Here is a 72,089-nt window from a genome sequence, read left to right as displayed (position 1 = left end):
TATGCTTGCATTTATAATTTAATTGTTCTATCAGAAGGTACAGGTATTGTTTTATCATTTGCAATAGTTTTTGATATTTGAACTGATCTGACTGCAAGTATGTTTCAAGATTAAAATTGACCAAACCTGCTTGCGGCTAAAATGCTCCGTAATTAGCGAGTAGCAAATTTTAAAGGTAAAAAGTGGTGTATGTGGAACAGCCTGGGAATTATAAATATACTGTCTACTCTTTAGCCAATCATCAGCAAAAGTTTTTATTTCAGTCGTAATAAATGTTTTCACTGACAAACTAGTTGTCATCTGACCCGGATGCGACATTATTCTTTAATCTGACTGTTCGTCCTTAAAACAAGCATCTGGTTGTTAGCAACACAAAATATATTACTATTGTTATTTATTATGCAATTAAACTTGCTTTAAATATATAATGAGATAATAGAGAGAAAATAAAACCAACTGTGCCATTATGACTTCTGTATTTTACACGGTAATTCAATTACTATCAATAGCCTGGAATCCTATGGCTTTTACGTACATGTAACTGCTCTATAAGTATTCTCTTTGCAACTTGTCTTATGTTAAGTATAATTTATTAGGTCAGCAGGAGTATTATGTTAATTATACACTTACATTCAAATAAATATATTAGTTAGTGTTTTGCTGATTCTACATTTATATTCATGAAATAAATGTGAATAATTGTTTAAAATAACAAATAGGTAAAACGTAATATAACAGTAGCTTACTTAAATGTTAATTGTTTGTCTTAAAAACTCAACAAAGTACTTAAAGTTGTTCTTCAAAGAATGATTAGGCTGTCTGTTTATCGAATGTATAAGCAGACATTATGATGATATAAATTTTAATGACCTTTGAATTGACCTTTAAAAGCCTGGTCAGCTTTAAAACACCTTATTACAAAAAAAATTCTAAGACAAATAAATAGAATAGAAAATAAAAATAAAATATAAATTATACAATTTTTTTTACAAAGTTATAAAAAGAAAATTGTAAATGGAAAACAACAATTGTGAAAGTCAAAAATTGTCTTATCCTGCAAGTTTGCTCAGTGTGATCGACGGTTCCTGAGACCTCACACAACATTAATAGATTTAGTATGTGACCAGCATAGAAGGTTCTGCACATTAAATTTTTAAAAGTTTTCTAAAAGGTGTCTGTGTATTTCCTGCTATCTCTAGCAGCCAAAAGCACCTGCCTGACATGTCAATCAACCAGCTTACTTATTTCATGATTGGCTTATTAAAGAAATGACTTCATCATTTCCTTGGGCTTTGCTCATTTTAAATAAAGCAGATGAGGCGGATAATTAAAAGAATTAAGCATATTTTTCTTTTTCTAGCTACTTTTCTATGTTTTCTATCTATACAAAATCACTTGGTTCAAAGGAGTTTACTAAATTCAACAACATTGTAATTAGTAGATGGTGTTGATTAAATTCTATTAATACTATGCTCCAAAAGAGGGAGTGCCGCAAGCATTAACCTTAGAATTGTTACGCGTGTCAAAAAACATTGGCTAAAGTTTAACTAGTTAGCTCAACTATAGTTTAACTAATTTGCTCCAAATAGCATGTCAGTTAGTCTCAAACTTGCCTCATTGCAAGTTTTTATTAGTTTCAAAACAGATTTATATCTCGTGCACAGGCATTATAACATCCCTAAATTATCAACAGGAGTGACTGTTTGTAATACTTCAGAATAATTTTAATTTGAAAATAACCGAATGAATGTAGAGATCTCATTTGTAAGTTACTAAAAATAATCAATATAGTATTCACTTTGTAGTGGTAAGACAACTCCCAGGTGATTTTACAATCATTTCAAAGATGTACTTGCACTAAATTTTTGTTGATTCCATCAGAAAAAAAAAGGGATTGTTCTATCATTTGCAATGGTTTTTGATGTTGGAGGTGATCTGACTGCTAAGATGTTTCAAGAATAAAATAAAAAAAACTTTATGTCGGTTAAAACTATTAAAAGAAAAGAAAATGCCAAGACTTGCCTGAAATATCATACATTGCTATGAGGCTGTTTGTATCCCGCTCATATTCACATTGACTATTGCTATCAACTTTTTTTAATCAATTTACCCACCGGATCCACTCTGAAAATAAAGAGTTAAATAACATTAACCCTTTGTCTGACAAAGGGGTAATACGGTTTTCATTAAAACATCCATCACAGCCACTCACATAGTTTCAGCTAATATATTACAAGCAATAACTTTATTGCAGTAAACTCAAACTCTGTATGTATCTAGATATTTCTCCCCATCTTTAATCATAGGATAAGTAGCTCTCATTATGTTGTGTACTCAGGCTACGTCTAGTAGCCACCACTCTGCTATTGTAAGACTTTCTGGGTATGTCCCAATACAATTGATCTGTATATGCTTGATTCCTTTTGTGTCTGCCTACCATGCTGTGTATCTCTTGTTCCTGCTGCCTTTCCTGCTGCCTGTAACTAACAAAACCGTAAACTTTCGTTATCTTTAGATAACTTATTTGAATGTCACTTGAAACTTATATGATATGATAGTCAGCAAAAGTAGAAGCAACAAAAATCAAATTAGCTACGAAATCTACTATGTTAGTGCGTTAGGTAGTTATGATAACCCACTTTTAATGAACTTGGTTTTATTAGGTCTGTAATCTACTACAATTCTGCAACACACTTGACACCAGTCTGAGGAGCCGAATGCCACATATCATGGTTTGTGCAGCAGACAATCATGTCTCTCATTCCCCATCCATGCCAGCTTCTAGGTTTATAGCTGCCACCACTCAGCTCTTGTAAGTCCTTCTGGATATGCCCAAATTACGATTGATCTGTACAGTAGATGCTTGAATCCTTGTCTCGGCATACCATGTTGTGCATCCCATGTTGCTGCTGCTTTTCTAATGGTTTCAAACTCTGCACATCTGGATACTTGGTTTAAACTTGTATTAAAGTTTCATTATCTTTGGATGACCTATTGAATGCTGCTTGGAAGTTATATGACAGCTAGTCAAATATCAGCAAAAATATCCCATTAGCTACAAAACCTACCATCGTAGTGTTGGTAGTTATGATAGGCCACTTTCATTGGACTATGTTTTCTCAATGAATGTGGTTTCATAAGGCCGGCAGTTTTCTGCAGTTCTGCAGCACGTTTGAAACCAGTCTTAGGAATCGAATGGCACATATCATGGTTATTGCAGCTGACAATTGTGTCTCTCAAACCCCATGCATCGCTGTTTGTACACATGAAAACAAAATATAAGGCGTGTGTTTAATAGCTTCTGTCAGAGTTGGAAACATTGAAAGTTGAAGGCTGTGACAAACAGCATAAAAGAAAGCAGCAATCAATCAATATGATGACATAAACTCAAATGACCTGTAAAGTGACCTTTGGTAAACTAGTCAGCTTTAAGGTCATTTGCTGACTAGCTTATCTACATTTGACTCATCGTAAATAGACTGTTAATTTGAACCTCATCTTGATTTACTAAAGTAGCAATTCAATACAGCTTAAGGGGGCTATTAAAAAGCCCCTTTAAGGTAGCATCGTTGGAGTAACATGCTATTTCACAAGTATGTTGAGTGTAACAACAACAACAGTACCAAAAACTGTTACAGATAAGTTGTTAATCATGTTGAAACATACAGGTATCCAATAAATGTACATGTACATGTATTCAATAAGAGTAAAATGCAACAATAACAACCCAGTAAACTATGATGATTAACAACATATTATCCTACTGGTTTTTTATTTAATAGTTTTATACCAGGCCATGGTAGTTAATGTCAGCACAAAGCTGAAATCTAATGCAATAATTGTACTTACAATTACTGCATAGAGAAACTATGCAATAATTGTGAGTACTATGACAAGATATTAAGACCTGCCAAAAGATCACTCTGTCTAACTTATTAGGTATATAAATTACTAGCTTATAGCTTTTATGTATTCTATTCATTCCTCAATTAATTTTAAAATTATGTTAATATTTTAATGTTACTTTTGTTGAAAAATGTACTTACTAAATAATCTTCGATTTGAAACTATACTTTGGTAAAGCCCACTTTGTGTGTGTACGCACACACGCACAAAGTGCATACTGTAGGGTGCATACTACAAGGTGCATACTATAGTGCATACCTCCACTAAATGTGTGCGCATACACACACACATACACACACACTCATCACACACGCACACACACACATTTAATTGTATAATATGTGTGTGTGTGTGTGTGTGTGTGTGTGTGCGTGCGTGCGTGTGTGTGTGTGTGTGCACACACACACACACCAACACATGTATGTCTGCATGTCTTGTGTGCCAGTGCGTGCATGTGTTTGAGCATGTGTGTGTGCACAAGAGTGTGCACCCATGTGTGTGTGCATGTGTGCATTTGTGTTTGCGTTAGTGTGTTTGCGTGCGTGTGTGCGTGCCTGCGTGTGTGCACGCTGGTGTATAAAAAAGCCTACTGTTCTACTCAAAGTTATTCATCAAAACTATGAAGATGACAATACAATGGACCGGTACTTCTCGATACTGGTACAAATGTAAAAATCAGATATCGTACTGCCTTTGTCTGACCAAACGGAGAGGGAATGTAGAGGCTCTTCCTACGAAGGTAATAAAACAAAAAGAGAATATAAAAAATTGACTTAGAACCCAGATATGGTAATAAAGCTATGTAAGATTTTTTTTAACGGGGCGTTGTAAAGCATTGCTAAAATAATTAGTGTGTGCATACGGTATTATGGTATATGTTAACACCTCAGAGTGCTATGTGTCCTATGGCCCAGTGGTAGTGTATGGATTTTAAACTTGCAGTAGCAGTTGAACTCATCTGAACTCCATGAGTTCAAATCCATCAGAACACGGAAAAGGTTGTATCAAAGATTTTAATAATTAAAGATGGATGCAACTACAGACATACCATCAACTTTAAGAAAAAATATATATTATACTAATTATATATATACATATTAATATACAAATATATATATTTATTCAATTTTATATAATTTTGCATGTCCCTGATTATAGTGGCTAGCACACTGAAAGTCTATCATGCTGGGAGTGATAGTCAGGTGGGTCCATAAAACAAAGAGGGCAATCTGTTCAATTATTCTGGAACATCAGAAGGTGGATGGTTAGTGATTGTTAGAGAGTATCACTCTACCAAGCTGAATGTCACAAGTTCAAATCCTGCTTATAACAATATTTTATCTCAGCATCTAACTATAGATTCAGATAAAATGATAGCCATGCCTCATATCATAGTTATGATTAATAGTAGTTCTATCCATGACCAATGTTGAATATGTTAGTCAAATCCTGCTTATACCAAGGATAAGCATGTCAGACCGGTTATACAGCTTATACCAAAGATATATTATACTAAATATATATATATATATACATATTAATATAAAAATATATATATTTATTTAATTTTATATAATTTTGTGTGTCCCTAATTATAGTGGCTAGCACACTGAAAGTCTATCATGCTGGGAGTGATGGTCACGTGGGTTCATAAAGCAAAGAGAGCAAATATCTGTCCAATTATTCTGGAACATCGGAAGGTGGATGGTTAATGAAGGTTAGGGAATATCACTCTACCAAGCTGAATGTCACAAGTTCAAATCCTGATTATAACAATATTTTATCTCAGCATCTAAATATGGTTTTAGATAAAATTATAGCCATGTATCATATCATAGTTATGATTAATAGTAATTCTATCTATGACCAATGCTGAATATGTTAGTCAAATCCTGCTTATACCAAGGGTGAGCATGTCAGACAGGTCATACTGCCCATTCAAACTGTACTCACACAAATATTTGTAGATTTTATCAGAAACTATCCGTGTTTTCTATCATTTGCGATTTCTTTTAATTTTTGGGTGATCTGACTGTAAGGATGTTTCAAGATTGAAATGAAAGAAACTTAGTTCTCGTGAAATGTTTAGATCAAGCAAAGATATGATTATCATGTCCAAAGTTACAAAGAGACCAACATAATTGAGATGTGGAACACAACAGCTTGAGAGCAATTATAGCAGATGTCAACAATAGCAGTGATAGTAACTAGTTCCATAACTTTGCACATATTCATCCTCTGAGCATGTTAGTCAGGATCGATTAACATCAAGTCTTGTTAATTTCTACCTCAAAACATCCAAGTAGTCGGAACACCCCAAACAAAAAAGATTTTGAATAGTTGAAAAATGTTGATAGGTTCTCAGAAATTCTACTAAAATATTTTGCTAGTTCATCCTTCACTGTAAGAAGTATTGGCTTTTAACAAAGCCAGCATTTTTATGGATGTTCTAACATTTACAAGTGAACAACTGAAAGAAGGAATGCAAGAAACATTTAGCATTTCAACAAAAATATAACCAAGGCAGTGATTTTAACCTTTGGTTCAGAAGAAAATATTACCAGTACATTTATCCTCTGACTTCCAACAGTGCAAACATCAAAATGTGATGAACATTTTATTTTAACAAAGCGCAAAATTTTAAAAGGCGGGACAAGACTGACTGTTTGGAGCACCGAAGACAGTAATGAAATTGATAGGAAAACATTACAAACACAAAAGTATAAGATTAATGACTATTTTAGTTAAAATAGCTAAACTTCAAAAATAAAAAAATATATTTATGCACTGAATTCTAGAATTTTTTTACTAATCGTTTCTAATATTTTCAAACAAAATTTAACAAAAATGAGGAGTTATCCTAACATGAATGTATTAACTAGGTCAAGTAACTCCAAGTTCTCTGACTACCTGAGTATATATTCCAACTTGGAACCTGTAATAACAAAAATGCTATTTGCTCATGCAGTTGCGAGTTTTTACGGCTTTTAAATCGATAAGATTTTTTGAATTGTTGTTAAGGATTACAATCATTGCTCTACATTTAGATTTATAAAATGTTAGCGTTAAAAAGCTTTTCAAAAGTTTGTTGTGAAATTGTTAAAAAATTTATAAAATTGCAAGGGGCTAAGAAAATATATGATTTTAAGTTTAGGCGAAAAATAGTTTTAAATTTTTAACCTTCCATGATAATACATTTTTTGAAATTTAGAAGCATAAGAGCAAACTTGCTGGTAAAAAGGATTTTTTTTACAAAACAATGAACTTCTGAAGCATAAATAGCATATTAGCTCTGGAGTAGAAATATCACATCAGTTTAATTTCAAAAGTAGAAACAAAATTGAAAAATAGAGAAGCAAAACTAACCCTCTTTTGTCCATAGAATGAACTTTTGAAAGATTCTTTACATTAAAATTTAGTCGAAAATAGGATGATTATAGCATTACCACTACTAAAAAAACTGTTTCAAGTTAATAAAGTTAATAATAAAAATATTATATTGTGGTACAAACTTTTGCAAGTATTATTAATATATACATAAGGTATCTAATTATACAATGGTTTAAATGTAAATACATAAAAAATAAATACTTAGACAAAGTTCTAACAATTTTCTTTAAAGCTATATCAAGTTCTCTGTATAATTATGTTAAAATTTAACTGCACATGAAATATATAATCTCTATCTTGTTTTATGTCAGTACGGTGCTGTTATTGTGTTTAACTCAGGTAAGTAGAGTCTGAGATCTAAACAGTCAACAGGGTTGTTTTTAGACCAATAAGAATTAAGAAAAATACATGAATATAATATAATAGTCTTACGGCGGCTGTTTCTCAGGATTGGGTAGTAGATACAACCATTGTAGCAGATGATATTAGGTTTTTTATAGCTCTCATTGGTGAACTGCGGGACGGGTATCAGGGGTACTCAAAGTCCTTAAAATACTGAGTCACAGTGCTAAAAGAGATAACTCAATTAACATTAAAAACGGTTTCCTTTTTTACAGATGCTTCACTGCAACCATGATGTATATTCAAGTCAGGCTCTTATTAAACTTTTTTATTAACACTGTGTAGGAGTTGTGTTCTCAGGATATAATAATCCCATCGCAACTGATGAATGACTAACTTCTTGGTTTCTGTACCAGTAATTAATCCAATCTGGCTCTTTAAATTAGTTGAGAAAAATAGTAATCTTGTTTTGTAAAACAGACTGTTTCAGAAATTGTAAGGGAAACAATTGCAACTTTTGTACCATAATTTTACTGAAAGATGTACTTATATTATTAATAATTATCAGTAAACATGACATCACTCTGGATTTTTAATGTAAACGGCTTCTTTTCTTTTAGGCACCATGAGAGATTGTCATCTGTAATAGATACTTGCATATTTATTCTTGGATGTGTAAAGGGATTTGGGTGCTGCAGACAGTAGTGTGCTTGGCTGGGAATTCAATTATCTTAATTCAATTATGATCAGGTACAAACTTTTGTTCTTTTGGTGGTAATCCGGACAGACAGACAGACACACCTCATTTGATAATAACGACTAGCTGTACTACACGGTGTTGCTAGGGGAATAAAATCAGCTTATAAACAATGAGAGGTAATAAGAGTTGCCTGCCAATTGCTATTAGCCTGGCACATTGCCAATGGAAAATTTGAGTTTGCTTACTGATGAGAGCTAATCGTTTCAGTGACGTTACGAAATCACCCTGCGTAGTAGGCAGTGACTGGGTATTTGCTCCCATATAGCGCCATATATCGGCCAGCGAAGAAATCAATCTCTGTGGCCAAACTGGTAGTGGTTGGACAAGCAAATGGGAGGGTCCGAGATTAAATAATCTTTGGTACCGATTCTTTATTCCAATATTTTTATATTTATAGCCAAAATGACAGATCCACAGACATAATTTGAAAAATATAAATATAGAGATTAGACATGAGCTTTGTGCTGCTCATGATTTCTAACCAATTTTAACTTTTACTTTTGCGGCAACAATCTATGAAAGCTTCGACTAAGAGGAAATATTTTCAATGCATGTAATGTAATAACTTATAGTTTTAATCAGGTATATCATCACACATTTATATACAAGTTAAACAGTTATAGTTTTAATCAGGTATACCATCGCACAGTTATATACAAGTTAAACAGTTATAGTTTTAATCAGGTATACCATCACATATTTATATACAAGTTAAACAGTTATAGTTTTAATCAGGTATATCATCACACATTTATATACATGTTAAACAGTTATAGTTTTAATCAGGTATATCATCACACATTTATATACAAGTTAAACAGTTATAGTTTTGAATTAGATACACCATGTCACATTTATATACAAGTTAAAAAGTTATAATTTTGAATTAGGTACACCATGGCACATTTATATACAAGTTAAAAAGTTATAAGTTTGAATTAGGTACACCATCACACATTTATATACAAGTTAAAAAGTTATAATTTTGAATTAGGTACACCAAGGCACATTTATATACAAGTTAAAAAGTTATAATTTTGAATTAGGTACACCATGGCACATTTATATACAAGTTAAAAAGTTATAATTTTGAATTAGGTACACCATGGCACATTTATATACAAGTTAAAAAGTTATAATTTTGAATTAGGTACACCATGGCACATTTATATACAAGTTAAAAAGTTATAAGTTTGAATTAGGTACACCATGGCACATTTATATACAAGTTAAAAAGTTATAATTTTGAATTAGGTACACCATGGCACATTTATATACAAGTTAAAAAGTTATAATTTTGAATTAGGAATACCATGGCACATTTATATACAAGTTAAAAAGTTATAAGTTTGAATTAGGTACACCATGGCACATTTATATACAAGTTAAAAAGTTATAATTTTGAATTAGGTACACCATGGCACATTTATATACAAGTTAAAAAGTTATAATTTTGAATTAGGAATACCATGGCACATTTATATACAAGTTAAAAAGTTATAATTTTGAATTAGGTACACCATGGCACAATTATATACAAGTTAAAAAGTTATAATTTTGAATTAGGAATACCATGGCACATTTATATACAAGTTAAAAAGTTATAATTTTGAATTAGGTACACCATGGCACATTTATATACAAGTTAAAAAGTTATAATTTTGAATTAGGAATACCATGGCACATTTTTATAGAAGTTAAAAAGTTATATTTTTGAATTAGGTATACCATGGCACAATTATACAAATACTAAAGTTTTAAGATTGTAAATTGAGCCAGTCATTGCTTGAAGTGAGCTTTATATTTCAACTTAATAAGCTGTATTTCGTGAAGCAATAGCAGCCAGGTCCTATAACTCTTCAATCACTCAAAAATTTACATTTTTCTACAACAGTATAGATTATTATATCTATGGCTATATTATAGATGCTGTTAGTAAGGTGCTGGTATCCTAACTTGAATGTCACAAGTTCAAGACATGTACAAAAAAATCTTTTATGAAGCCGTATAATCACCGCGTGACAATATGGCAGTGAGATACTGTCACATGGTACTACATGGTATGACATTATCACACTGTCAGTTTACTGATCCCTTGTAAAACTTTGTTAACAATCAAGCTTGTTAACAAAATGATCAGAGTTTTATAAGTATATAGATTGGTAGAATTGTTCATAAGAAATACTTACTATATTAAGAGTTGTGTCCCCTTATCTGAAACAATGGTTGAAAGTTGGGAAAAATATTACATCTTACTAGATTCGAACTCATGACATTCAGCTCGCTAGACTGAGACTGCAGCATATCTGGCAACCAATTACAATTTGGCATATTGGAATGATTATTCATATAGTTATTACAACTGAGGATCTCTCTCACCAGAATACTAGTATATTAATTATTGAGTACGGCAACATGTAACGATTTTTTGGTTGTTTCTGACCAAAATCACAAAATAAACGACAAACACAGAATTGTTCCATCAAAATTCACAAAATTATCTAGCTGTGCATGCACCCCGAAATCGTCGACAAAACACTTTTAATTGGCTAAACAATTAATTAGCGAGCACAACTCTAGAAGCTTACGCAATCTATATAATTCAAGACACATAGCGCAACACACAAAAAAAGTAGTAACGTGATTGGCAACAGTAAACACGATGCAACTAACTTGATTGCCCTAAAGATAGCAACTTTTCTTTACAACGGAAGCTTTGCTGCTAAAAAGAAATTGTTATTATTAAAAGCAAATGATTTGTAGCCATGCTGTACAAACGACAAAAATCAACCAACGTGCAATCTTCACAGTTACATCGAACATATGTACTATGTTAAATTGCAATTATAATTTTATTGTGTGTCGTAATATGTGTCTTGGACTATATCAATTGTAAAAGCTTCTAAAATCGCGACTGCTAATAATTTTTTCAACCAATTAAAAGCATTTCATCGACAATTTCGGTTTTCATTCTTGGCTCAGATAATGCTGCGAATTTCGGCCAAATAATTTTGCGCTTTTCGTTCTTTTTGTGAGTTGAGTCGGAACTAACGGAAAAATTGTAACGTGGAGGCATTTCTTTAGACAGAGAGTAAAGCTGAAACACATAATAATTATTTTATAACTAGTGTAAGTACTATAATTAACATGGCTAACACAGTAAACCTTTGAAAGAAATGCAGCCAACTAAAGTACGATAAATAGCATGTGAGACAGCATGATATTGCTATTGGCAGGTTTATTAGATCTATTCATTACAGTGAGTTACTAATTGGTTGGGTAGCTCATCTGTTATTACAGTAAAAACCTATAAATTGCATTGGTTACAGTTAGAGCTTTTACCAAGGGGTTTCTTTTGTTGCTACACACATCATTCAGTGATTTAAATGTTGGCAGACATTTAGTCATACAAACTATTAGGAGAAACTTATCCGGCTCAGTAAAAATAGCACTTTATAGTTTATAGATACAGTCATATGACTTGGAATAAAATGACAGAAGATATAGAAATATGATATATTCAATTTGTTTGTAAACTAAAATTTTACATTATGATATTCTCTATTATTGAGATGGTTATGTTAGCTCAATACCAAGTTGTAATTCTGACTAGAAAATCATTTGTCACAGAGGTGAAGGGCATAACTAGTAGAGCTGACTAATTTTTGGCTATTTTTTGTTAATTTGCTTTAATCTACTCCTTTACTAGACATGTTCAATTAATAAAGTGGAGTTGTTTCCTCCTAAAACATCTCAGATAAAATAATGAAAACTCCGAAGAGTATAGAATCTTAATATGATAATGATTGCAGAACCTGCTTTCCAAATGTTGTATGCACTCCAAATCATCACGAATATACGACAATTACTCGAGGCCAAGTAATAAATAAAGCCAAGTTTAATATTTCTATATCTTCCCTCTTATTGAGAATCGTCTACTTTCTGGAAGCATGGCATAAAAATAATCAAGTTGTGGAGATAATCAAAACGTAATAAAGTTATTTATAATAAAGTTCAAACTAATTCTACCTTTTCTTCTTCACACAAAGTAGAGCCATAGACGCTGCTCAAATTACTTAATGCGCCGCTGCCTCACTATGGGTGATGTCGTATGATGGTCAAAATGATCTGTGATTTTCAGCTGCCTTGATCTATGAAAAGCCTGACTGTTAATTCAGTGCTACAGCAACAATCATATTTAAGTACATCATGTACTCAGCAGTTTGTTTCCAATTCCCTGGCAGCATAGAGATCACCTTTATTGTAACACTACATTTCTAGTTAATAAATACATAAAATGCGCTACTTCAAATGTCTTAATGTGTTTGAACATGAATGTAAATTTTATTTTGAGCTGTAGAAGTGCCTAAAAATGTTCTTTTAATAACATCAAGCGTGAAAACCTTCAAATTAGAATACCACAACTTTTACATAATAAAATCTGGCATTAGAATAATTTAGCTCGTAAAATCCAAAACTGTGCACACAGTTGTGTTGTAATTATTCCTGGTCAAAGACTCTTAGGCAGTATTGTTATTCAACTTGCTTTGAATCTACTACTGCAAATCTATGAACAAGTGTTCTTGCAAAATTTAATTTGTTAAATCTATTTATTGACCCAGATGCGACTTTATTTTTTAATCTGACTGTGCCATCTTAACACAAGCATCTGATCGTTAGCAACACAAAATATATTACTATTGCTATTTCATTATGCTATTCAACTTGCTTTAAATCTAAAATTAGATCACATAGAGAAAATAGAACCAACTGTGCCATTATGCCTCCTGTATGTTACATAGTAAACCAATTACTATCAATAGCCTTGGGTCCTGGCTTTTACGTACATGTTACTGCTCTTTAAGTATTCTTTGCAACTTGTTTAATGACAGGTATAATTTATTAGGTCAGCAGTAGTGTAATGTTAATTATACACATACATTCAAATAAATATAAGAATTAGTGTTTTGCTGATTCTACATTTTTATTAACGAAATAAATGTGAATAATTGTTTGAAATAATAAATAGGCAAAACATAATATAAAAGTAACTTATTTAAATGTTATTGGTTGATCTTTTAAAACTCAACAAAATACTTGAAATGGTTCTTCAAAGAATGATCAGACTGTTTGTTTAATAAATGTATAAACAACAGTATGATAATATATTTTTTAATGACCTTCAAAGTGACCCTTGCAAGCCCGGTCAGCTTTAAGACACCTCAATTCAAAATAATTCAAAGACATATAAATATAATGGAAAAGAGAAAAAACATATAATTTATACCTTTTTTTTGTAAAAATATATAAATAAAATTGTAGACGGAAAAGAACAATTGTGACAGGCAGGAATTGTCTTATCCTGCCAGTTTGCTAAGTGTGATCGACTGTTCCTGAGACCTCACACATGTGACCAGCTCATTCTTAAATTTTCTGAAAGAGTGTCAGTGTATTACCTGCAATTTTTAGCAGTCTTAAACACCTGCCTGACATGTCCATCAACCAGCTTAGTCCTTTCATTATTGGCTTATCAAAGAAATGACTTAATCTTCTTGGGCTTTGCTCGATTTAAATAAAGCAGATGAGGCGAATAATTAAGCAAATTGAGCCCTTTTTTTCCTGGCTATTTTTCTATGTTTTCTATCTATACAAAACTACTTTGTTCAAAGGAATTTATTAAAGTCAACAATGTTGTAAATAGTAGATGGTGTTGATTAAATTCCTTTCATACTATCCTTTAAAGAAAGGAGTGTCACGGGCATAAACCTTAGAATTATTACGCAAGTCAAAAAACATTGGCTGAGGTTCAACTAATTAGCTGAACTGTAGTTCAACTATTTTGCTTCAAATGGCATGTCAGTTAGTCTCAAGCTTGCCTCATTGCAAGTTTGTATTAGTTTCAAAACAGATTTATAACATTCCAAAATTATCAACAGGAGTGACTGTTTATAATAATTCAGAATAATTTTATTTTAAAATATAAATTGAATGAATGTAGAAACCTTATTTGTATATCACTTTTAAATAATAAATCTTTTAATCACCTCATAGCGGTAAGACAACTCCCAGGTGAATTTACAAAAGTTTGAAAGATGTATTTGCACCAAATTTTTGTTGATTCTATCAGAAACTAAAGGTATTATTCTATCATTTGCAATCGTTTTTGATGTTTGAGATGATCTGACTGCTAATATGTTTCAATATTAAAATCAACAAAACTTTTTGTCGATGGAAATGCTTCGAAGAAAAAAACATCCCGAGACTTGCCTGAAATAATATACATAGCCATGAGGCTGTTTGTATCTTGCTCTTATTCACATTGGCTCTTGATATCATCTTTTTTAAAATCGATTTACCCATCGGATCAACTCTGAAAATAAAGAGTTAAATAACATTAACCCTTTGTCTGACAAAAGGTTAATGCGGTAATGTGGTTAATTTATTAGTGTGGCAAATAGTTTTTTGAGTAGCTCTTAATACTGAGTTCAATGGAATTGAGTCGAGATATGAGAAAACTAGCTGGCAATACAGCTCTGGTTACGCATAATTAACCCATTTATCAGGCAAGTTTTAGAACAGGTGGTGCAGATTTATCTGATATTTTCTACAAATAATTTTTTGTTCATGGTTGTGCGACTGATATTTTGAATGATAATTTTCACAACTATGTTTTGCATTATCTTTACCATCATTAGTTATTATGTAATTTTTACAAGCCAAAATATGTTCATCTCAGCGAAGGTTTTCATTAAAAACATCCATCACAGCCACTCACATGGTTTCAGCTCAAATAATATGAATAGTTACTCTACTTCAGTAAACTTAAACTCTGTATGTATTGTATCTTGATAATTCCCCCTATCCTTAATGCTAGGATAAGTAGCTCTCAGTATGTTGTATGCGCAGCTTAGTCGTAGCTACCACTTTGCTATTGTAAGACCTTCTGGGTATGTCCAAAATGCAATTGAACTGTACAGTGAATGGATCACAAAGTGGTGATGCAATGTGACAGGTTCGAGATATCCGGTGTTGTGATTGTATCCTGATGTCTGCACAAGGCTAAGAGTTAAGACGTCCGGGTGTAATATTGCGGCTAACTATGTATAAGTAATACAGTGTCTATATAATAATATGCAGAAGATTGCTGTGAGAGTATAAACTAATCATTTATTGCTGACTTGTAGATATGTACACTGTAAACTGAATTGTTATGAACTGCCCTGTACTAGCTGCAGTCAGGCTATTTATACCTCCGTATAATTTATCTAGAAAATTCCAAAAAAGCCATTCAGGAAAAATCTAGTAATATAACAATATTCTAAATTTATGATCATGACTCATCAAACCATGTACATCTACATTTATAAAGGGCTAATAATAATCCACTGTGCTACTACTGTATGATTCATCAGCGTATTGCGCAATAGCTATTGTCATGCTATAACTTTGTTTACTACACTACATGTACAAGCTGTGCCACCCGGCGTTGCCCGTGTAATAAAAGAATATTTGGACAGGAAAATGTTGTTATATGCATTTAACATATAACAACATTTGCCCTTCTAAATTTCAAACTACATATCATGAGAAAAGTTTTTTGTCTTATAAACAATTAGTAGTGTGAGCTTTGCTATTAGCCAGTTTAATAATGTGAGCAAACAGCTTCTCGTGACGTTATGCTATTACCCGCGTCATATGTAAAGCAATTAGGTATTGCTCTGATATAACGTCTAATATTGGCTAACTAGCAATTCGACTCCCGTAGTCCAGTGGGCTAGGTGTAAGACTGGAGAACGGCTAGGTCCGAGGTTGAATCATCTTCGGTACGGAATATTTATTTAAAGATTTTAAGATCTATAGATGGAAAACCAACATATTTACGATACGATCCACGACAGACTTTGAGAAATATATATAAGATACTATACTATATACAGCACTCAGAATCTGTGACAAAATGCTTGACTTATTTTGTCTCTGCATACCATGTTGTGCATCCCATGTTGCTGCTGTCTTTCTAATGGTTTCAAACTCTTCACATCTGGATACTTGGTTACTAACAAAACATTAAAACCTCGTAATCTTTTGACAATTTATTGAATGCTGCTTGAGAGTTTTATGACACCTAGCACAATATCAGCAAAAAATATCCAATTAGCTACTAAACCTACCAAAATAGAGTTGGTAGCTATGATAGGCAACTCTCATCATACTAGGTTTTCTCAATGGATGTGGTTTCATAAGGCCGGTAGTTTTCTGCACATCTGCAGAACACTTAAAACCAGTCTGAGGAACCAAATGGTGCGTGTCATGGTTTGTGCAGCGGACAATCAGGTCTCCCAAACCCAATGCATCGCTGTCTGAACACATAAAAACGAAATATAAGACGGGTGTTTAGTAGCTTCTGTCAGAGTTGGAGACATGGAAAGTTGAAGGCTGTCACAAACAGCATAAAAGAAAGCAGCAAACAATCAATATGATGACATAAACTCTAATGACCTTTAAAGTGACCTTTGGTAAACTAATTGACTTTAAGGTCATTTGCTGACTAGCTTATCTACATTTGACTCATCGTAAATGAACTGTAAATTTGAACCTCAACTTGATTTACTAAAGTAACTATTCAATGCAGTATTGGGGCTATTAATAAAGCCCCCTTCAGATAGAATCGTTGGAGTAACCTGGGAGCAGAAGTTAGTTGAGTGTAACAACAACAACAACCAACACCAACAACTGTTAAAGATAAGTTCTGCATCATGTTGAAACATACATGCATCTAATAAAAATATAATGCAACGATAACAACCCAGTAAACTATTATGGTTAACGACATATTATCCTATTTGTTGTTAGTTTGGTAGTTATATGAGAAGTTGGGATGATCCACAAGTAGAGCTGACACATATATGATTAGCAAGTAACAAGTCATGTGATCTTAGAAAGTAATGGTCACAGTAAATAACATAAAGGAATTAGTAGCATATGTCTATCTAATCATACTGTAACATATGATTTAGGTAAAATAAGGCTTACATGAATATACCACACATAGTTACTTTTTATAAAGATGAAAGAACATTCACATCCATTACTATTGTTACTATTATTACTACTGTCACAGGAGTCAAAACAAAATATGAAATAAATAGTACAAAACTAAAGCTTTGTCACATGTGAAAAGTTAGATCAGATCAGATTGTTCTCACTGAGAGCCTCTAAAGGCAAAAAGACGTGAAAACTCAGTTTCAAGAACCTTTTTTGTTTATTTTTTTACTTTTATTTTATTTTTTTATTCTTTATTATATATTTATTTATTAACATATATACATGTACAAATCTCTCCGGTTAAATCAAAGAAACTAAACATCTGCAAACTTGACATTCCCTCGAAGATCCCTAGTTGTTTTTGGCCAAAAGGAGTGAAAATATTGCCCTGATTTTATAGATGGGATGTACAATTCCCTATTTTGTCTTGTATCATGCTGGTTATTGGAAAGAGTAAAAGTGTTTTAAATAATACCAGAACTCAACACTTTGCAATATAGTTTTATTCGGGCATCTTTTCTACGTTCTTGTAATGATTTTATGTTAGTGCTTTCCCTTAATTGTTAAAAGCTTACTGGTGATATGCGGTAAACAAATTTCAGACATTTATTTTGGATTTTCTCGATCTTCTTGATATTTTTTTTAAATGTTGGTCCCACACCTGGCAAGCATACTCAAGGCCTGATCGTATCAGAGTCTTGTGAGCTACTAATCTTGTCTTAGTGTCAGCTGTTTTATGAACTCTATGTAACATTCTTACGAGTCTGTTAGCTTTTGATGTAATTTTACCTATGTTTTTTTTTCCCATTTTAGTTTGCTACAAATTTGCTCAAATCCTAAATATGGATTAAAGTCAACATTTGTTAACTTTACATTATGTAAATAATAGATAATTTATAATCTAAACAAACAACATGTAATTATATGAAAGAACTATTTTAACTATAAATAAAATTATAAATTAATATAATGAAACTTGTAAAATATAATCCCGTTTTTTGCGGCTCTATATAATTAGGCTACTATTACTAGTGTTAAGCGTATTTTTGGGTGTTAACTGTACACTTTGCATGCAATCTAAAACGTCGTACTCGTTGTCGTATCAACATAATTACACACTTTCATTATAATGTATGTATAGAAATATTCAAAGTACTTACCATATTAGATATTCAACCAAGTTAAAAATATTCTCTAAATAATTAGTACTATAAAATGTATATTTAGTCAAAATGATTGCTATGAAACTTATTTCTCTGAATCTAACATGAAAAAGAAATATTTTAGCTTTGAAAAGTCATTAAAGCTTATTTTGCAGTGTCTGTTCACCGCTATATGCAAAATCTTTGGGAAATTCCATGATTAAAACGAATCCTGTAGAGACATAGTAAAATGAATGGTTTTCATAAATTTTATAGTTCTGAAGACCACTGAAATTGCTCGAATTCATTAAAATGTAATTGGTATAAATCGTAAAAATTAAAATTCACACAAAATAAAGGTAGAGTACAAGGGCTAAAATACAAAGATTGAAATGCAAGGCAATTCTTGTCTGTTTGAAATTCCTGTTTGACATTAGCTCTCAGTATGTTGTATACGCAGGTTGGTAGTAGCCACCACTCTGGTATTGTAAGTCCTTCTGGGTTTGTCCAAAATACCGTTGATCTGTAGATGCTTGAATCTTTCTGTTTCTCCATACCATGTTGTACATATTATGTTCCTGCTGCCTTTCAGATGAATTGAGATTCTCCATATCTGGATACTTTGATATTAACAAAATATTAAACTTTCCGTACTTTTGACAATTTATTAAATATCACTTAGAAGTTATATGATATTGACACCTTTTCTTAACAAATTATTATGGAATGTTACCAAACTTTTGTAACAGTTTAAATTTTTTGAACTTTAGTAAAAGTTTAAAAGAAGTTAAACCTTCACAAAAGTTTTACTTAATAGTTAAATTTTTTAAAAGTTGACCTAGTACTGTATGGACACACAAAATTATACAAAAAAAACTTATTTCATAGTCATATTAAAAGCCGTAACGCCTCCAACCATAAATGCCTTTTGTCACAAAACACCAAAACAAAGATCAGTTAAAGATAAGTTATTAACACTGTTAAACATACATTATGTGTCCAGTAAAAATAAAATGCAACTATGACAGGTCTGTAAACTATTAGTATTCGCTGCATATTATCTTATTGGTTCTTCCTTTGCTAATTATATGACAAGGTGGGATGATGAGCAAGTAGTACTGACAAACACCTGTCAGTGTTTGTTATATAGATAAATGTGACAAGCAAGAAACAAGCCATGCATTCAGATAAGAATGCATGACAACAGATATGAATGATATTCTTATCTGTTGTTTCCATATTCTCAAATATATTTTGTGCTATACTAAAACAGAATATGAGTGAATTTTTGTTTGTTTCATCTATTAATTTTCTATTTTGCTGAATTAGAACTGTAGAATGACATCACAGCAATTAACTTTCAAATTATCTTTCGTTTTCCTCCATTTAGCAATTGTAACATATGCCTAATAGTTTATGCAGATATATCCTCACATGTGTTGTAGCAAAGGAGGACTCAACCTTCCTTTGCACTTACATGCACTAATATACTGTGGAGTACTGTGTAATCCTCTGGTTCTAGTTATCATAAATCCCTTGACTAACCGTAACAGCTGTGAGCTCAGGCATCAATTTAGTGTGAGCATCAAGTATCCCATCATTCAACACCAATTATTTTCTGCTTAATGTGTTTCACGCATGATTCATTGTGAGTTCAACTATTTGCTAAGTGACGGATAGCGAGACCCACATACCGGCAAAACTTTGGGTTAGCGATTCCTTTTCGAGTTACCCTTCCTTTTACTCCACATTTGACATACCCTAGGACACTTATGTATTCGCGGCATCTAACTTTCGCGCTTTCGCAGTGTCATCCTCTCGCGAAAGTTTCATGTGCGAAACTAAACTATCATAACAAACGAGCGAAAAAGCGAAACTAAATAGCTTTGTTCATTGATACTGTAGAATGGAGTTTTATAACGACATTTATTTTAACGTTTTTAATGACCACTATAGAATCGTTAAAATGTAAACCAACAAAATAATTTGACTGTCAAAATTTATTACGTTATTATTTTGCAATTAATTATGATTACTTTCCCATTAAGAATGATTTATAATGATAGGAATTTGATGTCAATGCACACGCGTTAGTAACGTTTGCTGGGACTTCAATCAATGCAGTGAGCACCGTGTGTTGAAAAAAATAAGACACATGCACTGACACTCGCAGTACTACACAAACAGCATGGCTCTGGAAAGGTTTGGATTCACCACTGACACCTCTTCAATAACTTGTAATTTTTTGAGATTTGTTTTGTTTTAAGTGATGTGACTGACGAGACGTTTTTAAATAAAAATAGGCATAACATGACCACAGTTAAAGGCTCAGAAAAAATAGATCTTTTTCTTTTGAGCGTTTTAACAAAGATCGATTTTGCGGATTTTATTTTAAGTTCATTCGGAGGCTTATACGCTTTCGATGGGACATGGCCAAGCAGGTGATTGATAAAACTTAATCTGCTACAAACCTTTATAAAAGTCGTTAACAAAAATATTTTGCTCATGATGATGATAATAATGATGCCTAAGAACTACTAGAAGTTGATGTTTGTCTTTATGGCTTAGAATGAAGTGATATTCTACAGCGATAAAAACCGCATCCATGGCCGTTGGGCAAATAACTTTTCGAATAAATGATGTTGAGGTCGAGTTATCTGGAGGAATTTATCATTGCGTTGGAAATGACCAAACAAATCCGTCTGAGTTGACCTTGTGTTTGAGATGAAATGTTACATTTTATCTGAGGGCGAGTTATCCTAGTTGGACTGTACTTACCGTAAAAAATTCCCAAAAAGTTGGGGCGGCTCAGCCGGCCAGCTGCCCCAGTGAAAACGGGCCTGTTGATAGTCCAAGAAACAAATTGCAGCAAGCGATCAAATTGCATTATCGACCTTGCCCACACCGTTCTACCTGCTGTTCACAATTACAAACTAGTCACAAATTGAAATTTTGTTTATCGGTGAACTGAACCTGAGGAATCTAATTATGTTTGTTCCACTGCATTTATTTTTACATCACTATATTTTCGCACTCATCAGAGCTGCGAAATTAAGTTGCTTCGAAATTTTACTCTGTGAGCTACTCATGAAACTAAATACTAGCGAAATATAAGTGCCCTAGGGTAGAGCGTGTGAAATATATGTTAGCCTATCTATTTTACATGCTTCACGCTTGATCACCCGCGCCCTCAGCAGCTAGCTAACTAGTGACTGATAGCGCTGCCCGCATAAAAGCAATGAACATAATCCACATTACGCTTGGGCTAACTTCCGCGTCGCCTACGTGAGCTAAAATTTATTAAGCCATAACGGTTGAAGCTTCGATCATACGCAGAGTATCAAGTAACGAGTAAGTAGATATTCCTAATAGCAGTGTGCTAATCGTGCATTATGATACACACACTGTTATTATCACTTGTATTATTTTATTCGTGTTCATCATTGCTAGCTAAATCTAAAATAAAAAAACTAGTTCAGTTCATGCCGATTACATACATAATATATCACTACTAATCATTATATCTACTGTTTATATATTTATCTGCTTGTTGCTGTCTGACAAGAAGAAGTTGTTAAAAGACCTGGCAATTATTATACCACTGAGCTTAATATCAGCAAAACGTTCTACACATCTGATAAAGGACTTCCTATAGCCATTTACCATAGTAATGGTCGCAATTAATTACCTTAGATTGATGGAATGAACTGCAGGGAAAGCCTGGCAGGAGTATCACACTGTCACTTACATAACAAGACAAAATTGATTTCATGATAATGATGGGGTGTGAAGTTTGCGTTGCACGTGATTGATAAAAGTGGACGAACAGGTGGACAATATTTTATGGATACGCTATCTTTCAAGCAGATGTTTTAATGGATTTACAAATACTTTAAATAACTCATTGCTATGATAAAGAAATAGGTGCCTCTCCAAATTATGATATTACCATTTACAATCACTTGAGAAATTTCCACACTACAGAATAGAGTTCATTGCTACTCTACAGTGTATTTGCAGTCATAGGTTGTAATCTAACAGAGTCATTTTTATGTAGTTACCGAAAATAGGTTAAATGATGTAGTTGATAGTATCACATACATATTTCACCCTAATTTATCGTGATACTATTACTGCAAACTAGATGGTATTGACTTCAACTTTCTGAACAAAATGCAAAATGCTGTTCACTCATTTCAAAGTAATGAACTCATGCAAACTTTGCTTATTGCCTCCCAATGTTGCTCGCTAGGCCATGAAAGGTCACTCAAAGTTCAACAGTGTATTTAAGGTGTGATTGATTGAAACCAAAAGCTTTCACAATTTTTGTTACAGTTTGCTGCGGAAACTCTCGACTATGATGTTATACTTATATATATGTAGTGAGATGAATCTCAGACAAGGGCGGTTTGTATTTCTAGGTTAAAATGGCTGAGGCTGTAGCGGATGTTGAGTGTGAATTTTGCTGCCGTAAAAGTGACACCATTATCAACCCCAAAGTGCTGCCATGCAGTCATATCCACTGTATGACCTGTTTGACCACTTACTATGAGAGCAAACACCTGCTGATGTGTGGAAACAGTGGATGTGGGTGAGTCTTACTATATGTTGGTTAAAATTAGATTATATAATAGTGCACATAGCCTGGGTTGTGATGCATCAGAACTACATTGCATCATTGCAGCGCAATACACAGTAGTTTTGCAATCATTACAACATTCTAATGTGCAGTTGACACTTACTGCTACTTGAACTGCATTTTTACTGCAAATACCTCCCTGAGATCCATTACAGATTTACTTCCATGACGCACATAAAAGTAAACGTAGCAATTTATGTGCACTGCACATGTACATTCTTCAAAATCTGAAACGGCTCGTGTATACTGAAGCTGTGCTTCAGTATAGGGTTGATACTATGGATCAGCTTACACTGCTAATTTTATAGGTGTTTATACTGCATTGTACAAAATTGCCCTCTGCTGGGTTCAGCAAGTTCAAGAAATTGCACTGTAACTCCCATACCATGTCATGTATTTCGTGCAGCTTTTAGCCAACTTTGTGTAAGCGGGAGCATATTATGTTATAGCAGTTTCAGTTATGATCGTTCTAAATCACACCAGGATTTGTAGACAACATCTTATAGAAAAGCTTTTTATGGCATGCTGTGCAGGATTCTAACATGTTTCTTGATAATTAACTGGACAATAGGTAATAAACTTTAAATTTATTAACAAATCTTAACTATTAACAACTTCATTAACAACAACAGATGAAGGTCAACAGACAACGGTCCGTCGACCGCCATCTGCGGACAGGCAGTCGACAGACCACGGTCTGTTGATCGTTATCAATAAAATTTGTAGGGATAAAGTTTTAGTAACGAAAAGTCCTTTTTGCCGCAGATTTGAATCTCCAACGCTGCAGACTAATGAGCTAACCCACTACACTATGATGGCAAACTGGCCACTTTAATGAGATGATTATAAAGACAATGATCTCATCAATTAAAGTACTTGCACTTGAAGCACTTAGGGTGATCAACTAGTGTGGTTGGTTGTTATGCGTAACAACCAAATTAATCATTATTTTAATTAACTAAAATGACAAATATTAACCGAGTAAATCACTATCTTACCAAGTGAGTTTTCGAAGTTTTGTATTTTAATACCCGTGTTAAGCCATGTAGTTGATATATTTAATATCCTTTAGCCTGGTATTCACGGAAAATCAACTACAACCAGCTTTAATTCCGGTCCCATTCATAAAAAATCAACACTCTATATGACTGTCTAAAATTGAGAAATGCTATATTCCCGTTTATGCAAACTCTCACTTACCCTTTATATAAACACTCACTAACCCTTCATATAAACACTCACTAACCCTTCATGTAAACACTCACTAACCCTTCATATAAACACTCACTAACCCTTTATACAAACACTCACCAACCTTTTATATAAACACTCATTAAACCTTCATAAAACAGTCACTAACCCTTTTATACAAACACTGACCTACCTCTAATCTTTTTATGCAAATACCAACCAACCGGCTATACAAACATCTGATAATCAAAGTAAAATCAAAGTCCGGCTCCAGGGCTACATCATAATTAAATAGCATACTTGCATTTGTACTGAAGTTGACCATCTCAGCACTAAATATTTAATTCAAAATGTTCTTTCAGCTGGCAGCCTATATTCATACGGCTTTATTTGTTTATTGCAAAATATTTGCTGTTTAAACATTGTTTTTAATAATGACTAACAATAGTTATATAGTTTGGTAAATTAGTTGGTATAATTTCATATCAAGTTTCTCCTAATCTCTTAAACTGAAAATTAAAGATGTTCTGCCTGCTTCTGTGTGTCTCACAATCAACTTGGGGGATCTTATTAATTAACACCCTAAAAGATAAACTTATATAAACATTTGATAGATTTTATCAGAAAGTATAAGTATTTTTTATCGTTTGTAATTGTTCTTGATGTCTCAATTGATTTGAAAGGCAGGATTTTTCAAGATTAATATCGTCAAAACTCATCGCAGTTAAAATGCTCAAAGGAAAGATATATTCAAAATGATGAGACTATTTGCTATCGATGCTTTGGTTGATATTGGCTAGTCCGATCAAATTGTGTTCTGCGTTTTTATTTTGTCAGACTCTTTGCAACTATAGACATGATAATCACTGTCTTGTTTGATCTGAGCATTTTACCGAGATCAAAATTTGTCAATTTTAATCTCCAATTATCCTTGCTGTCATATCACATCAAATATCAAAAGCAGTCATAGATAACAGAAGCGCACTGATACATTCTGATAAAATTACCAAAACTTAGTGCTAGTTCATCTTCAAGTCAGAAATATTTTGTTCAGTTTAAAGACAACTTTAATATTCCGGTGTGTTATAATATATATGTTTGTCTCTAATGGTATCTAAGTAAAACAGAGACCAGACTCCTAATTTACAAGGACGACAGGGAATCATTAGGCCTTTTTTTTCTGTCTAACTATAGACCTTCCACATTGTAGGGTTAATATCTATTAACTTCAAGTATTTGTATCTCCTCATGTTTACTTTAAGTACATTTCACATTTAATCGGATCTTTCAGAGACTCTTTTATCGGCAAAAATAGCTGATTGTTTAAGCAAGAGATACTCAGGAAAATAAAGACGGTCTAATATTCATGTCTTCTGATATGTATTTACTTCTGATACTTATTTATTCCTATGATACAATTTTTAGTTACTTCAGTTTTAATTTTAGTAATAAAACCTCTCCCCTCTACTCTTTACAGATGTAGATTCATGGATTCATTCAATGTCAATGAACCAATTTAGCAAGGGACACACCTACTGATTTATGCCTCAGAGTTTTTCACCTATCACTGTACAATTCATAAAGAAACTTACCTATCATAGAATGACTCATAGCGTGTCACACGTCATGGTCATATATTGATCTACTATAGACACACAAGCTTAATAAGTGTAATAGCAACTGACGTAAGCAAGAGATACACAGGAAGATACAGACTATTAGTTAATTATGTCTTCTGATACCTGTGACCATAATGATGTAGCTGTGTGAACAGTTTTAGCTACTTCGGTTTCAATTTTAATAATAAAACCTCTCAAGCCTACCCTTGACAGATGTAGATTCAGAGATTGATCTACTGCCAACCCAAGTTTAGAAATAGACTTATCTACCATAGAATGCATCACATGACACTGTATGACCCCTGTAGCAAAAATATTATCACTTATGACTGGTTCTTTGTAGCCAAGCGTTTGAGATGCCACCAGACAGTCTCCCATCCTATGACTTGGGTACAGACAAGACACTCTGTGATGTTTGTCTAAAGAAGTGCTCAGCAAGGCAGAAAGCTATCATTTATTTTACTTACTGCTGTAAGAAGTTCTGCCCTGCTCATTTGGGGGTACGAGTTTTTCCTTTATATATGATAATTTGAATATGTTGTGAGCAGTAGTTCTGTGTGAAGTTGTTAGTATATATTATCATTTTGCATGTAACTGATGTTGGTAACCAAGCACTTTATAGTACTATGCAACTGTACAAAATCACATATGGAGGTACTATAGAAATGCAATACAAGTTTTCTTGCTCATCAGCAAAAGTTTATGCATGCTTAAATTTTAGGCTGGACTTTTTTATTTTCACAAACCAATGCTGTTTTTTTTAGAAAATTTAACCCTTTTACAGCCGTATGCCAATTCATGTAAAATCTATGGTCATCTGCCGTATGCTCCTTTTTGCGAATATTTCAACGATTGCGTAGTAACTTAAATTTATTATTTGTTGACAACATAACCAACAATCTTTAGGACTTGTATGATATTAAAAGTTTTGTCAAGCAATTTTAAACTTTTCTTTGAGAACTTCCAACATAAAAACGAACATTTTTCCTTTTGAGTTTCGGACTATTTAGTGTTACGGTATTAGGACTTTAGTAAATACCTCTCGAGTTAGAAAACCGGTAATTAATTATTTTGCTGACATTGTAGCCAATTTATATTCAGATTTTAGTGTTTACACAGATAATTAAAGAAGCAGCACTGGCTCTGACGGTGGTGAAAGGAATAATTTGTAAGAGTAAGAGAACAGAAGACTGTTTTAGTTTTGTAGCGATAGTAGCTTCACATACAGTAGCTTTAGCAATGCATAAAATATAAATAAAATGTACTTTTTGCTTACCACTATTTGTTAACATGCTGGTCAAATGAAATATATAACAAAAGTGTTCTAGTTAGAGTTTGAAGTTGAAAAGTTTTGTATAAATATTATGAAGCAAAATTAGCAGTTTTCTGTAAAATGGCTAGCAGTAGGCTGATAGCTAAATTTCTACATGGATGGCAGTGAAAGGGTTTGAATGTGGATGTGCGGTATTCCTTGATACTGTGTAATATCAGCTATAGTGACTTTGGTCTATTGTGAGTTTTATGTTCATTTAATTTCAATTTAAGTCGTAATGGTTTCATGGTTTAAATTTTTTTTTCCAGAATCAGTATAGTGTACAGCAAGACAACATACTTTAGTCTGAGTCTAAATAACAACTCATTGAGTATTGGTAAATTAAGTGCTATCTGTGCCTCATAATCACTAAACTCTAGTAAAACCAACCTGATGAGCATCGGTTCTAAACTTGCTTTTTTATTTTTACATAAATATTTTACTGATAACATGTTCCTTATTCCTTATTCTACATTGTAAATAAAAAAGACATATTATCTAAAACGTTGCTGGTAGCTCTGATATTTCAGTCCCATGATGACACATTGGATGAACATAACAAGATAACAATACTGGAGTACCTCGCTCAACAACAAAAAGCTAAAGTCAGTAGCTGCCCAAAGCATAAAAACCAACAATATGTTCTTGGGTGTGGAGTCTGCTATGTGCTCAGCTGCCTTAAGTGCGTTTCTGAATTACCAACCTGTGACACTAGTAAGTCTGGTTATGGTAGGTTTGTGTAGGTCTCCAAACATATTACATTTGTTAAATACAAGATATTAGTTTTAGCATGATATCTCATTACATCAATTGACCCGTGATGATATTATCAGCTATACTTTTTTCAGTGTAGCATGTTCAAGCTGTATCATTGTATCCGCTTTTGAGTCAAGCATGAGTATTTTGTATTTTTCATTTTGTTTTCAAGTAATACAAGTAATGCATCAATAACTGTCTAAATGCTTTTACTATTTACCACAGTCATTATTTGTAATTAATCATTGTATTATGTAATTGGTATAGTATAGTATACGTATATTGATATAGTTGTTATTTGTTATGTATAATTGGTATATGTGAAGTTATATTCTTATTTAGGTTCTACACACTCTTTGCTTCCATTAGAGGACCTGGCATCAGCCCTTCTATCAGGTACGATATCTGCTGAAAGTTCAGCTAGGGATGAGCAGTTTGAAGTGTTGTTCAAGCGAATATCTAAGATGGTCTCTGAATATGACAGTCAGACTGAATACATGCTAACAATGATTCATAAAAAGAAAGATGAGCAGGTTGGTGAAATAGCTCAGTCTATGTTTGTGTTTAATTATTTTCTGCACCTTTTGACTTGCATTTTCAACTTATTTCTGTTTCCTATTTTATACATCAATCATACATGTAGAATAGTCAGAGATTGAGAATTATTTGTAATTAAGGGCTGGTTCAATACAGAAGTCTCAGTATGAACTGTTCTCTATTTCAAGAGAACAATAGCTAGCTAAAGTATGGTTGTCTCACATCATACATCAAAAATATTTCCTTTTATGGTGTATGCTGACCTTGAACTTTAATGTTGACAGATTTGAAATCAAAATAAAGATTTTGAAATTTGAAGACTGTCCCCCAACTCAAAACTTTGCTCCTTTCAAAAGGAAAAAACCTAGACTTACCTTTTTCATCAAATGACCATACAATAACTGTAGCAGTACTGGTTTGTATCAACAAATTTTCCTTATTTGCTTTCAGCTTTACTTAGCTTATGGTCCACGGCTATGGTAATTCTACAATGATGTAAGCGACCGCACAGCTACAATAGCAATTTAAATTCTTATTTTTAATATTTATAGAAAGCATAGTCTATTAGCCAAATTAAAAACAACCAAAACTTTCTGTTCTGTCTAAAATAAAACAAAGCAAAAGGTTTATTTTTTACTTTATTTTTTTCTTTTTCCAAAAGTGCCCTTTTAATGTCTGCCTAACTCTCTGTTTAATGTCTGCCTAACTCTCTGTTTAATGTATGGCTGACTCTCTGTTTAATGTCTGCCTGACTCTCTGTTTAACGTCTGCCTAACTCTCTGTTTAATGTCTGCCTAACTCTCTGTTTAATGTCTGCCTAACTCTCTGTTTAATGTCTGCCTGACTCTCTGTTTAATGTCTGTCTAACTCTCTGTTTAATGTCGGCCTAACTCTGTGTTTAATGTCTGCCTAACTCTCTGTTTAATGTATGCCTGACTCTCTGTTTAATGTCTGCCTAACTCTCTGTTTAATGTCTGCCTAACTCTCTGTTTAATGTCTGCGTAACTCTCTGTTTAATGTCTGCCTGACTCTCTGTTTAATGTCTGCCTTACTCTCTGTTTAATGTCTGCCTACCTCTCTATTTAATGTCTGCCTGACTCTCTGTTTAATGTCTGCCTAACTCTCTGTTTAATGTCTACCTAACTCTCTGTTTAATGTCTGCCTGACTCTCTGTTTAATGTCTGCCTAACTCTCTGTTTAATGTCTGCCTACCTCTCTGTTTAATGTCTGCCTGACTCTCTGTTTAATGTCTGCCTAACTCTCTGTTTAATGTCTGCCTGACTCTCTGTTTAATGTCTGCCTTACTCTCTGTTTAATGTCTGCCTACCTCTCTATTTAACGTCTGCCTGACTCTCTGTTTAATGTCTGCCTAACTCTCTGTTTAATGTCTGCGTAACTCTCTGTTTAATGTCTGCCTGACTCTCTGTTTAATGTCTGCCTACCTCTCTGTTTAATGTCTGCCTGACTCTCTGTTTAATGTCTGCCTAACTCTCTGTTTAATGTCTGCCTAACTCTCTGTTTAATGTCTGCCTGACTCTCTGTTTAATGTCTGCCTAACTCTCAGTTTAATGTATGCCTGACTCTCCGTTTAATGTCTGCCTGACTCACTGTTTAATGTCTGCCTAACTCTCTGTTTAATGTCTGCCTAACTCTCTGTTTAATGTCTGCCTAACTCTCTGTTTAATGTCTGCCTGACTCTCTGTTTAATGTCTGTCTAACTCTCTGTTTAATGTCTGCCTACCTCTCTGTTTAATGTCTGCCTGACTCTCTGTTTAATGTCTGCCTAACTTTCTGTTTAATGTCTGCCTAACTCTCTGTTTAATGTCTGCCTGACTCTCTGTTTAATGTCTGCCTAACTCTCCGTTTAATGTATGCCTGACTCTCCGTTTGATGTTGGCCTAACTCTCTGTTTAATGTCTGCCTAACTCTCTGTTTAATGTCTGCCTAACTCTCTGTTTAATGTCTGCCTAACTCTCTGTTTAATGTCTGCCTAACTCTCTGTTTAATGTCTACCTAACTCTCTGTTTAATGGCTGCCTGACTCTCTGTTTAATGTCTGCCTTACTCTCTGTTTAATGTCTGCCTACCTCTCTATTTAATGTCTGCCTAACTCTCTGTTTAATGTCTGCGTAACTCTCTGTTTAATGTCTGCCTGACTCTCTGTTTAATGTCTGCCTACCTCTCTGTTTAATGTCTGCCTGACTCTCTGTTTAATGTCTGCCTAACTCTCTGTTTAATGTCTGCCTAACTCTCTGTTTAATGTCTGCCTGACTCTCTGTTTAATGTCTGCCTAACTCTCAGTTTAATGTATGCCTGACTCTTCGTTTGATGTTGGCCTAACTCTCTGTTTAATGTCTGCCTAACTCTCTGTTTAATGTCTGCCTAACTTTCTGTTTAATGTCTGTCTAACTCTCTGTTTAAGGTCTGCCTCTCTGTTTAATGTCTGCCTGACTCTCTGTTTAATGTCTGCCTAACTCTCTGTTTAATGTCTGCCTACCTCTCTGTTTAATGTCTGCCTGACTCTCTGTATAATGTCTGCCTGACTCTCTGTTTAATGTCTGCCTAACTCTCTGTTTAATGTCTGCCTCTCTGTTTAATGTCTGCCTAACTCTCTGTTTAATGTCTGCCTAACTCTTTGTTTAATGTCTGCCTCTATGTTTGATGTATGCTTAACTCTATGTTTATTGTCTGCTTAACTCTTAGTTTAATGTTAGGTTAAAATACAGTCTGTGACGAGACTAAAACTCATGCTTTTGACATTCAGTATAGTACATCAACACTCTGACATCCGCACCAATCAATCATCTTAAAGCATTTCTGAAAGATCGTACCTATTCCCTGAACCTTCTTAACATACGATCTCACACAGTAAATTCAATCTTAAGTATAGCTATAGACATAACTAGGTAATTTTTCTTTATATTTTGGCTGACGGTCATTATAACATCACAATTATATATTTAATTGCAATGCTATAGTGACCACTGTACATACGGTTGGTATTATCAAGGTCACCATCACAATCATGCATCATAATTATGTATTCAATTGTGATGCTATGGTAACCACTGTACATACGGTTGGTATTATCAAGGTGACCATAACAATAATGCATCACAATTATATATTCAATTGTGATGCTATAGTTACCACTGTGTATACGGTTGGTATTATCAAAGTGACCATAAAAATAATGCATCATAATTATATATTCAATTGTGATACTATAGTTACCACTGTACATATGGTTGGTATTATCAAGGTGACCATAACAATAATGCATCACAATTATATTTTCAATTGTGATGCTATAGCTACCACTGTGTATACAGTTGGTATTATCAAGGTTACCATAACAATAATGCATCATAATTATTGAACAGATTATTATGAAAATTATGCTTATGCTAATCGCTGGATCAATCAGTTTTCTGTTTTACCGTTTTGAATGTCGATCCGATGTTGACTGGTTTTTCCAACTTGTATTATTTTTCATGGAAGCGCGATTTGTTTAGCTTTTAGCACAAAGCAACGCCTTTCAGATAATCGTTTCATATTGTAAATCATCACCCGATATTTTGTGGATGATACCTAAAGCTTACTAGTGTTAATGTCCTTTATTTAACGTTACAAGTTGACAGCTTTATACATGTCTACCGAAAGCAAAATAAATGTCGTTTTCCCACGCAACCGGTAAACAGAATTTTGGTCGTTTCACCAGCCAAAGGGTTAAAACTGTAAACTGTCTGAGCAAAAAACATAGAGTTAGTAGAAAGCAGAATGATGTGTTTTATTTAGATTAAAACTAACTCAATGTACCTGTGAACTGCCTGAGCAGAATGTGAAATTTTAATTTTATATATCTAGAGAGACATTCACAACAGGTAGGTTTATTTTCTTGTTTTGTATTAGAGTTGACTATAACTGTAGATAAACTCACTGAAGGAGCAGTATGATGAAATAGAGAAGGAGGTGCTTGAGAACAGGCAGAAGTCTAAAGTACAGATTATTGACTTCCTGGAGGATGTGGTCCTTGATAAATGGAGAAGTCTCAGAAATCACAGAGATATGTTGGAGACTAAAATCAAACATTCTCCCCCAGTATGTAAATATTTGAATATCTAAAGTAGTACTATAATAGTGGAGGTGGAATTCAAACAAAGCCTGGAATTGTATTTTGCCAATGGCTCATCAAAATTTTGGGGAAATATATGTTCGCTTTTTTTACAGCTGAAGTGAATATTGCTTATTTTTTGCCTTCATTTTTGGTGGAGCAATAAAAGTTACTGCATCCAAAAGGTTTATACCTTTTAGATGCAGTAACTCTGCTAGTTTACTAAAAACTTCTCAACAATCTCCTAAAAATATGCATTAAAAAACTGAGAAATATCTCTACCAGTTGATATTTGTTGCTTACACTTAACTTGCAATGATTTTAAATCTTTCACAACCATCCTTGTACAAATTTAGCTATCGACTTAGTGCCAGCCATTTTACCAAAAAATTGCCGATATTGCTTCAGGATATGTGTACAATATTCTTTTAAATTCAAACTTCATCTAGAACATTTTTGTAACATATTTTATTTTGCCAACATTTTAACTAACACTGTTATGCAAAGAATTCATTGTATCTATACTTTGTGCAATAATAAAGCTATGTGAAGCAATCGCTCTGAAGCTAAGACGATACTCCACAATGTTACTTACTCTTACAAAACTATTGCTTTCACCACTATCAGAGTCTCTGCTGGTACTTTAATTATATGTATAATAACAAAAATCTTAATCTGAGTTGGCTATAACCTCACCAACATAAGTAATTACCCGTTTTCTTACCCGCATGGTACTTAGCAAAACTTACACAAAAATTGTTCAATTTTAGGTTAGTAGTTCTCAAACAAACGTTTTAAATTGCTTCGTTATTTTAGGCTAATTTTATACATGTAGAGGTATCTTCAAACAAATCTTTCAATATCATAAAAGTCCTAAAGACTGTGGGTTATGTTGTCAACGACTAATAAAATGAAGTAACTACACAATTGCGGGGAAAGTCGCAAAAATGTGTCTACAGCAGTCGACCACAGAAAATGCATAAATGCGTCTACAGCATCGAAAGGGTTATAGCCTGTGTCCTGCTTTGCATTTTGTTAGAGCTTTCAAATTTTATTTCTTTCTTTTTGAAGACAAATTTTTACTTTGTATCAATATTTACTAATATTGCATAAAGTTTCACTGCACTTATTGATACGTTTGCTACAGTTTGCAACCAAAACTAACTTTTCATGTACAATATATTAGGGGTTACGATCGTCGATCAATTGTTTGATGGGATTAATGTAATGCTGCTATCAAATAATAGACTATAAATCTGCTAGTTTTAAGTTGTATAATGATAAACCATCATATGCTACAAATATATAATCATGAACCAGTCACATACACAAAGCATAATACAGTCATACTTCGACTTACGAGCTTAATGCGTTCCGAGACTGAGCTCGTATGATAATTTACTCGCATGTTGGTGCAATTTATTTATATATAGAGCAATTAAATATATATTAATTAGTTTCCATACTCTAAAAAAATGCAAATAAAACACGCAAAACAAGATATTGTAACAGAAAGAACATGTTGGTTGTTGTCCTAACTTACCACAAGCTTTTAAAAAGCAACAAATAAGAAATAATGCAAGGAAATGTGATTAATTAAAATGTAAAATGAAATACATACAATAGCAGCTAACGCTAGTATTTGCCAGAGAGGGAGATATCCTAGGAAGTTATAGAGAGTTATTCTTCATTACAACAGTTGACTTGATAAATTTGGATTTTATCAGTTTTAAAAGACAAACTTAGAAGCAAACCTAAAAGCAAACTTTCATTTTTAACTTAACGTAATTAAAATCTCTTCGGCGTTCATAGTTAGCAGTTTCTCGCTGGTTAGCTAATTTGTGTTAGTCTTGCTTTCACAACTAGCCGGCCGTTTTAAGATAAACCTATCTGAGGACCTTGGCCTTTGTCGCCCTTTCAACACGTTGCGATTAGGACGAACACAGGTGTCGTCCCAAACGGTTAATGTACGACCACTAGCCAACTTGTCTGAATGTTTATAGTTTGATAGATAGTGCCGGCCTTTCACACAGCATCGTTCAGTTACGCTGTCACCGGCCAATTGTTATCTTTTATCCAATGCCTGAGAAGTCTCTGCGCCGTTTAGAAACTATGGTTAGTCCATTTGCGAACTAAATAAATGCCCTGAATACAATCCTTCTGTTTGATAATTGTGGATGTATTTCTGTCATATTGCTGAGCTAGCTCAATCACACATGCACATTTCGCATATTTTTCGATAATTTTTCGTTTTATATCAATTGTTATCATTTGCTTTTTCTTTGCATTTCATCTTTCATTTTACTGGCAAAATTTTGGTCTACGCACTGTACTTTTAATTCACATAATTCTGCACTGAAAATCGCGCAAAAAACACGGTACAAAAAGTATAACCTGAGCAGTTAAAAAATACAGAGTGATGCTGTTCTCATAAAACACCTCCGGCATACTGTACTTGGCAACTGACTCACGTGCTCGTATCTCAAACTCGGCTTGTATGTTAGTGCTAAAACTTGCTTAAAAGCTGGCACGTATCTCAAGTTTCTCGTACGTTGGAGCACTCGTAAGTTGAAGTATTACTGTAATATTACAAACAGAAAGGAAAATTAATGTTTATAAAACAAAAATAATTGCATAGTTTGCTCAGATCGCTGTGTTCTGATTGTTGCTTTCGATAGAATGAACGTTTCCTGGTTGTCCAATGCCTTCCACAATATCTTCTGACCTCAACTTTTCTTCTGCACTGCTGAACTAGTTGGTATTATAGCGTTCAAATATGTCTCTTGGCAAAACTTTTAGACGCGGCTATTAGCACAAATGCAACACGTAAATGTTTCACTCGCCAAACATAACTTTTAACCTAAATTATTCGTTCATCTACCATCAAAAATTTAAATCGTTTTTACATACATGCAATTCAATGTATCAAAACTGTGTTAAACAAGGAATTGTTTACCTGAGACAGTCATTAGTTATTTTCATTGGGTGCCTTTCAAAGTTAAAAAAATTCCAAAAGCTCTGACATTGGACAACAAGAGATTTGATTATTATGAAAAAAACGAAAAAAACGAACTTTTAAACTACATATCATGAGAAAGGTGTTTTGAGTAACTGAAATAAATTAGAAGAGATAAAAAATAGCTGTAAAGGCTTTTAAACTTTGCCAAACAACTTTTACACTTATGTTTCCTCATATCATCAAGAAAATGTTTTGTGCAGGTCAAATAAATTAGGAAAAATAAAACAGCTATAAAAAGTTTTCGGTGTAAATGCAATACAATTAGCAAGAAATGGCCAATTTAAGTTGCTTTTGCTATGATTTCAATAACAGATCATTCAGTGATACAATTAATACGAGCTGAGTAAACAAAATAAAAATCCTGAATATGTAGAATTAATTTTCATAAATCTTGCATAGAAGTGTGTGTCTATAAAAAGGCTACTGTTCCACTAAAAGCTATCTATCAAAACTTTGATTACAGAAACACTGCAACTATACGGAGACCTTTCCCGTGGGGACAATTTAATGGTTCGTCCAAAAAGAAATGGCCCTGACCTCAGATATAGTAATTGAACCTACACTGCTTCATACACTACTTGCCGCATCATAACACGTTGCCATATTGGTAACATAATCGGCGTGCGCTACAGCCATAGCCGGAATGCATACAGACAGACGATATACAACAGCATATTTTGAAAAACATAAATATCCATAGATATTTCTCAAAGTTTGTCTATTTTCTGTGGTCCTTCAGTATGTCCAGCTATGGCTATCAGAATAGCTGTAGCCGGACCACGCGTAAGCAACATAATGGCGCACAGTCATTGAAAGCCTAGTCTTAGCAAGCTCACGGAAACTTTCCATTGGCAAGGGCCTGCCACTTGCGGGAGAGTTGGCTGCCAGCAGGTGGCAGGCAACTCTCCCTACATCTCATCGTTTATAAGTTGATTTCAGTACCATCTTCCATTGGCAAAGCACCAAGCTAATAGCAAGTGGTAGGCAACTCTCATTACTTCCTATTGTTTATAAGCTGACTTTCAATACCCGTGCAACGCCGGAAGGCACAGCTAGTCTGTATTAGTGCTGGGCACGAGTACTTATTGCCCAACAGGTGTTTGGAGTATCAGGTTTGTTGATACGGATTTTAAGTTTTAATTATATAAACTTTAGACATATCTTAAAGTTTACAAAGCAGTTATATTTTTAATCAATTTATCTATTTTTTACTAATTTATCTACTGAAACTTGTACTCGAAACTTTAACAAACAGGCTGTTGAAAATTCAAGAGCGCAGGACGCCATAGACCGAGTTTTTGTTCACTTTACTCAATGGATCCGTGTACCAAAACCTGAACTCGCCTGTCAAAACCCGAACCAACCAAATCAAATTGCTCAAACTTTCTATTACCCGATACTCGAAAGAAGACAAACCAACTAGTTTATATATATAAGATATATTGTATATAAATATAGAAATACGATTTTGTGGGAACTTTTTTAATCATCACTTCATTTTATGAGTTCATAAAGATCAGACTGGCGGTTAACTCTTCCGCTACGGCAAGTCGATGCATCGGCTTGCGCAGTAATAAAAGTAGAGACCGTAAGCCGATGTATCGGCTTATCAATAAGGTATCACTTTTCTTTTCATTATGAAATATACACATTAACTAGGCTAATCAAATTATGTTTACAACGAAACAACCTTGCTGCCACCTGCGTGAAATTATTAGAAAAACTTTGGCTCCACAACTTCATTTCTAATTATTTTTCAAAACAGCAAAACCAGATCGTTATTCTCATGGCAATAAGAAACACATCGCATTTGTTCAGAGCTAGGAAAAACTACGAGAGTAGTATATACTAAACAACTTTATACTTATCTTGTAGAAAGTTCTTTTCTGAATAAGATGCCTTTTACAGTAAAACAATATCTGAGTATTTATTCTCGAGATATCGCTTAAATACAAGAGGTACATCATTTTTTTCGAAAATCTTTTTGAATTAATTTGGGCAAAATAATTAATCAGTCAGAATTTAATGCGGTAGCAAAAGAGTTAAACTGGTGGTAAGGTGGATGTGGTGTTCAAACAAAGGGTGGTGCCCTACTTTTCAATTCTTCTCTCATAGTGGCCATCAAATAGAGGTGACATTCAAATAGAGGTGACGTTCAAATATATGTTTTAATGAATAGATATTTTATTGAGTAAACGCTTGGTATGTTGGATTATTTGATGGCTCTTTTAGAAAGTAGAGGGCTGGTAGAGTCCTTTACAATATCACTTTTATGTTTGTACCAAAATGTACAAATATCGTTCATCAAAACTTTGAATGCGATGAGCCTCTGCTGCAACAGTAACCTCTTTTATACACACACTTCTATGAACTCCCTTTTGTATTTTTTTCTTATTTCATTTAATTTGCATAAAATAAATTTCTGATAGAAAGTTTAAAAGTTAGAATTTTATATGTTGTACATGTTAAATAAAAATATGGTTTTGACACATATAATTTATGTCATCATATACATCGTTTACATTTTTTGTATTTGGTAAATAGGTCATCATCTCAGAAGCCATGGTTAATTCAATTGTCTGAGATTCAGAGTTATCAACACTAGAAAAATGAGGAAATTCTCAGAGTTATTTTGCAAAAGGAATTTTGCTTCTAGCTCCAAAACAGCAGACTTTATGGTCAATAAACTGAATGCATGTTTACCATTAGTGCGAAAACATAGTTCTTAAAAAACTGGTGTTAAAATTTGAGAAACGAAGCCAATGGACAATCTTCTTCACAATCCAAAATGTCATAGCAACCAATATCAAGATGTTGTGAGATTTATTTAGATTTTTGTATTTATATATATCAGACCTGTCAACTTGGTGCTACGCAAATGAGGGAGAAATTAGCCTCTATAGCCTCGCACTAGCTGAAAAGTTTTGAAATAGAGACCTAAGCAGGTAAACATTGTATTTCAGCTCTGAAATTATACCGAAGTGAACTACAAAAATATAAAAAAAATCATGGGCGACTTTTACGAACTTAATGTTTTAAATTTTTGTTCTGCAAAAAAACATTGTAACATATCCGTGGTGATGAAAATAACAGAAACATAAAACTCTCAAAAGTTTACTGTAAATGAATTTGGTAATTAGACGGGCATGCTACATCATCTCTATGTACATTCGGGTCTGCACTGATTTGAGATGAGGTAGCTGCTGCTCCTTGATGTTTCAAGTTGTAGGTTTTGGCTGACTTTTAAGACTTTTGAGTAGGTCAGCTTTCAACTCTGTTTCAAAGCAGCAGGTACAATGACAGGACGATACATCCTAACTACCCTTAGTGCTTGATGCAATGAAGGGCCATTCTTTGGTTCAATCCGGTTAAAATTTTGCTGCTTACTTGAGTTTTTTGGACGTGACTGAATGGTGGATCGTATCTTGCGACATCGAAACAAGAAAATTTCAAACCCATGCAAACAGTCCACCCAAATGGCTATACATATGAACTTTTGCTTTGACCTAGGTGGCTCGTAAGCCTACAAAAAACAAGTGTTCTGAAATATTCGAGTGCCTAGTTCAAAGGCCATAAAATTACCAAACGATAATACTATGCACGAAGTCATAAAAAAGTATTTTTGTCGATACAGAGAGTCTTTTGTTATCATTAGATTACACACATCGTGTTAATGCTATAGCAACTGATAGATAAATGGCTTGGTAGTTTATACTAGAGCACAAAACATAAATCCGGGAGTATACCGCGTGATTTTATTTTTGCGGGAAGGTAATTTCACTTCCGGCCGGGGTCCTGCAAAATCTGGGAGAATTGACAGCCCTGATTTATATACAAAAATGTTCCTGAATTTAAACATCTAAACATATTTTATCTAGCTGTCATAGAAATAGCTGTATATCTATCAGAAAATGTATTTCTTATTAATAATTTTTCAGGTGTTCAAAATGGCTTGGCAGTATCACGATTTTGGGCACAGCCATAGTATCACCAAAGATTTTTTTAGAAAGATAATAACAGTCACATTTGCACACCATTGGACACCATATACTTCGATCTGGTAGAATCGAATAATTATTCTTATAATTAAATCTTATAATATTCTAATCATTGTCATTCAAAAATATCATCGTCATTCCTGTTACTTTCACTGCTTTCGACATCAGGAATACCAAAAATTAAAAGTGTCCGAAATGTTAGAGTTATCTTAAAAACCGGCAAAAAAAATTGATTACTTCTATCGAACACCATTTTTCAGTGCTTCCTGTTTAGCGAAGCAACGGTTTCAAATTTTTTTTTAAGGGTTGGACACTTCCATTGGCTGAACTTACTTCAGATTCAGAAATGTCACTCTTCGATTAGTCTAGAGACACATGTTGCAAAAATCGTTACCAATTTCATAAATTCAGTTAGTGCAGCTTCAAAGTCGGATAACTCGAATTTGTGATTTGCGACTAAACCGTGATTTCTGAGATTGTGACGCATATACACACTTTTATTAGACTACAGAAAGTTATAATATAATACCATTGGACATATTTATGCGTGTAAACAATCAAGAAAAATCAGTTCAGTTACGTGAAATCAAAAGGAAGTGGATGGGTTTTGTGAATAAACAGTTTAGCCTTTTTTAACATGTACAAATGCTAATTGGCTTTAAACCTAAACGTTGTATTCTTTGCTATCAACCAAATTTCTAGCTTTGTCACAATAGCTTATACACATGTTGTTTGTCTATGTCAAGCTTATAATATTTTTTAATACATTGAGCATGTAGGATGACATTGTGAGAGGATTCAAGGAGCTGAAGGAACAAATGGACAAATTTATTGTGGAGGAGTTGCCTAAACTGGAATTGGAAGGTCAACTCGAACTAAAGCAAACAGGTACAATGAAACATGGATAACTCGCCCTCGGATATAGCGTACACATGGTTAACTCGACTGGATTTGCTTGGTCCGTTCCCACGCAATGATAAATGGCTCTATATAACTCGAACTCAACACTGTTAATTCGAACTGTTTTTTGCCCAACGGCTACCGAAACGGTTGCTATCGCTTTAGAAAATCACTTTATTTCAAGCCATAGAGGTAAACCTCAACTTTTCGTAATTCATAAGAGTCGTTACTACCTCCATTAGCAAAATATTTTTGTCAACGACTGTTCTAAAGGTTTGGTAAAATTTGATTTATACGTACTACTATACGATGAATAGCTCGGGCTAGCCGGGTCACGGGTGCAAGGATTTTCGCCACGCACATACAAAACAAAAACAGCATGTTGTTTTTGTTTTGTACTTGCATGGCGAAAATCCTTGAGTGCGTGACCCGGCTAGCCCGTGATGAATAGTTTTCCGACGTGGATTCCGAGTTGAATCAACGTCGGAATGTTGAATGTTTAAAACGCCTTAAAAATTGTAATTAAACGTATACGTTGTCTTAGCTAAAAAAAAACATTCATCATTTGACCTATACACAGAATACGTGTGTACATTCAATAAGTATCCATTCAAAAAACGTTAGCGATATACAATGTACCGTTAAACCTCGTAAAACTTTTAATTGAACTGCCTCGGAGTGTTGCTCTTAACGAATGCCAGGTAAAGTAAGGTAATCTTTGGATAAACTTCAAGAAAAATCGGCAAAATTGATCGTGGGTAAAACGCTCAAAAGAAAAATATGTCTTTCCTTCTGAGCATTTCAGCAACGATCAAGTTTTGCCAATGTCAATCTAAAAAACGTCCTGGCAATAACATCACCTCAAACAACAAACCAATCTCAAGTGATAAAAAATCTCTATACTTTTTGATAAAAGCGTTTTAAACTTTACATTAGAAGCATTTAATTTGAAACAAGCCATTTGTGCTTTTGATTAATATTATAGTTTGTATATGTTCATGTATCTACTAATAAATAAGTAAATACATGGACTTGTGACAGTGCTCTGATAACTTGAACACTCTGATAATTCGAACACTTTTGCTCGGTCCGTTGAAGTTTGAGTTATCCGAGTTTCACGGTATATTACAATAATCAAAATAAATGATAAAAGTTATAGTCTATACTAAAACTTCTACCATATTATTTATGTTAAGAGTTGACTTGCAAAAAAATTCACATTACAGTTGTTTGGTATCAAAAGGTTTACCATGTCCTACTCTGTTGTGTTGTAAGTGCCAAATATGTGGAAATGTGATTACAAGCTCTTAAAAGCTCAAAAACGAAAAGCCGCCGTAGATTGGAATCTCTTTATTTTGATGACATAACCACGAATTTTGGTTATCTTCTTGTCACGTATGTTCTCACGTAAATTGAAAGGCCAATACGAAGCTCAATATAAAACTTATCGTAGTACTAGTTTATGACAAACACTTCGGGTTACACTAAAGACCCCGTATCAAATATAAATGCTCGCTTACTTTACAGTTTTGTTTCGGCATTATTCAATTATCAAGTCGTAATCTGATCATGTGACCCAATAATTCGCAAATAATTTTTGCAGCACTTTTTGATTATCACAGGTGACTAACAGGCTTGCCATGATTATCAGACAATGATATGTACTCCTTCGAGCTAAGTTTAAAAAGTCTAACAATTATTTACGGTATTTTTATTTTTTAGTATATTTGTGAAAATATTTCGACGAATAAGGTTGCAAGAAAGTGTAAACAGAAACCATCTCTCACAACTACATCACATTTGAGCCGTTTTGGAAAGGAAATCCAAACTATGGCAGTGGCTGTGATTTTCTGTTGGTTTTTGAGCTTTTAAAAGCTTGTAATCGCCTTTCAACTTATTTGGCACCTACAACACAACAGAGTAAGACACGGTGACTATTTTCATATCAAATAACGGTAATGTGAATTTTGTTGCAAGTCAACCTTTAAAGATAAGTCTAGAGTCAAATTTTTATGTTTACAAGTGAAGAAGCGATCTTTAGTAATTGCTCTGAAGGTGAGCTGTGTTGAAAGACATGTTAGCTATACAAGCTCAACGTGACAAGTCAAATTATGCAGTAAATTGTGCTGGCTTTTAAAATAGGACAAGGGATGAGTCAACCATGACTACTAGAAGAAAATCGGTAATTAGCCTATTTGCATACTAATTATTTAAATACAAAGTACGATAAAAAAATGATATTTTTTCTCCAATCTTTCAATAATCAACAAATCTTTACAATTTATCTCATATTTGCCTGGAATTTAATGGAAATGATAAACACAATGAAAATGCAGGGATATGCACACTCTACTCTCAGGCTATGATAATAAATAATGATAAATTGTTACAGTATCTTTGGTCGCAGAGCTAGTTAAAATTGTACAGTCTCATTTACATGCAAGCTATAATCTCAGGTTAAAATAGACATGATAGACACACTGTTAAAATATCTGTGCGCTGAGCTAGTAAATTTTAGCATGTCTCTACATGCATGATCTGCTCTCAGGCTAAAATATCATAGAAGCACTGTTACAGTATCTATATTTGAATAACTCTCATATTTATCTCTTCAAAACATTTACAACCTCTAAATTTTAGTCAGTTGATAATAGACTTTGTTTTTATGTAAGAATATGTATTTCTATTCTTACTGTTTTCATATTACAAAATTTAACATGGTAAACTTTCTGATGTCTCTGGTAGATGATTTGAACCAACGAGTAATTACGTCTTAATTATTTAAATTAAATGAGTAATTAAGTAATCTGTCTTTACTCTTTTCTAGGATGTGTGCCGCGCCACCTGCATACAAATATTTTATTACACCTTGTAAGCACGTCATTATGTTATTATATTATTAATGTTTCAGGTCAAAAGTGTGAGATTGAGTTGAAGATTGTTTCAGCTGATGACATAGTAGTTAACAGGAACCAGCGCTCTGTAGTTCCTCAACAACCACAACTTCCTTTATCCCCTCTTCCAAAGTCTATAACTTTACTCAAATCCATAAAACTACCATCAAAGCCTGTATCAGTATGTCATCATGAAGGAGTTACATATGTAGGATTGGATAATGGTAGATTCAGTAGAATTGATAGCAACTACAAGCTGCATAACTCATTCATCTCTACTTCTGGTATTGTTGAGTCTATCAGCCTCCATAAGAACAGACTATACATATTGTCTCGTAGTAAACCTCTCACAGTAAGTGTCTATGATCTGTCAGGGCAAGTGATCAAAACCTGGCAGCACCCTTATCATGGCTTTCACTGCAGCATGCTGACTGTAGCAGCAGGTAATGTGGTGGTTGCTGATCCTCCTAACAAGAGACTAACTATTTATTCTCTCACTGGTAAGACTCTGCGTAACGTCAGCTGCCCCTTTTGAGTAATTATAGTGAGGTCTCGATATGCGCTGGACATGGTGATGATGTCATCATAGCTGACTGTGAGGCAAATGAAGTCATCAGACTTAACATCACCACTGGGAATGTCATGTGGACTTTCAACCATCCTGATCCTCCACAAGGTCTGGTGTGCTATGGAGACTACATACTGGTAGCTGCATGCGACAGCAATATCATCTACACACTCAGCTATGCTACAGGTAAGTTGTATGTATGAGGTGCTGGTTAGTAATATTCATTGAGAGTTTTATGTTAGCTTCAATTATACAGAGTGGTTATTAAGTTGTTCTGTCAGGATCAGTTCTTATGAAGTATTTCATAATTTAGTAATGAGAGTAATTTAGAGCTTTTTTCGCGAAAATTGATTAAAAATTTAGAAAATTCTTAGCAATTCAGTTACAACTAATTTTAAATACATCATCACTTCATTTATGATATTTAAAATTAAATAATATTATGTTATAAACTTACACAACTTGAGTAAATGATCATGGAGATAGTTCCTTTGGTTCTTCTCCAATGTAAAATACATGGAAAGTAGTTGATTGTTTATAACTAGCTCACAGGTACTCCCATATGTTAGATATTTACTGCATGATTTCTCATCTGTAAATTAATCTTATGCTACATACAGGTTTGCACAAGTAAACAAAAAAAAATGTGACAACTTTCTTCTAGTAAATTTGGCAAACATCCAAATGAAACTCTAATCAAATATTTTATAGAGCAAGCAGGTCATAGCCTGTCTTGACAAGCTGTTGTTTTTGTGTGGTTGGCCCCCCCCCCCACCCCCCCCCCCCCCCGTCGAGCGGCGAGCAACAACAGCTTGTCACAAGACGTACTGCACCTGATGCATCAGCTGCACTTATAGGGAGTTGTTCTCTTCCGTCTACGCGGCTTAGCCGCGATGTTATGTCCGTCGCTCCATTGGTAATCATAACGGATTTCACGTCAAAAATTTATGTAGAAAAAAAACCAGATTACAACAGGTAACCAAAGACCAGTTTTTGTGATAAACTTTAGTAGAACTTAAGAATAAAATAAACTTAAAATAAAATCCATAAGAACAAATAAAACTGACTGATACAAAAATAGAAATAAAACTGACTGAGCGCACAAATAACGACATGTTTAGTCGCTGTTGTTGCCTAAGTTCTCAAATTGTAACAAAGTTTACTGCAGAGAGGGGTCGCCAGCTAAACGTTCTTATCTTAATTGTTCTGCATAACTTTTTCCGTGAAATCTGTTATGATTACCAATGGAGCGACCGGATTAACATTGCAGCCAAGCCGCGTAGACAGAAGAGAACAACTCCTTATAAGTGCAGCTGATGCATCAGGTGCAGTACGTCTTGTGACAAGCTGTTGTTGCTCGCCGCTTGACGGGGGACGACTACGCGAAAACAACAGCTTGTCAAGACAGGTTAGCAGGCCAGGGCCCAGGTACCAGCTTGTTGCTTAAAGGTGGACTTGCAACAAAGTTCACATTACAGTTAGTTGATATGAAAAGATTCACCATGTCTTGCTCTGTTGTGTTGTAGGTGCAAATTATGTGGAAATGTGATTACAAGCTCTTAAAATCTAAAAAACGAACAGTTAATCGCAGCCACACGAGACCGCCGTAGTTTGGATTCTCTTTCAAAAACGGCTCAAATATGATGTAGCTGTGGTAGATGGTTTCTGTTTACACTTTCATGCAACCTTATTCGTCGAAATATTTTCACAAATATACTTCAAGCATTCAATAAAGCCATATCTATTGTTCTTACGCGTCTGTTTTTTCGCCATTGTAATCCTGTCATTTTTAGCAGGGATATCTTATAACTTACCATAAAAATTTTTTTAATTTTTTAGCTTTAGCTTGAATGAGTACATATCAATGTCTGACAATCATGACGAGCCTGTTGGTCACTGGTAATAATCGAAAAGTGCTGTAGAGATTATTTGCCAAGTATTGAGTCACATGATCAGATTATGACTTGCCGATTAGACCAAACCGAGAGAAAACTGTAAAGTAGCGAGCATCTATATTTGATACCGTGTCTTCGGTAAAACCCGAAGTGTTTGTCATAAACTAGTGCTATGATAAGTTTTATATTGAGCTTTTTATTAGCTTTCAATTCACGAGAGAACTTCACGTGACAAGACAATAAATAAATTTCATAACTACATCAGAGAAATAAAGAGATTCCAATATATGGCGGCTTTTCGTTTTTGAGCTTTTAAGAGCTTGTAATCACATTTCCACATATTTTGCACCTACAACACAGCAGAGTAAGACACGATGAACCTGTTGATACCAAATAACTGTAATGTGAATTTTGATGCAAGTCAACTTTTAAAGGTTACAGTCAATCCTTGACTTACACCTTAATATAAACTTCAACATATCTGTATTGATGAAAATTAACAACTGACAATAAAAACTTGTTTGATTTATCAGCATTTCATTGGTTTTGATGCTTGTTTCCTTTTAAAACTTTTGATTGTGGAATAAATTAGTGAAAATACAATAAATTATCATAAAAATATGATCATCATCCTATGCCTATTCGTCATGAAAAAGGGTCATGTAAAGCAATAGAACAATTATACAAATGGATTTTACAGTAACATATGTGGCCCAGGCAGTCAGAATGTACAATCGTGCTGAAGCCACATTTTTGAGTTGTTTAAACAATTGAAATCAGCAAATTCTGAGGATTTTAATGCATTTTAAATTTTTTAAATTGGATTATTTATACCCAAGTTATGCAAGATTTAGTAGAGAAGGTTTCGTCATGAACTAGAACTGTTGTTTTGAGTTTAAGCAGGATAAAGTTGGTGATTCATGAACTGTAAATCATGGTATTTGTTTACAAATCAAAATGTCATAGCAACCGACCACTTAATCTCAACCTTTATTGATGAAACCTGGCATTATTCACAATAAAACCCTGAAAAAGATGATGGTTGCCTTTTTATCCCAATTCGATTGACGGTTGACCTCCCAGAGGTAATGGTTAGGTTAACAATATATGTGGCTAAAAGCTCACCGTCCTGGAGTTTTTCATTAAAAGGGTATGCTTCAAACTGGGCACTTCCCATCAAGCTATATTGCTCTGTCTGCATATAATGACAGTCCAACAACTTAACACAGTGTTGAAAGTGCATTCAGATTTGTCCACCTATACAGAAGGTCATGGTAAGGTCAAGGAAAAGTGACAACAGGGGGCATCAGGATGCGGACATATCTACCCATCAAGTGACCATTCAATCTAGAGCTCTTTTTATGTAGTTTAACACTCACGCAGTGTAGCACGAGTACGCTGCAGAGATTTATTGTAGTGCATTGGAGGGGTTTGTTTATTATGCTAGTGGCAATTTGTCCCAACACAACCATATTCAATGTTTCCTTCGGCAATTCTTGATACACAGTTCTAATGAGGCTTAAGGTCCGGCCACACGTAACGAATAATTCGTTCAATCTGACCGAATCCACGAATTTCACAGAATTCACAGATTTATTCTGCCGAATATCATAGATTCGTCTGAGCTGTGCATGCACACTGAATTCGTTAACGAAACGCGTTTAATTGGCTAACCAATTGTTTTTAGCGAGCACGATTCTAGTAGCTTTGACAAGTGGTATAGTCCAAGACACGTACGACGACCCACAATAAAAGTATGACTGCGATATGACTTGATATATACGATGCAACTGCCTATATGCGCTAGAGATAGCGGCTGTTTTTGCGACGAAGCATTTGCTGCATAAAAAGAAATTATAATTATTGAAAAAGAAATAATTCAAAGCTTCTAAAACATCTAAAAGAAAATTCTGGATACACGACGAGAAGTTCCTGTCATGGTGAACCAACGAGAGAGAACCAACAATAGCGCATATAGGCCGTTGCATCGTATGTATCAAGTCATATCGCGGTCATACTTTTATTGTGGGTCGTCGTACGTGTCTTGGACTATACCACTTGTCAAAGCTACTAGAACCGTGCTCGCTAAAAACAATTGGTTAGCCAATTAAAAACGTTTCGTTAACGAATTCGGTGTGCATGCACAGCTCAGACGAATCTATGATATTCGGCAGAATAAATCTGTGAATTCTGTGAAATTCGTGGATTCGGTCAGATTAAACGAATAATTCGTTACGTGTGGCCGGACCTTTAATTGTTCAGATGACATAAAACTAGCACATAATCCTTACATTTGCACCCACTCATTTGTTTGATGTCAACAGCTAGAATAAGAATGTTATCAGCAGTGATAGGCTGATCTTTGATAGGCGGTAATTTGATTTAATTCATTAGAATGACCGTTATTACTCGCATTATCATTTGCAGCCTCATATTGCGCAAGAAGCTGTATTTCTAAGGTTGCCCTATTATCACAACCCTCTTTCATCATCGCTTTCACTATGATCTGAGGCAGCTGACTCGGATTCTAAGTAGAAATACTCACCTAAATTAATAGCAGCAACGAGCCGTATTTGTTGCGGTGGTTTTATTTTGTTTTAGCCTGAAGCATCAAAACAGAAAATAGCCATATACATACGCGCACCCGTAGTTAGAGCCTATATTTATGATCTTGGGTTATGAAAAATTTCATAGCAACCACCGAAATAGGCATAGATAAATGGCAATTATGGGTTTATGATTGGTCAGACACAAAAATAAACAAGACCACGTGAAATAGCAGGGTTTAATTCACTATAAACTACTGTTTACTAAAATAGTGACGGTCAATCATACAATAGCGTAAAGCACGCTTATCGTGCTATTGTGAACAATCCAATTACCGCACGATTGTACATTCTGACGGCCGGGGTCACATATCTAGTTGTCATGTAAAAAGTGTGCCAGGGATGGTAGCTACAACAAATGACTCAGCCACACCCACCCACATTTTGGAGACTATGTTTTTGTTTTCGACGATATGACTGCTTATTGGCAAGATGAGGCTCTCTCGGATGACTTTCTTCCAGAAACACTATTTTATTGAGTTGATCAATTTGTTTAAAACTAATCAACGAGTTATAGTTAAACTGTATCAAGGTAGTTATAGTTTTTTCTTACTAAATGGTGGCCTACAGATAAATTGATTTTTTATCAAATATAACCTACAAGTTATCTCGTTTTGGCAAAATGGAAACAAATTTGTTTGCTATAACTTATAACATTATAATTTTAAATTAGAATAGCATTATCTTTTTAATAAAAGCACTGTCATGTAAAAATATTGTCAGGTACTCTCTATGAAGTGATTAGTCAGACAGCTATGTAATAAGAGTAGGTGTGATGATTGTACAGTAATAATAATTAAGATATTCATATACTTTTATTACAGGTGAGAAAGTATCAGAGATGAGAGATGATGGTATTTCTACCAACAGTTTCTAAGACCCTATCTATAGCCTGAGTGTTAGCGCTAACACCTTGGTAGTACCTCAGTGGCTGACTGATAAGGTGTTTTTCTATAAACTGAGTGAGAAATAAGGAATACATTCTAATGAATCGTCATATAACAATATTCATGATCTGGTTTCATCAAGACTGACTACTCTATAGTAAAGCTATACTAACAATATCATTATTATTATCATCATATTTTATCTTATATCAACTTTCTTAGCTACATGGCTGACTGTGATCGTAAACTGATTATCTAAATCTAATGTTAAGGTGATCAGAACATACCAATTGTTTGGTTCTATATCACAATATTTCTTTTTAAAGTATAGTATTTGTGTCCAACCTTAAATGTACATTTATACATGAAGTTAATATACTTTGAGATCATCAAATTGTACATTAGCAATGAGGCTGATAAACAGATCCATTATAAAGATGATTTTGAGTAATCTTTCTATATGGTATTTACCTCCCCTTTTATTTATATGTTGTAGCATATTAACATATCATGTAGAATTCATTTTTATGTAATATTTTTTGTAATGCATGAAAACTATTACGGGCATAGAAATCTACATGGGCATGTATAAGAAAATTGACAAGGACATGCGTATGGGCACTGACATTGGAATGATCATTGGTCTTAGGCATGAGCAGGAACATGGAACTGAATATCATCGATAGCTTGGGCTTAAAATTTGATGAAGACATGGATGTGGCCATAACCTTGGTTGCGAGCAAAAACCTGGCCATTTTCATAGACATGGATAGACATAAACAAGGTAATCGAAGTTAATGTCAGCACAAACCTAAAAAGAGTTGATAATCCATGCAATAATTCTGATTATTATGACAAGATATTCAGATCTGCTAACGATCACTCTGCCTTACTTATTATATAATTATATTATAGCTTATATGAAAATAGCTTTTATGCTTTCTATTCATTCCTTAATTTTAAAATCATGTTAATATTTTATTGTTACTTTTGTTGAAAAATGCACTAACTAAATAATATTTGATCTGAAACTATGCTTTGGTAAAACCCACTTTGTGTGTGTACGCGCACACAAAGTGCATACTATAGGGTGCATACTACAAGGTTCATACTATAGTGCATACTTACCATTTAATGTGTGCACGTACACACACACTTATCACGCACGCTCAGACGCACACACACACACACACAAAGTGCATACCATAGGGTGCATACTACATGGTGCATACTATAGTACATACCTACCACTAAATGTGTGCACGTACAACCGTATTCAACCGTTCAATTGGACGAGTGTGTGAACACTTAAACAGATGTATGCACATCTCTTCGCGCGCACCCTACACGCATCCCTTGTATTTGGGAACTGTGCATGCAGATGTGCACTCACAAGTGAATGCCCATGCCTGCACGCACATGCATACACATACCCACACGAATCACCTCACACTCACACACCAAGACACACATACCCAGTAACACAACCTGCAGGACAATCTTAATATAACAGAAATGTGGAGTTATCCTAACATGAGCACATTTGGTGGGTCAAAACTTTTGGTTCTCTCCGATCACCTGAATAAATCCTCCAGCTGTTTAAAAGCAGCTAATATTGTGATATGTTAATACTATTAATAATGATAAGAATTTTGATCAGGTGCCATAACTGAGTTACTATAACAAAGTGGGAGCTGAAAAGGAATTGCCGCCTGAGAGCGATTCCACTTTAACAAGTTTTGTGTAGAGGAGTACATTGTTAGTTTTAAAAGAACAACAAAGTGCATCTATGGGTTATCAAAATGGTAGGGTGCAAATTTGTCGGTAGAGGTCAACCTCAAATCCATTCGAAGCAAGGAAACCCAGTGTATATGTTGTTGTTGCAACTGTTGGAAAGCTGCAGCAACAATTATAGCTATTCACACATGCAGTTAGAAGCTGCTGCAGCTTTCAAATAAATATGATATCTTCAACTCTTGTTATGGAATAAAAATTTTACTTTTTACTTAAAATTGTAAAACGTTTGCATAAACAGCTCATTAACTGTTTGTTTTTGAAATCCAAATAAAATTCTAGGACTGAAAACTGGCTGTGTATATACATGCTTTCATATCCAAGGGAAAAGTAGTTTCAAATTTGTAAGTTTTAATTGGAAGCATAGAGGCAAATGAGCTGGGAAAAGCATCGTTTTAAAACAAGATAACTACAAGGAATTAAGAATGTGTGTATATCGCTACAGTTGATTTTCATAGAAGAGAGACAAAAACAAGAAAAGAGAAGAACAATGTTGAGTCTGTGAATTGAATAGACTGGTAAAATGAATGACATGTACAGTAAGACTTTGTAAGAATATTTGGTCTAAAATATAACAGTTTTATAAAATGTAACATCAAACAAAATTTATTATTAGTCACATAAAACTACAAGCAATTATAGAACTTTGGAAGTTTTATATATAACTCCTCTCTCATGCTAGCATTTATAATGTAACACATCAACACGTTTAATATGCTGAAAACTATTTAGATCCTAACCAGAGTGCCACATGTTCAAGACCAGTTTAATCACTATCCACAATATATCTTTAAGGTGATGATATCAAACATGATTACAAGATGACCAGAAGTTTACCAGTATACAGGTTTGTAGAATTGTCAAAAAGATAATCTTAACTTTAGTAAAAGTCATGCTCACTTGCTTTAAGCAATCGTTGAAAGTTGTAATAAATACTGCAATGTACTGGATTTGAACTCTCAACACTCAGCTCGCTAAACTCACATCATCGCACCTCCACGGAATGATAGAAATACAGCACATTAGTATATAGCCATATAGCATTAGGTCATATATAATATTTGGTCTAAAATATAATATTTTTAACATAAAACAAAATTACTATATAGTCATTGATAATCATATAGCAGATTACAATAATTGTTTGTATAATTATTACATTTGAACAACAGTTATACAGCAAATTGAACTGTACACGCATAGTTGTAATGTTATCACTAAAATAAGTCCTATTAACATGAATAAAACCGTCAACTAACAAAGTAGAGGTCGACATAATAAGTAGGTAAGCATTTTGAGTCACACAAGAACTATCAATGGTGCTCTTAAGGGTAATCAACACTTATTGTATCTGTGTCATATGTCTTTAGCAAATAACCACAATAAATTCTATACTAGGTATAACAACTTTGGCATTGGGGATCCCTAATGAGAAAATGTGATAAGGAAAAAATAGCTAATGGACTAAATAATAATTACATGATCAAAGTACAGGAATAAATATATACAGTGCACCCTCGAGATACAATTACCCTGATATACAATTTCTTCACCTTACGAAGTCAAACATTGTGATATCTTCACCTCGCTATATGAATTTTATTTCACCATACAATTTTGAGAAAAGTTTCGCCCGAGTTAAAATTTGGCGGTTGGCGTGGTCATAACGCACGTCAAAATAAAAAAGACACCAAGATATAGTTTGCTGAAAAACATTTTCAGAACGTTTAGAATAGACACGATGATCGATTTCTCTCATGTCAGCATTCCGCGTGGAAAATTTTGTGTAAAATACATAAGCGAGAGGAAATATTCATTTGTAGCGTTATTATATATTTTACTATCAACTTTTAAGTCAGCATACGTACATAACTACAAGTGTCTACATTTAATTCGTTAGCTATGGAGTCTGAGACCAATGCGAACATTACAAAACAAAGGAAAAATGATTTCTATGTCAACAAAGTTGGATGTTGTAAATAAGAAGAAAGCACCCATATTATTAACATTGTCGAGGAATATGATTGCAACCAATCAGAAATTGCAATTATGATTAAAACAAAAACTCCATTAAAGCAAGCACAAGCAAGAGCTTCCGACTGAAGATTTGAAGGAGCTAGGTCATGCACGCGATCAGCATTCAAAAGGAGCAACCATTTAGTAAAAGCGAGGAAGTAGAAGATACAGAAAACCTAACATTGGCAGAAATATTTCAAGTGTTTGATTTACTGATGCGAACCCGTACATTAAAACAATGCATGTATAATGTATATTATTTATCTCTTGTGTGGGATGTTTTTTTATATTTTATTCATTCTATTTGTTTCCTTTTAATTTTATATTTTATTCTTTAGTTTAACCATGGATTTGCAAGTGGGCTTGTTATCTCCTATGTGAATACAAATAATTGGATGTATGTAACTCATAAAACTAGCTACTCGAGATAGTTATTGCATTTACATTACTTCCTGAAACTTGTTAAAGCCCTGTCCCCCATAGGGTATAAATACGTATAAACTTTGTACATATGGTTACAATGATTATTGTGCACATTGCATACAAAAGCAACTACTGTACCACATTCACTGGATCCTTGTACAAGCTTTAGCTAGCTAACATTTTTCTGCATTGCACCAGCATTTCTCCTTTTAAACTAGAAGAAAAATTGGACAGGACTAGACAACCTTCTTTAGCATGTAAAAAATTCAATTTTATTACTTATTAAATTAATCTTCAAGTGTACAGCAACATAATTAGCATTGATACTTTTTTCTTCCTCTCTGCTTTATTCGCTTCAATATACTAGCTAAAGTCACGTTACTCCAAAGGTATTTACATCCTGTATAGTAAATAAAAAGTCTTTTTTGGTAGCCATTAAATGGTCAGGTGTGTGAGAGGCCTCTTTCAATAACTGCATCCTCGGCCTTTCTTATTGAATTCTGGTCGAAAAATGTTTTAACCAGACACGCTAAATTGTATAATGAAAGTGGAGACAGATACTTTTGAGGGATAAAACTTCATTATGAAAAGTTGAAATTCTTTAAAACAGTTCAAAATACATACTAAAACTTAATTTTAAGGGTGAGTTTGGCAAACTAAACTTATTTGAAGTGAATTCAACGTTTATGTTACGCGTACCTTTTGAAGATAAGAACTTGTTACCATACGATCTGCATTTGGTACACAGATTGCAATTTTACAGTATTGCAAATTATAATTACTAGGTGCACTTAATACAATGCAGCAACTGTAGGTAACTATAGTTACTAAAGTTAACATACTATTTTGTTACTAATTTTCAATATGTACAGCATTTTTATAAAATTTTGGACGATTATTACCATATTTTTTTCATTGTATAATTACAATGGTTTGTATACCCGGACATACGATTATTTTGCTATACAATGCCAGCCTTGGAACAGATTAACATTGTATCTCGTGGGTGCACTGTAAATAGTTATTACACTGGTGATTTCTCGCACCAGGATACTAGTATAATAACAAATATACAGTAAGTTAGACTGCAACACATAATCATTATCTTATCACTAGAGTAAGTACTATTAACATGGATAACACAGTGAACTAACAAAGTAACAGCTGACATATGATAAGTAGGTCAGCATTTTGAGTCATACAATAATCATTGGTGGTGTTAGGAAGGGTGCCCAACCACAGGGTTTTGTACCATATACATGTATCATGATCAAAATATTCTATACCAAGATTGAGACCATTCGCAGTGGTGATCCCTAATAGGAAAAAGTTAAAAAAAGCTAACTAACTAAAGATTAATTGCTTACAGTCTGTGTTGAGGCTCTCACACTAGCTCTTTGGGGACGAATCACGTGAAAGCCCGTCAACCGGGCAATGTCTCAGAGGCCGAATCACGTGAAAGCCCGTTAGAAATCAGTCTACGATAGACCTTTTTTAAAATTTTTTATTTTTTAAGAAAAAAGCGTTTAAAATTAAAATTAATTATTTCATCAATTTCAGTAGGTTTTGTAGTAATGTTTTGAGACTGAAAAGTAATCCCTAATACGCATGTGCAAGAAGAACACGTTGCAAAAAAAATGCTCTTCCTTTTTGGAAAGCTAGTCAACATGGACGGACGCGATTGTTCCAGCTCAGCCAAAAAAGTACGTTTAGATGAAGACATCAACTGGTTCGAAAGTGAGGAAGAGGATATCAGGTCAGAAGAAAGTGGGGAAAACGATGCATGTGAAATAGAAGATCAACAGAGTGAATCTGATAGCGAAAATGAGAGTGAAACGGCCGGCGATGAACAGGGAGTATTTACGGCTTTCAAAGAGGAGCCGACTTAAAACTCAAAGATTTGCATTTTGATGAAAGCTTGGCAGGAGTAAAAAGTCGAATTCCTGGTCAGATAAGTATTCTTGATTATTTAAAACTTTTTATCACATCGGCCATCATGAATGTAATAGTTAACGAAACAAATAGATATGGCCTTCAAAAACATCGCGATGCCTGGGAGCCTGTCGATGACAAAGATATTTGGCGAGTTTTTGGTTTAGTTGCGCTCATGGGTATTGTTAAAAAGCCTACTCTAAAATCTTACTGGTCTACCCGTGCCCATTTATCTACGTCAATATTTGGGAAAATAATTTCAAGAGACAGGTTTTTAACGATTTTAAACTGTTTACATTTCACTGACAACTCGGAAAACCCTGCTGGCAATAAATTGTTCAAGCTAGGCAATGTGTTATCCATGATATGTGAGCGGTTATCTTCTGTTTTACTGCCAGGTAAATTTATATCTTTAGATGAAAGCTTGCTGGCTTGGAAAGGACGGCTTAGCTTCAAACAGTATATTCCATCTAAAAGATCCAGATTTGGAATTAAGATATTTGCTCTCTGCGATGCTGTCTCTGGCTACGTGCACAAGCTGTCTGTGTACATAGGTGATGAGCGAGAGCAAGCTGAAGGTACCGGCAGAGGAGTCACCCATAATATAGTAATGAAATTAATGAATGGTTTGCTGAATACAGGTCGTTGCTTATATATGGACAATTATTATAATTCGCCAGAGTTAGCTGCTGAACTTATAAAAAATAACACTCATGTTTGCGGAACTCTGCGTCCAAACAGAAAAGGTGTTCCTAAAGATTTAAAATTATGTAATGGAAAAGCTATTAAAAAAGGTGAAACAACGAGTTTTTCTAATGGTGATAGTATGGTTGGCTGTTGGAGAGATAAAAAATGTATTTGTGTAATTTCAACTATGCATAAAAACTTGGAAGTCGTAGATACAGGCAATGTAAATTATAAAAGGGGTAAAATTTGCAAACTAGTTGCTATTTTGGATTACAACAAATACATGGGGGGAGTTGACAAATCAAATCAAAACTTGCATTATTATAACGCTGCGCGTAAAACCATGAAATGGTACAAAAAATTATTTTTTCACTTATTGGATATTTGTGTGTATAATGCAGTCATAGTTTATAGAGTACATAGCGGCTGTAAAATAACTGACCTAGAGTTTCGAAATAAATTAATTGAACAGATATTTGAATACACTGGGTCTTGCCGCAAATACACTAGTTCCTGCGCTTCAACTTCTTCCCCTCATCGACTAGTGCCAAATAGTCCAGGAAAAAATAGAAAACCAAAATATAGAGTTTGTAAGTGCTGCTCAAGGCAAAATGATGACGGCACCCGTAAACGAAGCGAAACTAAATTTAGATGCCTAGCATGTGGAGTATCTTTGTGCGAGTCATGTTTTATTCCTTACCATGCTAGATAAATTTCTTTACAAATTGTAATTTATTTAGTTTTGGCAACTGTTTCATTGCTTTGTATTTTTAGCTTTTGTACATACATTTGCTGAAATGTCATCTAGTCTATTGTATTTGTTCTGCATTGCATTGATATGTTGTATTTGTTCTGCATTGCATTGATATGTTGTATTTGTTGTCCATTGCCCTTTTCAGGGCAGCCAACTAATCAAAAGAGTTCAGTTCACATATTCTGCAATGTAGCAGATTGATTTCTCCATGATTTGCTGTGTCTGTTCATAATAAATGTTGCTTCTTGTCTGTTGCTGCTTCACCAAATGTGTGAATACATGCCCACCACTCCATTCTTCTTGTACACAAACAGTTAATCTTTGCTGCAGCGCATATGAGTCTGTGCAATGAGTTGATATGCAAAATTGATACATATATAGCTTCAAGAAATACATAATAATAATTTGAATGCAAAAAATCATAACTGCAAACATATAGATCTCAAGATGCTAAGTTTTCACAAGCTGTCTGGAGGAAACAATCTCAGTCTGTAGAAAAATATCTCAGCTTTCAGATGCATATTCATTTGCAGCTTTATGCCAAATTGCACAAGAGTTATAGCAAGGTTTGAGCTGCCTTGTCGGGCGACTGTTGCAGGGTTATCGACATGGCGTCATGAGCATTTTGAAGGTCTTCACCCGCAATGCACCGAGGCTCCTAATTCTACTTTTAATGCACTTGAACAATATTTTTTTTTGCAAACTCTTGCAAACATATGACACTGTGCAGATGCTTATTATAAATCATTTTCACAGAGTTATTGCTTTTAAAAATGTATTTGTTATCGATATTTTATGGAAAAAGAAGTGAAAACTTGGACAAATGAATAATTTGTCAAAAATAATTACAGACTATTTCCAGGAAATTATTGGCTGCCTGTTGAGAAATTTCTAAGCTGTCCAATGCATATTAATTTATAGCTCCATGTCAATTTGCATGCAAGTTATTGCGATTTTTAGGCGGCCATGTCAGGCCTTCAATTTTTGCTTGTCTTATAGGTCGCGCACTGAGAATTTCGAGGGGCGCTCCCGTAATGTATCGGAGCTCATAACTTTACTTTCAAAGCCCTTAGACGACCAATTTTTTTTGCAAACTGTTGTGAACCTATGAATCCTTGCAAGTAGTATTTGTACAACATTCTCGATTATTCGTATCAATTTTGAAAATGCAATGGAAGTTGGCACATGAAAATAAAAAAATCATCTCTTCAACAAATTGACACGTTTGCTGGAAAGCATTTGCAAGCTAATTGCATGCAAAAACAATGAGCTTGTAGAATAATTTCTCAGCTTTCTCATGCATGTTGATTTATGCCACTACCGCAGTTGTGATGTAAGTTACTGCAGTTTTTATGCAGTCATGTCGAAGGGTCAAATCGCCCTAGTAATTGCCCCCGTCCGCTGGTACTTTCCAAGCCGTAAGCCGACCGTCGCTAAAGGATTAAATCAGAAAGATCCCATCAAGTTGCTTGATTATCGTGCGAATGAATGATTCGCGCATGATAGTATGGCAGTTGGTAAACCCGGATGCCGTGGGTTCGAATCCAGGCCGATGCAATCTTTTATGCAACTATCATACCAGTTTTGATTAGAGTGATGCTGGCTTGCATCAGATAAGTTGACCAAAGGAGTTATCTTATCTATATATATGAAATGTTTTCTTTTTGACTTCTTGTTAAACCCTGTGTTCAGTTATGGCAGTTAAAATCTAGCAATGAAAAATCTGCATAGCGCTGGATTAGATCTTGGGACCTCACGCTCAAAGCGCTTGCTTGTGGTTAATAACTAGCAGTGTTGACTGTTACACGTAATGATTGTTATGCTGGCCCAAAACTCGCGTATTGTTTTAGTAAAGATTTTAGTTAAGATCAAGCTTTCCAGGTAACTTACTCAAATTCATCAAGTAATTATTTTATTACTTGCGAAATGCCAGGCATTCACCTAGTTAACTATAAATACAGCAAATACAAGTTTATGTGCTAGTATATAAATTTCATATGTAGACCAATATTTGATGAAATACAATGTAACATAAGAAATGCCTTAAAATTTGATGAAAAAACTTAACAATGTTTAATGTGTCTGCTGCAGATATTGCCACAGGTTCTTGTAAATAGCAATAAGTAAACTTTGAAAAAACTCCAAAAAGACTTACAAGAAATGTAAAAAAAACATTTCCTACTTTGTTTGAGACAGACCATACAAAGCTCCTCATAATGCATCATATAATTGAAGTTATAAGAAAAGTGTAACTAAAAAAATATATGCTCTAGAAATGTATCCATAAAATTATTTCTTTCAAGATTTCAATAGATTACTTTGAAAAAAGGGCAGGTGGTTGAAAAAGAATTTAACCCAAGCAAAAATCTTTGACAATGAATGGTGATACGAGGGAAACACAAAAGTGTAGCGGTTCAGAGAAAGTGTCCATGTTTTGAATAGAATATGATATTTGAGTTTCTGAAAATGAAGGTTATACTACCATGTATAATGCGAGTTTCCTTAAAGTGTGGCCAAAAACCCAAGTTACTACTGCTTTTTTAATACCTTAGGAAACATTTTACATAGCAAACAAATTAAAAAGCATGTCTTAATTACATATTTTGGCGCTAATACAATTAAACATTTTAGTGAGCACTCCTGGGCAATTAATTTGATAACCTGCAGAAGCCTACACACAAAAGATTTAATAATAAGCCAAAGAGCAAACTTCAAAGAATTATATTATAGTATAGAGTTATAGTGACAGAAAAATAATAATTTTATTAGTAATTTTCGTTGCTACGATTAAGGACTATTATAAACAGTTTAACGAGAGACAAGTTTAGTAGAATCAGGTTTATCAGGGGTGTAGACTAACTTGTTATGAATAAAAAAAGGGGTCAGCTGAATATGATCAGTAAACTTTAGACTAACAGCAAGACTACTTTTACTGACTTTCTGATCTGACAATAATTTCACCTTTCAATTTACTTTGAGACAGAAATTGGACTTGTCTTCCCCCAGTTTGCTCACATTTGATAACACGCGTAAAGTTTGCCAAAATTGGAAATTATGCAGCTTTTGCTTGGCAATATTAAAAAAGATTTTTAATAATATTTGGCATCAAGGATATCATTCGTTTTATAGAACTAACAAGTGTATAAAAGGGTGTCTGTTACATTTGTATTTCATCAAATGTGCTGATATAAATTATCACTGGATAGCAACAAGAAAGTCCTAGCCTGTGAGCACTGGCTCTGAGTAACAAGATCTAATGAATAACAATGATTACCAGACAACGGCTGCTCTCTATATCTGCTATGTTTTCTCTATATGTTCCACTCTCTGGAGTTTTACCAATTTCTCACATACATGACAGGTAGCATCTGATTGATATATATATTATTATTATTGACACCATGAAGACTTCTTAGTAAACCGAGTACAAGTAGACCTTAACATCCTAGCATACCACAAACTGAGACTGACTTTGTGGAGCAGCTCTCTGGTATCTCAACTAAATTTGTACCATGTAAAATATTAAAATGTTAAATAGATTATTGAAATTCTTAACAGTTTATAATTATCATCATTATGAATTCAGAACCCTTCAAAACAGACTGTAGTGGGTATTGGTAGAGTGAGACTTGATGGCAACGTGTTTGGTGTTTTTGTTACATTTTTGTTAATATTTTTGTTACAGTTCGTAATGTAACAATATGTTAAAATTTTAATTAAATCAGAGAATCTTACTACATACCGATTGCAATAAGTTTCCATCTTACGTTACACAAAACGTAATTTAAAGTTTAATGCTTTCTTTTTCTCTTTTCATGTTCGTGCTCGGTAACGAATACTACGCAAGCTGTAAAATATTGTTGTGTTTTATAAACAACAGGCGTACCCCAAGGTCTTGCTTTTTTTGCCTTGTTTTCGACTTCCTTCCGTCTTCAATTTTACCGAAGCCTTTCTAAAACTTTTACAAACTGATGTAATAAAAAAACTGAAAGATGATATTTTTACGAGTAGCTTCTCCCTTGATAAGTGGTCAACAAGTAACCACATGGAGAACTGTCTCATATGCTTGTATTTAACATTTGCATCCGTATCTGTTAGCAAATATTCGTTCAGAATTTTTGTCATATCTAAATAATCTCGTATGTCGGGCACTCATATGACTAGGTTTAACTGTAGCATTACATATAAGTAAACTAAAGAACAACCTTTTAATTATTCATATTTGAATATTGGCATAATGCCAGAAAACAAAAATTTAAAAACAACCAGCGAATAAGTTTAGGAAACTTCAGGAGGTTTTTAATCAAACTCAAACCAAACTATATGTCTTCAATGAGTGGAGATTTCCTTACAACCTACATTAGGTTGATAATTACATAAACCCTTTAGATATTGTAAAACACTCACAGATCTCACTCCTCTCTGTGTGTCTTGTTACTTTCTGCATGGCTAGTCAACCTCTGCTTCTTCAGCCACTGTCTACTTGACTATCCATCTTGTTCATGTCCAGCCACTAGTTCAGCCTGTTTCACCTCTTTCTGACATACCTAACCACCTTCTACCAAATTATTTGCAGTATTAAACACCAATTTAGACAATCTATTTCAGTAAGTCAACAAAGATTTACCATCAAGCCAAAGGATTAAACATTGAGTATTCAATTAGCAGCCATTAGACCAGGCTACCCTCTCAAAGATAATGCACCTCAAGAGGTAGGCAGCTGCAGTCAAGACAGACCAATGGTAGTAAACAAAACTTTGAACCAAAAAATCTATTAAATAGGAAAGTTGGCTTCTTTGGCTAAATTGGGCTATTTTATTGAAGGCCTGACATCTCAACTAGATTTGCCACAACAAATGTAGTTTACACACCTGAGCACAGTGTTAAAAATGAAGGTGTTGGTGTTTTAATGACACCAACACCAATGACATGTGTCACCAACAGCAGCACTCTAATTCTTTACTAACTAGCATAAGACCTGCTAACTAACAAATAATTTGCTAGTTAGCAAAAAATACTGCGCTTTTTTCTACAAATTTTTTTATTGAACTATACACTAAGAAAGACTACAGTTTAGCTTTAAAAACATTCAGAGAACCAATCAGAAAAGAGACAATAATTGATGAGGCATCTAGGTAATGAGATTGAACTGAAATAAGACATTGTGTTAGACAGTAAACTCTGTAAGATGTTATACTTACCATTAACCTGGCAATCTAGTCAGCCATGAGAAATCATCAAATATATTAATAATCTACAACAAATGATTAACATATGAAATAGTGTCACAGTTGGACAACCCAGAGGTTGCGGGTTCAAATCTCTAATGAATCCCTCTTTTTTCAATATCCAACTGTAGCTTTGGACATATACAGCTTTTATTACAGTAATAAAGATAATAGAAAATATCCAGTGCGCGAGGAGTTGCTCTCGCATGACTGTTCGTGATTGAATTGTTTTTATTTTTTACTACACAAAAGACTAAATGTCCTGAAGATTACAGAATATCCATTTTTAACGATTTCACTTGGTTGGAGAGTGCTTGGATAGTTATGAGTGACCCGCCGGCATCAAAAAATTATAAAAATTACTTATTAGTTTAGAGTACACAAAATGCAGGTTCATTTGCAATTATATGACTTACATAGCTTACTTATAGCTCAGTATTAAAAAGCTGAGCTGATGAACTGGCAGGTGCTACCCATCACTTGACATCTCTAATAGGTATAAAAACTAGAGCAAACATATATATATATATATATATACTGTGATGTCGTGATGAAAGCCCTGAAGGGTAGAATAGTTAAACCTACTTGTAAAGATATATCACATGTAACATCATAAACCGATGTCTATGGTACTGTTATTCTTTGATTTTCAAGTAGTTACATTAGGTACTTGCTAACACCCTACTGCTAACCCTTGTGAAATACTTAATGTTGCAAAGGATATAACAATTCTTTTTAGCAACAAAAGTTTTTTTAACAATAATATAATTGTTGTAATAGTTAGCTTTTCCATAAGGCAACGAAATAAATGATTCGCGCGTGATAGCATGGCAGTTTGTGAACCCAGATGCCGTGGGTTTGTATCCAGGACGATGCAATCTTTTTTCCACTATTTAACCACAGTTTTGATTACAGTAAAGATTAAGCATGATATGGAGTATTCATTTTCAAAAAATACTATTCATGATAGAGTTGGCTATATTTATTTCTACAAAAAATATTTCATGATCCCGAGTAAGTTTACAAAGTGCCCAATTTTATTAATTTTTTAAAAAGAATTGCAAGATTTTACATCACATAAATTTTCTACAAATTGATTTTATGTTGTAGCCAAATTTAGAGTTGCTGCCTTGCTTTGATCTTCAAGTGGTTTTGCCTTGTTCCTAAAAATACTTTATTAAACATGTTTTGTTTCCACGGTAACCAGTTTAATTTATATCAAGCAACAATGTGAACATAGCATATATTAGTAATAAATAAAGCAATGGTATTGTATTTTCTTGTGGGGAGTTGCTGGCTGGCCTGACAAGACAGTTGACAAAAGGAGTTATCTTATCTATACATGAAATGTTTGTCTTTTTGGTCTTCTCATTAAACCCTGTGTTCAGTTATGGCAGTTAAAATCTATCAATGAAGAATCCGTGAAGTACTGAATTTCATCTTAGCACCTCCAGGTGGCAAACGTAACAATTAAACCGGACACGAAAAACAATGGATTCTGCAGTAAGATGCTCACGCTTAAATCGCTTGCTTGAGGTTAATAACTAGCACTGTTAACTGTTATGCATAACGATTGTTATGCTGGCCCAAAACTCGTGTATTGTTTCAGTAACGATTATAAGAAAGATCAAGCTTTCCAGGTAAGTTACTCAATTTCATTAGGTAGTTAATCTATCACCCATTGCAATGGCGGACCTTCATCTAGTTAACTATAAATACAGCTAAAACAAGTTCATGTGTAAATATATAAATTTCATATATAGATCAATATTTGATGAAAAACCGTGTCAAATAAGAAATGCCTCAAAAGTTGCTGAAAAATTCTTAACAATGTTTAATGTGTCTGCTGCAGACATTGGTACAGGTTTGTGTAAATAGCAGTAGGTAAACGACAAGACAACTCCAAAAAGACTTACAATTAATGTGGAAAAAATAATTTCTTACTTTGTTTGAGAACATAGACCTATTAACTATACTAGACTGGGCAATTTAATGCATCATGGCTCAGTATTGTGTCCTACCTAAACAGTCACATTCACATTAGTATAGTTAATAGGTCTATGTTTGAGACAGACAATACAAAACTTCCAACAATACATTACAAATCTAAAGTTATAAGGAAAGACAACTCAGAAAATATAGGCTCTAGAAATGTATCCATAAATTTATTTCTTTTAAGATTTCAAACGATTATTTGGACAAAAATGGGCAGGTGGTTGAAAAAACATCTAACGCAAGCAAAAATCTTTGACAATGAATGGTGATACGAAGGAACCACAAAGGTGTAGAGGATTCAGAGAAAGTGTCGCGTGTTTTGAATAGAATATGATATTTGAGTTGCTGAAAATGAAGGTGTTACTACCCTGTATGATGCAAGTTTCCTTAAAGGGTGGCCAAAACCCCAAGTTACTACGGCTTTTTTAACACCTTAGAAAAACTTTTACATAGTAAACAAGTTAAAAAGCAGATCTCACATATTTTAGCGCTAATAAAATTAAACATTTTAGTGAGCATTCCTGGGCGATTAATTTGGTAACCTGCAGAAGCCTACACACGAAAGGTTTAATAATATGCTAAAGAGCAAACTTCAAGGAATAGTCACAGTGACATCGAAATAATAACTATATTAGTAGTTTTTATTGCTACAATAAATGGCTATCATAAACAGTTTAACTACATGTAGAAACAAGTTAAGCAGCATCAAGTTTATCAGGGGTGTAGATTAACTTGTTACGAATATAAAAAGGGGGTCAGCTAGATATATTGGTACACTTGGACTAGCATCAATACTACTTTTACTAATTTTATGATCTGACAATAATTTCCCCTTTCAATTTACTTTGAGAAAGGATTTGGACTTGTCTTCCCCTGGTTTGCTCACATTTGATAACATGCTTAACATTAATTTTGCTAAAATTAGAAATTATGCAGCTCTTGCTTGGCAATATTAAAAAGAAGATTTTTAGTAATATTTGGCATTAAGGAAATCATTCGTTTTATAGAACTAACAAGTGTATAAAAGGGTGTCTGTTACATTTGTATTTCATAAAATATGCTGATATAAATTATCACTGGATAGCAAAAAGTGAGTCCTAGCCTGTGAGTACTGGCTCTGAGTAACAAGATCTAATGAGCAACAACGACTCTTAGACAACGACTGCTCTTTATATCTGCTATGTTTTCTCTATATGCTCCATTCTCTAGAGTTTTACAAATTTCTCACATACATGATAGCATATGATTGATATATATTATTATTGACACCATGAAGACTTCTGTGTGAGCCGAGTACAGTTAGACCTCAACATGCTAGCATACCACATTCTGAGACTGACCATGCGTGTCAGCTCTCTGGTATCTCAAATCAATTTGTACTGTGTAAAATATTAAAATTTTAATTAGATTATTGAAATTCTTAACATTTTATAATTATCATTATTATGAATTCAAAACCCTTCAAAACAGACTGTAGTGGCTATTGGCGGTGTGAGAAAGAGTTGATGGCAACATGTTTGGTAAGCTATATTTTTGTTACACTTCGTTACATAACAAATTTTACAATTTTAATTAAATCAGCGCATCTTACTACACACACATTACAATAAGTTTCCATCTTATGTTACACAAAACGTAATTTAAACTTGTCTTTAATTTTTGGTTTTTTTCTTTTTAGTTTTTTGCTCGGTCACGAATACTACATGAGTTGCAAAACATTCTGGCGTTTCATACACAACAGGCGTAAAAGAAGGTCGTGCCGTTTAGATGCATTTACAATATATTTAGATAATCTAGAACTACTAACATAATATTATATTTACTTACTAGAACAATAGATACAAACATCAGAGTACTTGGCATAACACAATATATTTATCTGTGACTCGTAGACTTGATAATTAGTAATGTATGTACTTGTTCTTGTTAGCGATAGACTCTTTGTTAGCAGTCGACCAACTTGTTAACAAATAATTTGCCTATAAGCAAAGCCTTTGCTAGTTGGCAATTTTTTTGCTAATACACAAAGAATTTGCTAACTCTCAAAGGATTTGCTAACTCTAAAAGGATGTGCTAACTCTCAAAGGATTTGCTAACTAGCAAAGGTTTTGCTAACTAGCAAAGGTTTTGCTAACTCTCGAAGGATTTGCTAACTAGCAAAGGATTTGCTAACTCTCAAAGGATTTGTTAACTCTCAAAGGATTTGCTAACTAGCAAAGGATTTGCTAACTAGCAAAGGATTTGCTAACTCTCAAAGGATTTGCTAACTAGCAAAGGATTTGCTAACTCTCAACGAATTTGCTAACTAGCAAAGGATTTGCTAACTAGCAAAGGATTTGCTAACTCTCAAAGGATTTGCTAACTAGCAAAGGATTTGCTAACTAACAAAGGATTTGCTAACTCTCAAAGAATTTGCTAAATCTCAAAGGATTTGCTAACTCTCAAAGGATTTGCTAACTAGCAAATAATTTTTCCAGTTAGAAAATCATTTGCTGACTTGATTTCTACTACACCATTATTAGAACTTTCTTCAGGAAATCTTTTTAAAGAGTGAACTTAAGCTTTGAAAACATTTAGAGAACCAATCAGAAACGAGACAATAATTGATGAGGCATCTGGGTAATGAGATTGAACTGAAATAAGAAATTGTGTTAGACAGCAAACTCTGTAAGAGGTTATACTTACCATTAACCTGGCAGTCTAGTCAGCCATGAGAAATCATCAATTGGAACAATTATTTGCGCAGTTTTAAAAAAGAAGCAGCATGACAAATGAGTAGTGCATAAGATAGTGTGGGGGGTTTGCCCATTCAGAGGTTGTGGGTTCAAATCTCTGACGAGTCAATCTTTTTCCAATATCCAACTACAGTTTTGGACAGACATGGTTTTCATTATATTATTAAAGGTTATAGAGAATATTCAGCGCAATAGGAGTTGCTCTCACATGACTATTCATGCTTGAGGTTTACATAATGAATAAGTTTACAAAATATTCTTTTTTTATGAATTTCACTTGGTTGGAGAATGCTTGGAGAGTGATTAGTTACTCGCCCTGTAGCAGAAAAATTAGAGTTCTACTCATTTTCTTTGAATACATAAAATACATGTTCATTAGCACTTATATGAATTTTACGTAAAATTTAATAAAATACGTGTACCAAATATAGCTTTGCAAGTTGCTGCAAGAGTCTGGAAAAAATCAAATGGGCCAACCACAATATAAATAATAAAGTCCAAAAACTTGAAATTATCTGCATTTTAATAAATTTAAAATAAACTTAAAACTAGAAAAAAAGTTCAAATTTCATTAAAATCCAACCAAACCTTTTGTATTCAAAAAGCGAAAATATCCTTGTAAACTAGGTTAATAATTACATAAACCCTTTAGACATTGTAAAACACTCACACATCCAACATCTCTCTGTGTAGTCTGTCACTTTCTGCATGGCTAGTCACCTTATGCTTGTACAACCACTGTCTCCTTGACTAGCCATCTTGTTTATGTCCAGCCGCTTGTTCAACCAGTTTCACCTCTTCCTGACATACCTAATCACCTTCTACCAAATTATTTGCAGTATTAAACACTAATTTAGACAAACTATTTCAATACCATGCACAGCCGATGATACTCTGCTGTGCATGGATTTGACAAACACCAGCCAGCTGGCTTTGCAGACTAACGTTACAACATTACAGCGTTCCAAATCCATGCACAGCCGATGATACTCTGCTGTGCATGGATTTGACAAACACCAGCCAGCTGGCTTTGCAGACTAACGTTACAGCATTACAGCATTGGGCCACACAGTGGGGCATGACATTTAATCCAGAAAAGTGTATCCACATGCAGGTGGGCAAGTCGACACCAGATTTTAAACTTTTTATGAACGGAATTTTTATACCACAGGCGAATGGTCTGAAATATTTGGGGGTTTTCATACAAAGCGACATCAAGTGGCACGAGCATATTTTAAACATTACTAAGAAAAGTAATAAGGCACTCGGACTTATCCGACGCTGCCTTTTTAATGCAAGCATATCAACAAAAATTGTCGCCTATAACACAATTGTTCGACCATTACTCGAATATGCCTGTCAGGTATGGTCACCGCACGCAAAAGGCTTAACTGACAAATTAGAAACAATTCAAAGACGGGGGGTTCGATGGATTTTCAGACTCGGGCCTATGGATAGTGTCACAGAGTGCATGCGTGTAAATAACATCCAAGAACTAAAAGATAGAAGAGAAGATTTGGATTTGAAATTTTTAAAAAGAATTGAGTTTGGTCTATACGATCTAGACCTCAATAACTATATCTCTTTTAACCCATCCCACCAAACCCGTCATGGAGTAGTCCACCCACATTTTAGGATAGACCAATATAAACACTCTTTTTATAATAGAATGGCACCGAATGTTGTGGGTCAGGGCGTTGATGACTCCCTCAGTTTTTAATACGATCTTGGTGTTGCAACAAATTAGGTTTTAGCGTTCTTATCAATCATTTTATCTAAAATTTTATGTTCATATAATGCCCTCGGGCGTATTGGACAGATTCGAATATATATATATATATATATATATATATATATATCGAATATATATATATATAATACGTAGACATAGCCTTACCATCAAGCCAAAGGATTAAGTGTTGAGTATTTAATTAGCAGCCATTAGGCCAGGCTATTCAATGGAATGCATCGTGAAACTCAAAGGGTAGACAGTTGTAGTCAGGAGACACCAATGCTAGTAGACAACAAACTGCACCAATAAATCAAAAAGAAACTAAGAGATGACCTTGACCTTACGAAGATCCTGGGATTTTAGCTGGCTGTACCGTAACAAAGGTATATTTATACCGACATGCAGTTCTAAAAATCAAGGTGCTGGTGTTTTTGATGCCCTGTCATAAGTGTCACTGACATCAGCAGTCTTCATGTTAGCAACATGAGCAGTACTGCTGGTGTTTAAATGCATGATATGAAACAGTACGTTATTTTGAGCGTCTAAACACAATTTGGTAGCCAATCAGAGCTTTTATTATAATAGTGTAAAAAAGGACGTTCATAAAAATATTCTAAGCAATTTGCACCCTTTTTGACGTGAGCAGTTCTAAAAAAACATATATTCATTTCAATTATTCATTGCATCATAAACCATTTGATTATTTGCAAATGATTGGCTGAAAAAGACATCATTTGCTGATATGTAAAGGATTTGCTCATTTGCAAATGATTGGCTGAAAAGGACATCATTTGCTAATACGCGATGGATTTGATTGTTTGGACATGATTCATTTTTATCAAATATTGATGTTTTCAACCACCTGGCATTTCATAAGCAATAGAAAATAAGTTTATAATTTGGTAAGTTAATTCAAAAGAAGCAATTAGGTCAAAATGTTTTCTTCATAAACTATTGAGTATTTATGATGCTCTGTGGATAGTAGGCCCATGTTTTCAACTGTTTACTGTTTTTTGTTATGCTAGGCTTTATTACTCATCTCCAACTCCCCGTATCTCACATGATGACCGGCTGAGACTCACTCAATGCTCCAGAAATCCATTACGTAAGTCCTGATGAAAGCATGATTACTTACCCTTGTTATACGCAACATCCAGCCATGCCTTTTTACTTCATGTAGTTTTTGGTTTTTCAACATAGGAATGCTATTTGTAGGTAACAACTAGAGAAGAACAACTAATATTATCGGGAAAACATCAATTCATGCGAACTCAATGACTACAAGTAAGACTGCTTCATTTCTTTCTATTGTCATTGACGCGACTCGCTTACAATTTAAGAGTGGCTCTCACCATCACAGATATTTTGATTCTGTGGTTAAGTTCTGCGACTTCAAGATGGTATGCTCTCTAACATTTCAAGCCGCAATGGTTAGTATGATCGCTGACCATATTGTTTATTCTTCCACCTATTGGTTGCACATATGACAAACAAGAGATCAAGGAGGTAAGCCGCTATCATCAGAGTATATTTAAGGGTCAGAGGTATATGTCTATAACATCAATATTCATAGTAAACTACAGTCAGTTTCATAATATTCCTGGATACTACGGACATTGATAAATTACACTGAAGCATATCAATAGAGTAAAGCAACTTCATGGTAGTTTTATCAAATTACTCATTAAGTGTCTACTTATATGAGCAAATAGCAAAGAATCTCACAGAAATACAAAACATACCAACTTTTTGTTGGAATAAAATATTCTGAAATCACAAATTTCCTGTAACTATATAAATACCTGATGGTATATGATGGAGTGATTTGTAAGTGTCAAAACTAACCACAACTAACCTCAGATAGGAAATGAGGGTATAGATGAATATGAAGACTATGAGTCTATGAGTTGACCCTACAGTAATGCATCGATGAATTCGTATTTAAATCAACTGTAATTTGACCTGACGTTGGAGAGGCAATCTGCCGTCACATCTGCACTGTCAGTTTTTCTCTGAGTACTGAGCGATAAGAGTATGATTTATGTCAGCCACGAGGATGTGACCCCGAAAAATGAAATGGTTTTAGGAATATAAATTGACAATGGATAGATACAACATAGCACTTTAAAACATTAGACATATACGTTTGAAATAGACAAGGTGTGTGCGAAAAATTACTAACAGTTGGCCAATCAGGGTTCAGCTTACAGAGCCAAGAAAACAATTGACCAAGGAAGACCTCTATGACCGAATATCTAAAGCTGAAAAAGTGACTAAATATTAATTTTAAAGTGTTATAAATAATTCTATGGCTAAGAATCTAATGCTACAAGCCTATGGATAGCTATTGGACTAAGAACCTTAACCTTTTGAACCCTGGCAGTTCTTGACAATGCGCGTCAGTAACCCTGGGCAATTTGTCCAACGATCTGAAGATTCTAAACTTTTATTAAATATATCTGACTGCTCATAGTGCCATGATTTTTGGTAAACACTAGCAAAAATGTCGAGTAACCCACAGCAAATGTCACTACAGAGCAAAAAAACAGTATTTCTTCATTCCCCGAGCTGAAGCCACAAAAATTTGTACAAACTAAAAAACTTTTAAAAAAATAATTACAGTAGCATAATATCCATTGCGCAGACATTCATCTTCTGTTCATGGCTCAAACTAGACTGGATAATTATAGTTAGTAGCATGAAATTCTTCCTCTGTATAGCAATGATCTATGACCAACCATAAAATGAGACATCGGCTTTTTCGCGATATCGTTCCTATAAAATTTGTTATTGGAACGAAGGAAGTAGATAGAGATATTTAAAAAATGTTACAAATGGAAGAGAAATTTTTGGTCTAACGCCATGCGCAAGAAGTAATGTGATTTGTTTACACTGTTACTTAGAAATAACTTTGGTGAATACAGCAATGTTAATGACGGTATCCCAGCTGCTAAGGTTTCTGACACACTCTACGCGACGCCAGAACAACAGCTGTTAGGGTTGAGAGGGTTAGGCCAAAACAATTAGCTAAAATGAATAGCTCTATGATTGAAATACTCAAATTAAAAGGCTATAAATATGTCTATGATTAAATACTAGTGTTGGGCCAGTAAGGAGTTATCCTCCCTTACCGACACCAAGAAATTATCAGTATCCGGGAAGACCAATCATTTCGGTGACAGTTAGTTATTCGCGGCCGGTTTAATACGATCGGTATTTATCCGTAAAAGCCTATCGGTAAATGGTTATGCGGATAGATTTTTGTATTGGGCAG

General features: G+C 34.0%; 1 protein-coding gene across 1 annotated transcript; it reads left to right on the top strand.

The window, feature by feature from the left end:
- The first annotated feature begins 23,012 nt into the window (after positions 1-23,012).
- Positions 23,013-55,239, top strand: LOC137402288 (uncharacterized). The gene is made up of 10 exons (XM_068088783.1): positions 23,013-23,176; positions 26,378-26,534; positions 27,877-28,075; positions 28,445-28,635; positions 32,569-32,739; positions 40,549-40,657; positions 43,581-44,063; positions 44,153-44,317; positions 50,169-50,303; positions 55,133-55,239. The coding sequence occupies exons 1-10, from the start codon at positions 23,013-23,015 to the stop codon at positions 55,237-55,239; spliced, it is 1,881 nt and encodes a 626-aa protein (XP_067944884.1).
- Positions 55,240-72,089: the final 16,850 nt, after the last annotated feature.

This window comes from Watersipora subatra, chromosome 8 (genome assembly GCF_963576615.1).
Source record: "Watersipora subatra chromosome 8, tzWatSuba1.1, whole genome shotgun sequence".
Classification (NCBI taxonomy): Eukaryota; Metazoa; Bryozoa; class Gymnolaemata; order Cheilostomatida; family Watersiporidae; genus Watersipora; species Watersipora subatra.
Note: the sequence above shows the minus strand (reverse complement) of the source record. Positions and strands in the feature narration are given on the sequence as shown.

Coding starts and splice junctions, on each gene's coding strand:
- LOC137402288 (XM_068088783.1), top strand. CDS start 23,013: ATGGCTGAGGCTGTAGCGGATGTTGAGTGTGAATTTTGCTGCCGTAAA. Junction 28,076..28,444: donor CACTAGTAAGTCTGGTTATG/GTAGGTTTGTGT, acceptor ATTCTTATTTAG/GTTCTACACACTCTTTGCTT. Junction 50,304..55,132: donor CATGGATAGACATAAACAAG/GTAATCGAAGTT, acceptor GTCTGTGTTGAG/GCTCTCACACTAGCTCTTTG.